Source organism: Leopardus geoffroyi, chromosome B3, assembly GCF_018350155.1.
Source record: "Leopardus geoffroyi isolate Oge1 chromosome B3, O.geoffroyi_Oge1_pat1.0, whole genome shotgun sequence".
Classification (NCBI taxonomy): domain Eukaryota; kingdom Metazoa; phylum Chordata; class Mammalia; order Carnivora; family Felidae; genus Leopardus; species Leopardus geoffroyi.
In genome coordinates, this window is record NC_059337.1 from 31,927,500 (window position 1) to 31,988,447 (window position 60,948).

General features: G+C 54.2%; 2 protein-coding genes and 1 long non-coding RNA gene across 6 annotated transcripts; 1 reads left to right on the plus strand and 2 right to left on the minus strand.

The window, feature by feature from the left end:
* Nucleotides 1-4,862: 4,862 nt before the first annotated feature.
* LOC123582724 lies at nt 4,863-6,074 on the minus strand. Its single transcript, XR_006704527.1, has 2 exons — nt 5,944-6,074; nt 4,863-5,049 (listed from the first exon to the last, which is right to left on the minus strand). It is a non-coding gene; the product is annotated as an uncharacterized LOC123582724 (long non-coding RNA).
* Nucleotides 6,075-6,190: 116 nt separating this feature from the next.
* Nucleotides 6,191-34,450, plus strand: LOC123582721 (cholesterol side-chain cleavage enzyme, mitochondrial). Of its 3 annotated transcripts, XM_045449101.1 has the most exons (11): nt 6,191-6,302; nt 11,691-11,788; nt 11,924-12,475; nt 24,621-24,776; nt 27,217-27,416; nt 28,269-28,472; nt 29,132-29,289; nt 32,202-32,368; nt 32,858-32,936; nt 33,447-33,644; nt 34,094-34,450. In XM_045449101.1, exons 4-11 carry the CDS (start codon nt 24,637-24,639, stop codon nt 34,223-34,225), a joined length of 1,278 nt encoding a protein of 425 aa, XP_045305057.1. In that variant the 5' UTR covers nt 6,191-6,302; nt 11,691-11,788; nt 11,924-12,475; nt 24,621-24,636; the 3' UTR covers nt 34,226-34,450. The 3 variants fall into 3 exon arrangements, with proteins under 3 accessions (XP_045305057.1, XP_045305056.1, XP_045305058.1); XM_045449100.1 differs by lacking the exons at nt 6,191-6,302; nt 11,691-11,788; nt 11,924-12,475 and adding an exon at nt 20,715-21,010; XM_045449102.1 differs by lacking the exons at nt 6,191-6,302; nt 11,691-11,788; nt 11,924-12,475 and adding an exon at nt 21,057-21,494.
* Nucleotides 34,451-35,974: 1,524 nt separating this feature from the next.
* On the minus strand, nt 35,975-56,169 carry CCDC33 (coiled-coil domain containing 33). Of its 2 annotated transcripts, XM_045449108.1 has the most exons (10): nt 56,001-56,169; nt 40,564-40,729; nt 40,217-40,305; nt 39,919-40,050; nt 39,733-39,823; nt 38,614-38,780; nt 38,154-38,255; nt 37,497-37,583; nt 36,811-37,141; nt 36,081-36,183 (listed from the first exon to the last, which is right to left on the minus strand). In XM_045449108.1, the coding sequence occupies exons 1-9, from the start codon at nt 56,064-56,066 to the stop codon at nt 36,938-36,940; spliced, it is 1,104 nt and encodes a 367-aa protein (XP_045305064.1). In that variant the 5' UTR covers nt 56,067-56,169; the 3' UTR covers nt 36,081-36,183; nt 36,811-36,937. The 2 variants fall into 2 exon arrangements, with proteins under 2 accessions (XP_045305065.1, XP_045305064.1); XM_045449109.1 differs by lacking the exon at nt 56,001-56,169 and having other exon boundaries at nt 35,975-36,183; nt 37,028-37,141; nt 40,564-40,996.
* Between the last annotated feature and the right edge of the window lie 4,779 nt (nt 56,170-60,948).

The window sequence follows — 60,948 nt, forward strand, 5'->3', positions numbered from 1 at the left end:
AATGTAGCACAGAGATGTTCAGTAGCTCGCTCATGACCTGGAGCCTCGCTATGAGCGGAGGAGCCAAGAATGGAACCCACTGAGCCTTGCACCCGATCTCCAGGCTCCGCTGCCTTGTGGAACTCAGTGGGGAGACCAGCTAGGGGTCTTGCGGTGTGCTAGGTGACAGAGGATGGTGGCCTGAGTGGGGCAGGACCAGGGTTCTTGAAGAGGGATGGAATTGGAATATACTTGGGAGGAGGAAGTGCTGGAGTTTGAGGCTTTGAAGCCCGGAGGTCAAGGGGACAGGGCAGAGGAAGCTCATGGGGTTGGGTTGGGCATGGGGTGGGGGTGGGCCAGGGGGCTGCTCAGGATGGCCGGGTTGTTGGAGGGGGTAGGAGGTGATGGTCAGGGGCTCAGGATGGGACCCCCTCGGGAGTTGTCAGCTGTGGGACTGGCCGTGGGCACCCAGGAGCACGTGTACAAGGGAAGCTCCAGGAAGCCACAAGTCAGGGTCCTCTCAGAAAGTGGTTTGGCTGAGGAGCCAGGCAAGGTCTGGGGGCCAGACACCTGCCTGGAAGAGAACCGAGGGGCAGCAGCAGCCGTTGGGACCCAGGGATGTAGGGAAGAGTAGCTCTAGGGGGCTGAGATGGGACCCCCTGGGTAGGCTTCTCTTTCTCATAAATGGAGCCCTCACGGAGAAGACAGACTTGGGGTCCTGGGTTCCCTGTCACAGGAGGCATGTGACGCAGGCTGAGGGCTGTTTCTGAGGGGGTTTTGCAGTAGGTGGTGACGGACATGAGACCAGAGAACCTGCATCTAGTCGGGCGGCCACTGCTTCCTAAATGTGAAACGGCCTCTCGCTGGCTCCGGCTCTGACTCGTGCTGCGGTCGGGTCCGTGCACCTGCCGTGTACATGGAGGCCTCCTGCGTTGCCAGAGAGAGCCTCTGTCCCTTCCTGGGTCTCAAGCCCCGCGTCTTGGGGGCTGCCTCCTTTCCTCCCATGCCCTTCCCCCCACGCCCCTTCCAGGGCAGACCTCTGAGCCAGTGTTTCCTGCATGGTCAGGCATGAAGGGAGCCATGGAGGGAGGTCTGGCAGCAGCTGCCGGCCCGCCTCCCCAATTCTGGATGGCCTGGGGCTGCAGCTGACAGGCTGGCCGTGGGAAGGGGGCTCCTGAGATGCTTCCTTAGACGTGTAATTGGGATTGCATGGCTTGGTAATTAGAAGGAGCACACTCTTCTGTAAATGACTGTAATTATTGCTGCTTTCTGCAGCCAAACCAGGAGTTTCGGGCATCACCTGGGGGAACTGGGGTGAAAGGCAGAGGGGAAGGGAGGGGATGGCTTGGGTGCACAGGGTCTGCTGTGGGCCAGACACCCCACACACACACACACACACACACACTGCCCAGGCCCCTCCACAGACCCCTGGGGGCTCTAGACAGCCAACAGGCCTGAAGGCCATCTGGTTCAAAGCCCCAGTCTGACAGAAGGGAGAAGCCTGGAGAAGGGAAGGGACTTGCCCCAAGTGACAGGGGTGCCAACAGCAGAACTGGCACAGGACCCCCCCACCCCCCGGTTTCTGGTCCATGCCAAGCACTCTCTCCTCTCCTAGTCTTTCCCTGGCACTCCCTTCAGCCTGGCACACTTCCCACCCCTCTCTGGGATCCTCTGAACTCTTCCCTCAGGTTTCTGTGTGGCACCACCTCCTCCAGGAAGGCTTCCTTGAACCTCTGCGTAGGGCCAGTGCCTCCTCAGGTTCTCCATGGCCCCACTGTGTCCCTTTGTCCCTCCCTGACAACCCCACACTGGGTGGGCCTGCCTTCCTTACTCAGCTAGTATGATCTCGGGGTCACGGACCACACTCGATTCCTAGTGGGGGACTGGAGCTGGCTGGCAGTGGCTTTTGAGAGCTGGTTAAATTTTTAGGAATTTTGTGAATGGGTTGTTAAGCTCGGCCATTGTTAATAATTACATTTTACAAACTTACAATTAAAACCAGTCTCTTCAAAAGGGAAATGCATGCTAAAAACTCACCACTTCCCAATTATCTTCCTGATATCTAAACTAAGGTTATTTAGGGGCACCCGGGTGACTCGTCGGTTAAGCGTCAGACTTTGGCTCAGGTCATGATCTCACAGTTCTTGTGGGTTCGAGCCCCGTGTCAGGCTCTGTGCTGACAGTTCGGAGCCTGGAGCCTGCTTCGGATTCTGCGTCTCCCTCTCTCTCTGCCCCTTCCCCACTCACACTCTGTCTCTCGCTCTCAAAAAATAAATAAAACATTAGAAAAAAAATTTTTTAACTAAGGTTATTTATGGCTATCGTGTCGAGTGTGGACACGCACGTTACAAAGGTGTGGACCAACTTGGCGTTCAGCGACATCACATTGGTGCCTTGATACCTGCCATGCTAGGAACGAGCAAATGCCACGTATCGGGGCCCTTCACCCCATCCCAGAGAGCTGGCTGTCAGACATTTCTCAGTGCACCGCTGAATTCACCTCTGACCTCCTGGCCCTTCCCGCAGTGCCGAGTGAGACGAGACAAGATGAGACAAAGAACGTACCCTTCGCCTTGGGAAGCAGGATTATAGGCTTCCAACATCTGCCGCCAAGTGCTGGCTCTAGCCCTTGCCCTGTTTTCTTCCTGGGGCTTTCACGGGGACACAGGTCAGGCTTATGGCTGGGGCCTGTATCTGCGGGTACTGGGGTGCAGGGGAGTCAGCTTTCCCAGGCCAGGACCGAGGGGCCCCAGAGAGGCGGTAGGTGTGGGCGGCCTTGGCAGGGTGCACAGAGAGCAGAGCCCAGAGGAGGTCCCGTTGCTTCCCCTCCCAAACGGTCCATGGCAGTGTGCCACCTTCTTGCACCCCTCCCAGCCTGGCTGCGGCAGAAGGGGAGGGCAGAAAGGCCATGTGGCTGGGTGGCTTCGGAGAGGGTGCCTGAAGTGCTGCCCTCCCTTAGGACTGTGGGTAAGAACTGGCCCTTTCGGGTTCTTTCTCTTTTCTTTTTTTTTTTTCTTTCTTTTTTTTTTTTTTTTTAGAGATACCGTGCATGTGCAAGGGGAGGGGAGGGGCAGAGAGAGAAGGGGAGAGAGAATCCCAAGCAGGCTGGGCTTTGTAGTGTCAGCACAGAGCCCCACACAGGGTTCAATCCCACGACCCTGGGATCATGACCTGAGCTGAAATCGAGTCAGATGCTCAACTGACTGAGCCACCCAGGTGATCCTGAGGGGGTGCCACTTTTAAGAAAGAACATGGGGGAGAAAAAAAAAGAACACGAGGGGCGCCTGGGTGGCTCAGTGGGTGGAATGGCTGACTCTTGGTTTTGCCTCAGGTCGTGATCCCAGGGTCGTGGGATCGAGCCCTGTGTGGGGCTCTGCCCTGGCAGTGTGGACTCTCTCTCTCTTTCTCTGCCCCTCTCCCACTCGCACGTGCGCGCTCTTTCTCTCTCTCTCAAAATAAATAAACGTTAAAAAAAAAAAAAAGCCCACCCTTTGGGCAGCAGACCCTTTAACATCCCAGAAAGTCAGGGATGAGGAAGAAGACAGGCGGAGCACTTTCTACCCATTGCCTCATCTAACAGTCCTGCTCTCCCCTCATCATACAGAAGGGGACACCCATGAACTTGCAGCTCACCTAGCCCAGGGGTTTCCTGCAGCTCTTCTACAATGTTTCCGAACCAGGGGCAATGTTGCCCCCCAGGGCACATTCGGCAACACCTGGAGACATGATTTTATTGTCACAACTGGGAGGGGGACGTTACTGGCATCTAGCGTGTAGAGGCCATGGATGTTATTATTAAACATCCTACAATGCCCAGCCCCCCCCCCCCCCCCCCCCAAAAAGGATGGTTCAGGCCAAAACATCAACAGTGTTGAGGCTGAGAAACCCGGATCTGGAAAGATGTACTCAGACACACCCGTGCAATGTCAGTCCCCAGTTAAGAACCCTGGTCTCCAACCTCTTAATTTGTAGAAGAGGAATGCACAGAGGGCAGAGTGGATACATGGCTGGTTCAAGGTCATCCAGCAAGAACCCCTTGCAGCCTGTGCAGTGAGCACAGCACCTGCACACAGCAGCAGCTCAGTAGGGAAGAAGGCCAGGAAAGGACTGGGTTCTGGCCTAAAACTCCTCAAGGTCTTCCTGGGCGGGACCCTCATCGTGTCTTCTTCATCCTTGTTGGACCCCAACCTTCCCACAGCCAGCACAGCCCCTGAGCAGCCCCTTCTTGACTGCAGTGAGGAGGCCTGAGCCAGGCTGGGGGTGGGCGGGGCTGCCAAAGGGACAAGGGAGGGGGTGGCTTGAAGCCAACTTCACACATCTAAGCCAGAGAGGCCACAGCGGTTGACAGGGTATGCCATGGCAGTGGGCACTGGAGGGCTGGGTCCAGTTTCAGGTGGTGATGGGGCGGATATAGCCACCTCCCCACGGCTATGTCCCCGGCAAGGCATGTGGGGTATCTGTGGCGGGAAGGTCAGATTTTCCGACCTTACTTGACAGATGACTCGAGGTCCTCGATTAGCTAAAAGCCCTTGTCTGGTGCCTGCTTCTGGAACTGGCCTTGGGGAGCCCACTGGAGTTATGTCTGCGGGGACCCCAGCTGCCTCCTCCATTCTCCATCCTGCCCACCATCGTCACAGGAAGCAGAATTGCACAGTGTGGGCACACAGGCTCTATAGCTTCACTTCAGGGTTCATATCTGGCATTTATTTACTGGCTGTGTGTCCGTAGGCAAGTTATTCAGCCTCTCTGTTTCCTCATCTGTAGAATGGGGCTAACACCATTGCACCCCCCCTCATTCATAGGGTTGGTGGAAGGATCGAATGAGGTAATTTCTTTATAAAGCCCTTAGGATGCCTTAGAGTAATCACTCAATAAACGTGAACTATTATTGGTATTGTTTTTATTAGGCTACTCGCGTCCTCTGGAGTGGCTGTGAACTAATCTAATCCATGGTTCTCTCTAGCATCTCCGTCTCTCTGCTGCCCTCTAGTGGACGCTGGCTGCACTGTCCTGAGGGGCGCTTGGTTGTGTCCACATAGGTAATTTCTTCCTTCAAATTTCAAAGGAAATCTGTCATTGAAGGAAACGTTATGATTGATTCTTGGATAGAGTCAAACAGCGAATTACTTCCCCTTCCTCCCAAGTAGAAGTCACTTGGGGTTGGTGTTCGCATGTTGGTTTGCTTGAAGCAGCACCCTGTTGTAGTGGAAAAACTACAAGGGGGGGGGGAAGGGATTTTGCTTTTTGACATTGACGTTAATTGATCATTTTTAGTTTTTGCAGGTGTGATTACCCTTAACCCCAACACATTTCTGCAAACTTCCTCATTCGACTGTTGAAGCCAAACGTGATCACCCACAACCCCAGCGTGAGGATAACTTGTTCATTTCCTCAGATTCTGTCTCTTCCTCTTCCTCCTACAGTTGGGTGTGGAAACTGGGGAGCAGCAGAGACCATGTCTGTTTTGCTCACCGCTCTATCCCTGGTGCCCATGACAGGGTCTGGCACATGGTCGATGTTCAGTTCCTGTCTGTGAAATGGGTAAGGCACTCAACCACGTGGCCTTGTTGCTCCCTGCCCCCCTTTCCTCCTATTGAAGGGGCCACCACACAAGGGTGGGGGGGGGATCTTCTGAGGCATTACTGGGGGAGGGGAGGCCCTGTGCTGAGCGCTGATGGAATCTGGGAAGAGACTTATTTAAACGGAAAGATGAAAGTAAAGGGAGGGTTTGGCTGTTGGTGAGAGGAGGCGAGTGGGTTGGAGAAGGTCTGGACACCGACCTGGTTTGGCTGGTGGGAGGTTAGACCACGGGGAGGGGCAGCAAGAGTTCTGGACTCAGGCTGTCCCGGAGGCCCCCCAATAGGGGGAGTCTGAGATATGGAGCTGACAAGGCTACCCGAGGGAGCCTGGAACTTGGTCTCCCGCGGCACACCTGTGCCTGGGGACAACATGGCCAATGCTTACCCCGGATGCCGGATCAGCTCTGCAGCTCGCGTCCTGGCCTAAAAAAGGAACGCGCAACACCTGCGCCAGGTCTGTTGCCCTTCCCCACGCAGTCTTTATCCAGGTTTTTGTCTCTCAGCTCCGCCCTGGCCCCGCCCCTCACCCCCAGCCAATCGGAGAGCCCCAGCAACCCCCACGTCCAATGCGGAGCCTCTCGGCCCAAGCCCCGCCCCGCCTCCACCTGCAGCCGCGGCAGTGGACACTTTGCGATGCTGGGTCACCTGTGCTTGTTCGCGGAATCCTGGGCCTCTCCTCCGCTCTTGTGGGTGCTGGAAGGGATGGCGACCTGGGTGCCTGACGCGGAGCCAAGCGTGTACCCGGTCAGTGCCCGCTCTCGGGATCGCCCTATCTGGGGGCGGCACCTTCTTCACGTGCGCCCTCCTCCCTGTCCGCTCTGGGACTATTTAGCCTTTACTGCTGAGGCAGACTTTGTAGCCCCAATAAGTCCACCCTGAGCTGGGGCTGGCTGTCCCGTCCCCTCGCTGGCCCCGCTGTAGGGTCCAGACTTAGCCCCTTTCTCTCGGTCCTCTGCCTCCCGAGCCCATCATCGTCTTAAACCCAGGCAGCTTGGGTGTCCCAGCCCAGCCATGGGCTTTGGCTCCACCTAGTGGCATAAAGTGTAACTTCAGAGGCACTGACAGGCTGGGGCGAAGGTGGCGGCGCTGGTATGCAGGGGATACCTGGACACGGCCCGGTGACAGCGGAGTGAGCCCAAAGTGGCCTTTCTCTGCCTCAGCCCATCCCCTCCCTCCGCTCCGAGGGGAGGCCGGGGTGCTGCGGGAGGCTCTTGCCAAGCACAGATGCCCCTTCAGTCCCCTCTGCCCCCAGAAGGCTTTGGTGACCTAACAAGCAAGGACTCTCAGAGGAATTGGTGCCCCTGCCCCCCATCTCTGGCCTGGCCCTGACACCTGGCTGCTGCTGCTGCTGTCCCAGGGCTCCCACAATCCTAAGAGATCCTGCTTCCGTTCCCCTGAGTACTGGCACTCAAACCAGCCCTCTTTCCACTTTTCTCCCTGCCTTCATGCCGGCTTCTTCTCAGCCATTTGCTCTCTGCCCTATCTCATCACCCTCTGTCTGTGCCACTGTGTCTACATTTCCCGCCCTCCTGGTGGTGCGCTGCCCTGGTGCCATGGAGAAGCTTCTCACAGCCCTCTGGCCCCTGCGTCCACCTGCCTCTGTAGTCCCCAAATACGTTTGCCTCCAGTACCCACCACCCTCAGGAGGGACGAAGTGCCTGTGCCACCCTCTGAGGCTGGCTTGTGTCAGCCTCTGTGCCCTCAGCAGCTCCAGCCGCTGGTGGCAGTAAAGAAGTCCTTTCTCACATGACAGGGCACGACGGGACATGACATTGCTTCCTGCCTTGCTCTTAACTGGTTCCGTTGTCTTCCCGATCTGGAGCTGGACCCTGCCTCCACAGTCCAGCCAAGGCGATGTTTGTCCTTAGGGTGTGTGTGTGTGTGTGTGTGTGCGCGCGCACGCGTGTGAAGGGTCGTATGCTTTGGGTGGAAGTTAGGGAAGACCCGCCGGCCCAGGTTACTTCAATGTTGCCCGTCAGAGGAACCCATGGTCCGAGCCTCCAAAGGGACCATTCGAATATTTGACAGGGCAAAAAAAAAAAAAAAAAAAAAAGATTGGCTCTAAAATAAGAATACTGCAAAATTGAAATCAATAAATTCTTAATCAAATGTCCAACTGTAACATTATATCAACCTCATTAATTGTTAAATTTAGTATGCATAAAATTTTTATTACATTTGAAGGAATGTGTGGGCTGGGTTTTACGAGAATTCCCAATTGTAATTTAAATCAGTTACTCCTAGCCAAACGGTTTCAAGAGCAAAATTATAAATATCCTTTCAAAAATATTACAGCAGGTTTTTAATGTTTTAATATGTTTGCACTGATATAGGGCAAAGCTGTCAGAAACAGAAATGCCAGGGCTTGCAGAGGTCCGACAAACAGCTTTTTGTCTTAGGGTGAAGCAGGAGGCAGGCGTCAGTGAGGATGAGGGGGTGGGGGTGGTGATGGGGCACAGGAAAGTCTCAGGGGACAGGATGGGGACAGTGATGGTGACAGGGGGAGGGAGGTGTAATGTCTTCTTTTACTTCCTTTGTTTTTTTTTTTTCTTTTTTAAAAAAATTTTTTTTTTCAACGTTTATTTATTTTTGGGACAGAGAGAGAGACAGAGCATGAACGGGGGAGGGGCAGAGAGAGAGGGAGACACAGAATAGGAAACAGGCTCCAGGCTCTGAGCCATCAGCCCAGAGCCCGACGCGGGGCTCGAACTCACGGACCGCGAGATCGTGACCTGGCTGAAGTCGGACGCTTAACCGACTGCGCCACCCAGGCGCCCCTTACTTCCTTTGTTTTTAAATTTTATTTTTTTTTTATTTATTTATTTTTTTTTTTTCAACGTTTATTTATTTTTGGGACAGAGAGAGACAGAACATGAACGGGGGAGGGGCAGAGAGAGAGGGAGACACAGAATCGGAAACAGGCTCCAGGCTCTGAGCCATCAGCCCAGAGCCCGACGCGGGGCTCGAACTCACGGACCGCGAGATCGTGACCTGGCTGAAGTCGGACGCCCAACCGACTGCGCCACCCAGGCGCCCCTTAAATTTTATTTTTTATGTCTTCTTTTACTCCTTCAGGAAGTGTTACTCAACCCCTTAAGTTGGGGTACAGGGGCTCCTCTGGACTTGTGGGGTCATGGAGTCTTATAGGAGCAGGGGCAGGAAAGGGCCACACTGTCGCTGAGTGAAGATTAGGGTTCAGGCTTGAGCTCACCCACGGGGAGCCCATGTGCCCAGTCCTCAGCCCAAGAGGAATAAGTTCTTCTAGGAGGGTTGTGATGAGAGGCATCTGGGGCCAGCCCTCAGAGGTGCCTTTTGCAGGGACCCCCAAACTGGGAACACTCCTTTGCTAAGGGCTCTGGGCCCTTGGCTTCCGGGTCCTGTCTTCCTCCCGCCCCCACCCTACTTTATTGCCACCTCAAAAGTTCTGTCAAGTCAGTCCCATATTTTCCTTCATTTCATTCTCTCTGGTTAGAAGGACTAGCCCAGGATCCACCAAAAGTTCCCCAAGTGGGATCCCCTTTCCTTCAGGGCACAAACACTCAGTCTTTATAAACCCTGGTTATGTGATGGCCAGCCTGGGTGGGGAGGACAGATGTTGTCATTTCTTCCTGGGAAGATCTCATGACCCACAAATGGCCACATGACCCCTCCCAAGGCCAAAAAAAAAAAAAGGGGGGGGGGGTGGGGAGAAGAAAGAACAGTGAACAGCAAAAGGAATTTAGTGTTAACAATAATAAAGTTTTGAGTTGCATTTTGCTACTTAAAATTAGATATGTCACAACCTTGTGGCCTGTCACTGGGTTGGTTTCTCTCTAAACTGTCTGGGTCCTGCCTACTCTCCACCCCAGGTCCTTTGTTGGAGTGTGGGTCCTGGGTCGAGAAGAAACTCCCTCCCTCTGAGAAGGGAATGGGGAGGGTGTGGCTTGACCTCGGGGTGGCCTGATGCAGCCTGGAGCTGTGCATGAGTAAAGAAACAAGGAAAGAAGCATAGTGTTCATGTATGGTGTTTATATCCTAACTGAAGCCACAAGACAGTGGGAGGGGGGTATTAAATTCAGTGACGTTAGCTTGGCTACTCCGAGAACCTACACGGCTTCTGAATGTGCTCTTCCAACACCTAGAAAAAAGCAGAAGTGAATAGGCCATAAAAGCCCAGGAAGAGGCCCACGAGGTGGACCTGCTTCTGAATGTTTCATTATTTTAATCCTTGCAACAATCCCCAAAAGCAGATATGATTCCCCATTCTAAAGATAAGAAAGTTAAGGCTCAAGTAGCTTGCTCAAGGCCGCACTTGGATTGGAACCCACATTCATCTGGCTCCAAAGCCTTTGCCCGTTTCACGACGTACACGTGTATTACTGGGGCGTCTGGGTGGCTCAGTTGGTTCAGTATCCAACTCTTGATTTAGCCTGTGGCCAGGATGCATGAAAGGAGAGGGGAGAGACAGGAAGAGAGTTACAGAGAGAGTGTATGAGCCCTGGAGTACTATTGGATCACCAGCTTTTTACCTTGACTTTTCAAATTTATGTCAATGAATTTTTATTTATTTATGTATTTATTTATTTTTGTTGAAGCCCGTTTGAGCTGGATTTTTGCCACTTGCTACTGCAAGAATTCTAGCTAATACTATTCTACAATTAAATGTGGTACGAACACGGAGCTCTTCCCTGCTGGAAAGGGAAAGGTGACTGGGGTATTCACAGTCCTTGATGGCGAGTGACAGAAAGCCAGCTGGAGTTAGATGATGCAGACTGGGGGTTTACCAGAAGGCCAGAGGAGTAGCTGGGCCTCTAGGGCCCTGGGAACAGGAGCCAAGTCCCGGCTGTGACTAGTGTTCTCTGTGGTGCTATTCTCTGAGTTGCTGTGGCTCTGGCTTCGTCCTGCCTGTTGGCTTTTTCCCCTCTGGGTGGACAGAACATGGCCTTCTATCTCAGCATTTGGCCACTATCGAAAGACTGATGCTGTTTCCTCACTTGAGCTTAGAATGTTCATGAATGGCCCGGTCTGGGTCAACTGATACTCAAGGAGAACTGTCATCTGTGACCAGAGGGGAGGGTTACTTGGGACTCACCTCTGTTTTGAGGGTCTTTTCCAGAGGAGAGGGGCTTCTCATGAGACGGGGAGCCCCCTTACAAAGTGTCTTCCACAGCAGTGCAAGTACTGGTCAGCTAGTCTGTCTCAGACACCGTGCTGGGGACCATCTGGGGTTCCAGGAGCATTCTTGCTCCCTGCAGATTTTGCAGGGATTGAACGATAGACCCAGATGTCAGACAGGGTCAGGTTCTTGGCTTCACTCTTGGAAAAAGTGGATAGAAGGACCAGGCTCCCTTCCCGTGCTTTCCTGACTTGGCCTAACTTACTGTCACCAAGACTGCTAGCTGGCCATGTTGTCACCAAAGGGAAAACTGCATTTCCCAGCCTCCCCGTAGCTAGGTGCACTCGTGCGGTCAGGTGCAGCCAATGAGATGTACTTGGACCTGTGTGGTACCTCGAGGCTCCCTTTCTGTGGGAGAGAATAAGCTCCTATCTTGGGTAAGCCTGTATTTTGGATTTGCTGCTTATCCATCTGAATCTGATCCCAGTCAATGTAATCACCATCTTGGTCACAGACAACATTCTAGATGGATCTAAATGTGTACTAGCTCCACTCTGAGGACTACAGGGAGGCTACGGAATGCGGGAAGCAGGAGGGGGAGGAGGGGATGTGGGCTTTGTAAGCCCCGGCCAGCCCTCCCGAGAGAGCCAGGAAGGATTCCGGCTCCCGCTCACTGGTCCAACCTCACCCATCAGAGAAGTTGGGGGTGAGGTGGGTGCTGATTTTTCCACGAGCAGATGAGGGGCCTGAGCATTTGCCAAGGGCCCCAGAGCTGGTAGGGGGTAGATATGAAACTTGACCACATATTTGGCAGACTCTTAAAATTGTTGACGCTTTTCCCGCTACTCGTGGGTGTTTGTCTGAGTCGGAGGTCGAAGGCGTAGGGAGGCATGTCCAGAGCGACCTGGTGTAGTGCGGAGGGTGTGAGGCCCATGCAAACCTGAATGCACGAACCTGTCTCATTTCTGGGGCCCGATTAGTGGGTCTTCCGGGCTTTGGTTTGAGCTCAAAAATCTGACATTTAAGCATTCTCATAGGGAAGCAAAATGAGAAAATGCCGTCTGTGTGACTGTCCCAGAGATTCTCCTGAACCGAGTCTCCTCATCAGACTCCTCCTGGGCTAGTTGTCACTTAGGTAAGAGCCCGCCAGCCCCTCTGCTCAGGGCAGCCTCATGAGTGGGTGGGCAATATCCTGGGTCCCTTCTAGGCCGTGGGCGTGCTTGCCCTTGTGGACCCTATGACTCTGTACTGTCTTCTCCGTTTCTACAAGGCCATCAGGAGCTATTCGATTCCAAACAGCAGAAACCCCAACTCAAACCGGCTGAAAGTATAAGAGGACTCATCAGCTTACGTCCTGGAAAGTCTCAAAGTAGGCCTGGTTTCTCGACACCTTTCTATGAAACCCCCTGTTGTAATTCCAGGATGGTTGCCAAACATCTCCGGGGCTGCAGGCTTCCTCCGTGCAGATTAAAATATGCCCACGAGTGCCCTGACACTTCCTTTAAAAGATGGAGCCAAGTTCCCTTCTCCTTGAGTGCTCTTCCAACACCTAGAAAAAAGCAGAAGTGAGTAGGCCCTAAAAGCCCAGGAAGAGGACCACGAGGTGGACAACGGAGGCCTCTGACCAACAGCCAGGGAGAACCTCGCCCCCGGCCAGTGGCCACTGAAAGGTCTTGAAGCAGGGCCACTTTAATCCAATGAGCTTGGCAGTTGGTCCTCAGCCCCGGCCGGACCTCAGGTGACAGCAGCCCCTCGTGAGAGACCCTGAGCTGCAGCCACCCAGCAGAAGCTACTCCTGGATCCCCGGCCCATGGAAACTGAGGTAACAAACATTTGTTGTTTTAAGCCACAGTTTTGGAACAATTGGTTAAGCAGCAATAGACAACATATTCAGCTTGTCCAGGGAAGACGATGTGGTTCTAGAAGTTTGTTCAGGAAAGAGAAGAAGCTTCTGTCTCAGAAACCTCCAGCAAAACCTTCCTCCTAGAGGAATGTGGGGGCCACTCAAAGTACTTGGCTCTAAGTCAGGAATTAGTGAATTTTACCTTGGTTCTGCAATTCTGTGAAGGAAAACAAGTTGATTGCTTTTCTTTTCTGTTCTTTTTTTTTTTTTTTTTTTTTTTTTGTGGAAGCTCATTGCCCCAGTGCTGCCTGTGAGACATGACCTTCCCCGACTGATGTCATTCCAGGCTCAAGGTCATCAGTGAGGCAAAACAGCTCCCTCTAAACTCTCTTTATCAGAAAGTTCATGCCTGGATGGGGCAGTGGTCCCTCCTCCTGGGAGAGCAGTAACCACTCTTGATAAGTGCAAATATATATGTATATACACACGTGTGTGTGTGTGTGTGTGTAGATATATGTATTTTATTTATTTATTTATTTATTTATTTATTTATTTATTTATTTTGCTAAAAAACTACTGCTCTAAGTTTTTTTTTTTTTTTTAATGTTTTTATTTATTTTTGAGACAGAGACAGAGCGTGAGCAGGGGAGGGGCAGAGAGAGAGGGAGACACAGAATCTGAAGCAGGCTCCAGGCTCTGAGCTGTCAGCACAGAGCCCAACACGGGGCTCGAACTCACAAACCAAACCATGAGGTCATGACCTGAGTGGAAGTTGGATGCCCAGTCGACTGAGCCACCCAGGCGCCCCTACTGCTCTAAGTTTGTTGAAAATGGTCCAACACTATGTGAATCCTGGGTTAAGTGACTGTATAGGGACAACATTCACTGTCATGGGTGATCTATGGGCTGCCAAACGTAACAGAAGGGGTCAGGAGGACACAACAGTTTGCGTGTGTGTGGTAACAGCTTTATTGAGATATAATTCACATACCACACAATTCATCCACTTAAAAGGCACAACCCAGCATTTTTTAGTATATTTGCAGAGTTATACAACAACCACCATAATCAATTCTAGAACATTTTCATGTTCATCACCCCAAAAAGAAACTTCATACCTTGTAGATATCATCCCCTCTACTTTCTGTCTCTTGTTGGTGTGTTTTAAATATATCTTTTGTTTGCCAGCAGATAAGATTCTGAAAAAAATGGAGAGAAGTTATATTGTCCAATGTAAAATATAAGATATAGTGTAGATTGTTGTCATGAAATGTTCTCCATGGCATGTGTGTGCTTTCTGACGTATACATTTTTATCCAATGGGCTGTAGTTTTGTTGAAAGTCTATTATGATTGATCTTTGTCATCTGGGAAGGTGTTGGGTGCAGGGAGGGGATATGTGGGGGGTGCTGGCCTTGGCTGGGATGGACCTTGTGGTGTGGTATAGTGGTAGGGGTTGTCAAGGCAGTCCAGAGAGCTTGTGTGGGGACAGGGAGAAGTTGACATTCCGGGTTGGGTGGTGACCTGATTTGCCAAGATCTTGGAGTGAGTCCAGAGTGGCCTGACCACAGACCTCACTCAAGAGACCCAGGGCTCCTTCTGAGTCAGCCATGTTGAATCTTGGCTCCAGATCAGGGCCAGCTGAGGAGGAATGACGAGGATTGGGGTTCAAGGTGAAATTCTTTTGTTTTGAGTTTCTTCAAGGCCTAGTGCATGAAGGCCTTCTCAAACCTCCTCTTCCTCTCCGGACTTCCCATCTGTCATCAGCCAGGTGCCTACTCTGTGAAAGTCTGCAGTGATCGCTGAGTTAGCCTCACACAGGCTGGGGGTAGGAACCAGCCATGCCTCTCCAAATGGCCACTCTTGATTTGGGTCCCTGTAGCTCTTTGCGGTTGGGTGGGTGGGCTCAAGGCCTGGCTTCAGGCCTGCCTCTGTTTCTGCTTTGTTCTAGTGACTCAGGGCAGGTCTCTGCCCCTCTCTGGATCTCGTTATTCTTCTCTCTATAAGGGGAGACCAAAGAAATGATACCTAAGGGCCTTTCTCACAGGTCTCAGCCTGTGAGACCTAGTTCAGTTTAGGGGCACTGGTCACTGGTCTACAGTCACAGAGTGACACAGAGTCACAGAGTGTTTATCATTTGCCTTCATTTGGTTCCCTTAGGCCTTCTCAGCAGCATGGCAATGGGACTGAGAGTCCAGGTCTGGGAGAAGGACCCCCTGGGATTTTTTTTAAAGTAGGCTCCACACCCAATGTGGGGCTTGAACTCACAACCTTGAGGTCACGGAGCCAAGGGACCAGTCTCCCCAAGGGAGTCCCTCCCCAAGGACTGAGCTCCCCAAGGGACCATCTGGGTTTTGATCTCAGCTGTGCCTCTGGTTAGTGTTGTAACTTCAGGCAGATACCCATCCTGTCTATGCCTTGGTTTCCTCATCTCTAACACAGGGAAACTATTAGGACCTACCTCGTGGTGAGATGACGAGTAAGTGGAATAATGCACGTAAGGTACTCTGCACATAGGAAATGTCCAGTATGTTCTAGGACACGCACGTGGAAAGTTACGGGGCTTGCCCAGGGGTAGAAATGGAAAACCAGGATCTTCTCAATGTTCCCAAATCCAGATGCTTGTGAGGCAGGGGGCCTGGGAGCACACCTCTCTACTTCTGTTGGGCACTGGTCTCATTTGTTTCCCCTTGGCAGGGTGTTGACAGGGGCTGTGGGAGATTCTGGAGCCGTGGGCCAGGGTACTGGGATGCGAGGGATGTGGGTGGCCTGGGGAGTGAGCTGTAGGTAGTTGGACAAGGCCATGTCCTGCTCACGGGGGGCCAAGTTCTTCACTCTTATAGGGGTGCAGTGTGGTGAGACACGGTGCCTAGGGTGTCACTTTCCTTCTCACAACTGTTTCTCCCCACCGTCGTCCCGAGCCCTGCTTATCATTGCCAGGCATAGTGTGACCCAGAAAGAACTTTCTATGGAGCCCATTTCCCTCCTGTCCCCACTGGCCTTGCCCCACTCCCTCAGTCCCCTCCACCCAGGCTCTGGGCCTGCTCCCCACTCTCCTGGCCCTACCTCCTACCTGGGCTCTCTTCCCTCTGCTGCTTGCCACCTGAGCAGGTTCCCCTTATTTGGCCCAGGCACCCTGAGGTCAGCTGAGGAGGGTGCTGCCCCATCCAGCCCCTGTCCAGGCGCCCTTCCCCCATGGACGCGCTCCTCCAGGGGGAGGTCCACGCCCAGGAGTCATGGAGCGCAAGGCCTGTGGGCAGGGTTCTGAAGACAGTGTCCCCCGACTTCCAGTTGGACCCTATCGGGGGTCCAATTCATTGGACAGAGGTGGACCCTCAGAGATGCATCCGTGTCTCAGGGTAGCCAGTCGGTAAGAGGTGGTGCCCTAATCCGGGCCGGTTTCATTCCGAGCTGCGATCTAACTCCCTCTGTTCCATGCTTCATTTGTTCTCTAGAATGATCCTTTGATGGCTGCCTTGGAGAGTGCACGACGGACAAGAGGCCCAGCAGGCTGTGGATGGTGCCCTCAGCTGGCCTCAGTAAGGCAGTTCGGGGTACAGGACACAGACGGCACAAAAACCGACAGGAATGAGAAGTGCCAGCTCTGGCTGAGCCTATCCGCTTTCCCCTGGAGATGTGGCCCTCTCCTGCCTCTTGCCAGCCTTCTGTACATGCTCCTTCTTTGTCCTCTTCCTGGGGTTTTTATCTTCTCCCACTCCCACCCTTGGGGGCCCCTGAACTTCATCCTTCTCCTCGGAGGCTGGAAGCCTCCCTGCGGCCTCGATTTCGTGCTGCTCCCCTGGACTGTACCCTCCGTGAAGACAGCGCCCGTGTGTCCCTCCCCTCTGTGTCATCACCTAGCCCAGTGCCTGGAATAGAGGAGTGGAGCGCTACAGGTGTGGGAACAAATCAATACACCTGTCCCCACTACGGTCTGGTCCCACCCGACCACCCAAGTTGACCTCGAACCTTAGAGTTTTGAACTTAAAAGAGTAAGGCACAGATAAGCCCGATCACAGCGTGTGATGTGGCTTTTCTAAGAGATAGTTCAGGAGCATTGAAAAGTACATGGAAAGTACGAATGCCAGTTTTGGTGCAAATGCAGTAGGACACGAAACTGTGCAAACCCGATGACCATAGTTATGTGCACAGACCCCCCTGAAGGGCTTCTGGGTCAGTGTGGTGAGGTTTGCTCTCTGGAGACATCAGCCATGGCGAGGCACGTGAGACGTTCCATACCGAAAACGTGGAAGATTGTTCCTCAGGGCAAATGACCAGCCTAAGTGAAGAGTCATGTAGCCGCTGACTTTGGAGATCTGTCAGAGTCCTCCCTGATGACCCTGCCACAGCGGGACAAGTGCCACTAACGTGCTCCAAACTCGCCAGCCTTCTGGGTTCTGCAGGACTTCTAGCAGACTGCCCCAAATTGGTAGGCATTTCAGGAAACTTCTAACATGAAAGACAGGGTCCAAAACAAACAGAAAAAGGAACCCAGAGGAAACAGGGACAATACAGAGAGCAAAAGAAAACAAAAACACCCAAGCAAACAAAAACCCCAAACAACTAAACAACAACTGTATGATTAATATCTTTAGAGAGTTTTGAGGAGCTGTTATGTCCATATCGTGTCCATAATCCAGTGGAGGGGTTGGAAGTGAGAGCAGGGAATCTCTCATTAGGTGGGATGAGAAGACATGGAAGAGAAAAGAAAGAATCAGCAGCAGGTAAATCCAGGAAGTTCGTATATGATGAACGGGAGTTCCAGAAATAGAGAAGAGAGGAAATGGAGGGGGAAATTCTGAAATAAACCGTACAAGAACGTGTCCAGAAATTTGAGGACGTGAGTCTCCAGATTAGGAGGGCTTACCAAGTACCCAGCCCGGACCCGATGAGTTTGACTGTGTTGAGAAGAGAGTTCCATTCCCCTCTGGGAAATGGCATCAAGAGTTGCGAGGGCCGGAGCAGAGGACTGCTATTTTCCCCTATGAGCTTTGTAGTAACATGATGGTCAGTTGCAGATGTTAGCCTAGTGAGGCTGCCGTCCTCAGTTATTCAAGCACGAATGTAGGTGCTGCTGTGAAGGCAGTTTGTAGATGTGATTCAAATCCATAATCGGTTGACTTTAAGTAAAGAAGATCACCCTAGACAATCTGGGTGGCCCTGGTTCAACCAGTTGAAGGGCCTTAAGAGCAGAGCTGAGATGCCCCTGAAGGGGAAGAAATTCCACCCGTGGGCTGGTGCAGAGTCCCACCTGCGCTTCTAACGGCGCCACCTGTGGATTTCAGACTTGCCCAGCCAGCCCCACATTGCATAAGCCAATCCCTTACGCGCCTCCTACTAGTTCTGATTCTCTGGTTGAACGTGTGACAGACTTTTAGCAATATCATTGTATATTATTGTATATTATTGTGTCATTCAGAGTTCCTAGTTATCAAGAACAGAATTCACTCCAGCTAATATTTCCTAGGGGAGAGTTTATCAAGAGATACTACGTAGTTCACAGACTCTCGGGGAGGGTGGAGAATCGGGTGTCAGGAACGTCACCCAAATCCCATCCCAGAGCTGCCTCGGTGGCCACCCCCTGACCCGCACGGGTCTCCCGAGCTGCAGCTGGCCCTGGCTGTGGGTCTCTGCCATCACATGTGCCATAGCGGGTTTCACGTGGCGCTCCCCTCTTTGTGTCACTACCTGCTCAACCAAAATTTCATGAGGGGACGCCTGACTGGGGAGCCCTAGCTATCTGCCTGCATCCCAGGCAGGGTTCCCTGCATTCCAGGGACGCTGGAAAAGTGAGTTTCCGGTTTCTGCCTTGCGTGTGGAGTCCTTAGTTGGAGAATCTCCAAAAAAAAAAAAAAAAAAAACCCAATCTGTGAGCATTTGTGCCTGGGCAGCCCCACCCTGGATACCCAGCAGGTTTTGATAAAAGCCAGGACCACATTCAGCAGCCCCGACTACAGTGAGAGTCTGCTGACTGCCACCAGAGCCAGCTGGACAGATGGTCGGGTGTGGCGATGCTGTCACCACTGCTGGGACCCGCTGAGGGAACTGCGGCCTCTTCCCTGCCAGGTGGCAGTGCCCCGCACAGTTTCTGGGGGCCCAGGCTTCCAGTACTCCTCCCCATTCTCGGTGTGGGGTCAGGGTGGCCCATGCTGTGCCCCAGTGGCTACGCGCTGTCCCTTGACCCAGGGATTTCCTTCTCCCTCCACCTTAGGAGCAGGGAGCAGCACCTAGCTTGAGTCAGGTTTAACTCCTACTTAGAGAGGCTGTGTCCTCTTTGTAAAGGCCTGTTGTTTTTTATAGGAAAAAGAATCTGTTAGAAAAAGACGACTTTTTTTTTTCCTTTACATTTTTATCACGGTAACTTATATTCCCTAAACGCAAATATCACAAATTCATGGCTCAGGTGAATTTTCACACGTGTGAACACCCAGATCAGGACAGAGAACATTTCTAGCACCCCAGAAGGTTCTCTCATGCCTTCTCCCAGGCGTTACCCCACAAGAGAACCACTTCTAACACCACACATTCATTTAGCCGATTCTTGCACTTGACTCGAGTGGAGTCCAACAGCATGGACTCTTCTGTGTGCGGCTTTTTTCACTCAACATTAAAGACTCAGGAGATTTTAATTTTTCTTGTTTGTCCTTTTCCTCCGTGTTCTACAAGGAACAAACACAACTGTAATTTAGTTTATTTTTTTATTTTAGAAAAATTTTTAAATGTTTTCATTTATTTTTGAGAGAGAGAGAGAGCGCGTGAGAGACAGAGACAAAGCACAAGTGGGGGAGGGGCAGAGACAGGGAGACAGAATCAGAAGCAGGCTCCAGGCCCTGAGCTGTCAGCACAGAGCCTGACTCAGGCCTTGAACTCGTGAATTGTGAGATCATGACCTGTACCAAAGTTGGATGCTTAACTGACTGAGCCACCCAGGCGCCCCTAGTTTATTTATTTAAAAAAAAAATTCTTTTTTAATATATGTATTTATTTATTTTTATTTATTTATTAAAAAAAATTTTTTTTTTTCAACGTTTATTTATATTTGGGACAGAGAGAGGCAGAGCATGAACGGGGGAGGGGCAGAGAGAGAGGGAGACACAGAATCGGAAACAGGCTCCAGGCTCTGAGCCATCAGGCCAGAGCCTGACGCGGGGCTCGAACTCACGGACCACGAGATCGTGACCTGGCTGAAGTCGGACGCTTAACCGACTGCGCCACCCAGGCGCCCCTATATGTATTTATTTTTGAAAGAGAGACAGAGTGTGAGCAGGGGAGGAGCAGAGAGAGAGGGAGACACAGAATCCAAAGCAGGCTCCAGGCTCTGAACTGTCAGCACAGAGCCTGACGCTGGGCTTGAACTCACGATCTGTGAGATCATGACCTGAGCCGAAGTCGGATGCTCAAACAACTGAGCCCCTGGGAGCCCCGCTCCTAGTTTATTTTTTATAGATAGTATCTTTAAAAATAAATGATAAGTCCTGGGGCCCCTGGGTGGCTCAGTTGGTTGAGCGACCCACTCTTGATTTCAGCTCAGGTCATGATCTCACGGTTCGTGGGTTCGAGGCCCGCTCTGTGCTGACAACGCAGAGCCTGCTTGGGTTCTCTCTCCCTCTCTCTCTGCCCCTCCCCTGGTTACGCTCTCTCTCTCCCCCAAATAAATAAACATTAAAAAACATTAAAAAAATAACGATAACAACACCTGCCATTTTCAGAAAATATGGATTTTTTTTTCCAAGCAGAAAATGTAGAATTTTAAAAATCAGGGAACTATACAAAAAGCAGTTTATAATTACCTTTCTCTCTCTCTCTCTCTCTCAATCAGCAATGGGGCCGCAACTAAGATGCAGGCTGGCCCAAAGCTGCAGGGTGGCTCTGACCTCCTCCTCCTGGGCCCCAGGTTGTCCGTGTATGCTGAGGGATGTCTGCCAGCGGCTGGGTCCCTACAGCAGGGCTCAGCCGGAGGCCCCAACACCCCAGCAGAGAAAGGCACAAACCTGTACCATTTCAGGGATCTGCTGGAGCTGTAGTGAGGACAGAGGCAGAGGGGTCTTCCTGTGCTTCGGGAAGCCTTTCTGGCTGCAGAAATCCCAGACTGAGTCTCCGCACCCCAAGTCTGGGAGGGGCTGTGTGTGGGCTGGAGCCAACAGGCCAAGGAGGGAGGCTGACCGCTTTGTCAGCTCGTTTAGCCTTGACTTGCTGCTTATAAGCTGGGCCTCAGGGGCCCAGGGCCAGAGTCACCCTGGGACAGCATGCTGGCCAAGGGGTTCCCTCTTCGCTCAGTCCTGGTCAAAGGCTGCCAGCCCCTCCTGACCACCGCACGGGAGGGTCCAGGGCATCCCAGGGGGCCCACTGGGGAGGGGGCTGGGATCTCCACTCAGATTCCCCGCCCCTTCAGCGAGATCCCCTCCCCGGGAAACAACGGCTGGCTAAACTTGTACAATTTCTTGAGGGAGATGGGCTCACAGAAAATCCACTATCACCAACTCCAGAACTTCCAGAAGTATGGCCCCATTTACAGGTAAGCCTGGCAGATTGTGGGGCTCATGGGATAGGGTAGAGGGCTGCCCATCCTAGATATAACAGGACTCCATTAGGAAAAACTGTTCAAGAGAGAGGTCTCAAACATAAAGCCATTAACATGAACTTAAAGTCAAGAAATTTAGGATGATAAATGCTTATAGGCTCAAAAAAACAGCCAGCAACTCAAGGTTCTGTGAAACAGGAAATACCAGTCATCGCACTGCTGGTTTAGGCCGGGGGTCCCCTTCCCCAAAAGTCCTGCCCTCCATTCCAGGCTCTGGTCTACTTCTGACTTGTTTGTTCCTTGCCTGGGGCTGGTAGCTGGAGAAGGGAGAAGGCTTCCCAGACAATGGGTTCAGTTCCCAGCCCTGAGGCCTCAGGTCCTACGCGCTTTGAAATTGATTGGGGGAGGTGATCAGGGCCTAAGCCCTGTTAACTGCCTCCCTGCCTCCACCGCCGCCATCCTTAAGACAGCTTGGAAGGTAAGTTTGTCATCCCACTGTGGGAGGAAACTGAAGCTGGAGAGGTAAGGATTCTTGCCCTGGTCTCCTGCTGGGGTGCCGGCCTCACCCCTCAGCCCTGCGTGGCTCTGGAGCAGCTGATTTTGTCCCTTCCCCTCGGCTGGGCCACAGCTCCTCTTCCCCAGGCATCTGCCTTGATTTCTGCCTCAAGGAAGGGGCCTTTGGTCTTTTAGCCTCTGAATGTGCTTCCCCCCTCCCCCCCCACTTCCCCTATTCCGAGGGACGGGGTCTGCGGGCTGCCCTTGGTGGGAGGCCTCACTTGTTCTGATTTAGCTATGCACCTTCCCGGCACACCTGGGCTCTGTTCTGAGCAGATACTTAAGAGACTGGAGGTGGTGGAGGTGCGGGTTGGGGGCAAGGAGGGGACCCAGGGAGGGACGGTGCATTTTCCTTTAAGTGAAAGGGTCAGGATGGGGAAAGGGCATTGATAGGATATGTTGGCTGTCTTGAAGGGGGGGTCGGGACGGGAGGGCAGGCAGGGCAGGCGTGTTTGTGGAGGGGTGCGGCTGCTCATTGGTCAGGGTTCCTTCCTCCTCCTCTCCCGTCAGGGTTCCTGCCTCCTTCTCTCCCAGAGCTGGTTGGAAGCAGGGAGTCCCATCCAGCCACCACCCCCCCCCCCGCCCCCCCACGCATTGCCCAGCACAGAGAAGATGGATCCTCCCTTCCTGCTCCCTTCGCTCCTCCTCCTTCCCTGCTTCTTCTCCCTCGGGTAGGAACCTAGGAACTCGTATTTTATCAAGCCCCTTCTGTTTGCTGAGTCACTATCATCTGAGTCTCTCGACGCATCCTTGTATTTGATGTTACTATTCACATTTTACAGATGGAGAAACTGAGCCAGGAAGGAGAAGGTCATTCCTGCGTCTTGCCAAGGTCACACAGCTTGTCAGGGCAAAGCCAGGGCTATCTTTGGAACCCCAATTGTCTGACTTCTAGTTCAGTGTCACTGTTATGTTCTAACTTATGGCCCAGAAATGATACATTTGTGAATAAATGAGAATAAACAATTCAGAAAATATAGACAAGCACAATGGAAAATTGCAATCAGACACAATCTCAATTTTGATAATATGTATATTTTTTATTAGAGAGAGTGCACGATGTAGGGGGAGAGAGGCAGAGAGAGAAGAGAGAATCTCAAGCAGGCTCTGCATTCAGAGATCCCAAAGATGCAGGGCTCGATCCCACGACTCGGATCATGACCCAAGTGGAAGTCAAGAGTCGGACGCTCAACCTACTGAGCCACCCAGGCGCCTCTCAATTTTGATAATATTTATGTAACATTAAGAATGTGAATATATTATGTATGCTGTTTGTTGGGGTCCCACAACGACATATGGAGGACTTCTTTCCTCTTTTCTCTCTTTAATATAATTTTAAAAGGCAGCACGGTAGTCCGTAGTGTGGATAAGCCTTATGATGGTAGCCAGTTCTTTAAAGTGGACATCCAGCCCTCTGGGGTTTTTTGCTATTAGACACGAGGCTTATCCATCAGGCATCATTGTCACGCTTCAGATCACTGCCTCGGGCTAGATTCCCAGAGTTGGAATTGATAACAATGGCAGTTCAAGGATTTTGCTGAGCTGGGTGGGGGGATGGGGCTAGTGGTGTGAGGTCGCTTGGTAGCTGGAAAAACACGGAGGGGATTTTCTGGGAGGCCACAGACAAAGCCCTAGGGGACCTGGGAAGGTAGGCTGGGGTGCAATGGGTCAGTGGTTAATGAGGGACCGCTCCCTCTCCCCTCTTCCTCTTTCTTCCCCTCCTCCCCCCTCCCCCCCCCCATCTCTTTGAGGAAGGGGGAGGGGAGAGAACTTGGCTTGGACCTGTGTGTTTTTATATGTTGTCTTATAGGGTATCTTGAATTAAGATTCTTAGGCAAAAGGCAGATGCAAGTAAGAAGTGGATTTTTCTGCTGTTTCCCCACAGTTGTGGTTTATGTTTTTCAATTTTTTACTTAAATGTTAGTTCGCACGCAGTGCAATATTGGTTTCAGGAGCAGACTTGAGGGGTTCATCACGTACATAGAACACCCAGTGCTCATCCCAAGTGCCCCCCTTAATGCCCATCACCCATCTAGCCCGTGCCCCTCCCCCCATCAACCCTCAGTTTGTTCTCTATCTTTAAGAGTCTTGTGGTGGTGTTTTATTTATTTTTTTTTTCAATTTTTTTTTAACGTTTATTTATTTTTGAGACAGAGAGAGACAGAGCATGAACGGGGGAGGGTCAGAGAGAGAGGGAGACACAGAATCTGAAACAGGCTCCAGGCTCTGAGCGGTCAGCACAGAGCCCGACGTGGGGCTCGAACTCACGGACCGCGAGATCATGACCTGAGCCGAAGTCGGCCGCTTAACCGACTGAGCCACCCAGGCGCCCCTGTGGTGGTGTTTTAATAGAGTCTGTAAAGTGCTTTGTGACAGGTATCTATGCCCGAGGCCTGATATTTTACCAGGGTTTTGTTTGAATAGAGACAAAGTGCTTTGTTGGAGTCTGAGGAGAGGCAGGGTGGCTACTCCCAGAATTGCAATCCTAGAGCCTAGAAGGGACTGGCTGGCCAGGCCTATGGACTACCTAGAAAGCTCCACCGAGTCCCTCCAGTGGTGACAGGACCACGCTGTTTCTGAGCTCTGCGGTGGGTGCGAGGCGGGGAGGGTGCTGAGGCTTTGGACGCCCAGGAAGAAGGGCGTGGGAGCGAGGACCTGATGGTCCACGGTAGACCCTGGGTGGGGGGCAGGCTCGTCCTGGGGCCAGGCAGCAGCTATTGTGATGGCAAGAGGAACATAAAGCTGTCACTTATCCAATGCCTGACTGGAGTCACTTCCATAGACTGTATCATCTTGTCCGTCAGCAACCCTGTGAGACAGGTACTGTATCTCCATTTTATAAAGAAGGAAATGGACTCAGAAGGGGTGAGCGCCTTGCCTTGGGTCACACAGCAAGGAGTGCTGTGGGATCGGGGTCCACTCCCAGGACTGTTTGCTCTGCAGTCTTGGCCACGAGGCGGTTATATGTGAGCTGGGCCCCGTCCTGATTGCCCCGAGTCTGCATGGCTCTCCGGGAGCCCACCCTAGCTTGTCTCCTCTGTTCCCCCAGGGAGAAGCTGGGCAGCATGGATTCGGTTTATATCCTCGACCCTGAAGATGTGGCCCTTCTCTTTAAGTTCGAGGGTCCCACTCCAGAACGATTTGCCATCCCACCGTGGGTGGCCTATCACCAGCATTGCCAGAGACCCCTCGGCGTCCTGTTGAAGTGAGTCCTGGGCCATCTCCGGGGAGCTGGTGGGAGATAATGGGCAGCTGTGGCATGGGGCCTCTGGGCAAATCCCTGGCATCTTCCTGTCACCATAAAGCCGCTGATGGTGAACTGCTCTGCCAGCCTTCAGGGAAGTGCTCAGGCTGAAGATTGTAATGAGTAAATAAAGATCTAGAACAGTTCTCATTTATTGGTTCACGCTTTAAGACCCATCTTTTTGAGCACCTGCTGTGTGCCAGGCTCTGGGGTACAGTGACAAGGAGGGCAGGGCCCCGCCACTGTGAGTCTAAAGGGGCAGTGAGAATCGCGGACAAGTCGGTGTATGTAAGTGTAACGGACACAGTTGTCCACCAAATCGCTCATCAAACGTTGACATGTGACCATGTCAAGTGTTGCTGAGGATACAGAGAGATGAGAGTTCTCGTGGCTTGCTCGTGGGAGTGAAAGCTGGTGCCGCCACTTTGGAAAACGGTTGGGCATCGCCTCCTGTGGCTGAGTGTTCACAAACCTACAAGACAGCAGGTCTGCGCTCAGGGATAGACGCCAAAGCACGGGTCCCCAGGGGACGTGAGCTAGAGTGGTTGAGCAGGGCTGTTCATAAGGCCTGGAAACCACCTAAATGCCCGACAGGAGCGAGAATGAGTGAGTGGTGGCACACGCCAGTCAAAGTGAATGGACTCAGTGACCCGCAACCATCCAGATGATACTTAGAAGTGTAAAACTGAGGGAAAAAAGCAAGTCATGACAGTTCTTTAAAAAAGTTAAAAACAGGGGCACTCGGGTGGCTTAGTCGGTTAAGCACCGACTTCGGCTCAGGTCAAGATCTCGCGGTCCCTGAGTTCGAGCCCCACCTCGGACTCTGTGCTGACAGCTCAGAGCCTGGAGCCTGTTTCAGATGCTGTGTCTCCCTCTCTCTCTGCCCCTCCCCAGCTTGTACTCTGTCTGCCTCTCTCTCTCTTAAAAATAAATATTAAAAAATTTTTTTAAAAAGCTGAAAACAAGTACACATTTATTACTATTATTATTAACATTTATTTATTTTTGAGAGACAAAGACAGAGTGTGAGCAGGGGAGGGGCAGAGAAAGGGAGACACAGAATCTGAAGCAGGCTCCAGGCTCTGAGCTGTCAGCACAGAGTCCGACGTGGGGCTCGAACCCATGAACTGTGAGATCGTGACCTGAGCTGAAGTCCAATGCTCCACTGACTGAGCCACCCAGGCACCGCCCCTTTTTTAAATTTCTTTTTTTATTTTTTAATTTACATCCAAGTTAGTTAGCGTATAGTGCAATAATGGTTTCAGGAGTCGATTCCAGTGATTCATCCCTTATGTGTGACACCCAGTGCTCATCCCAGCAAGTGTCTTCCGTAATGCCCCTTGCCCATTTTAGCCCATCCCCCTCCCCCCAACCCCTTAGCAACCCTTAGTTTGTTCTCTATATTTAAGAGCCTCTTATGTTTTGTCTCCCTCCTTGTTTTTATATTATTTTTGCTTCCCTTCCCTTATGTTCATCTATTTTGTACATTAGATTCCTCATAGGAGTGAGGTCATATGATATCTGTCTTTTCTCTGACTAATTTCGCTTAGCCTAATACCTGCTAGTTCCATCCACATAGTTGCAAATGGCAAGATTTCATTCTTTTTGATTGCTGAGTAATATTCCATTGTAAATATATACCACATCTTTATCCATTCATCAGGTATACATTTTTAGAATAATTATAGATCAAACTATATACAAAAACAAGCAGAGGAGTCAGGGTGGTCCCCTTGGCCAGGGAGGCAGGAAGTGGGAGGACCAGGTCGGCCTATGTAAGTTACTGTCAAGTTCCTAGTTTTCGTGTTGCCTGGTGAGTTTGTAATAATATCCTTATAAACAAGTGAAGCCCTCAAACTACGAAGAGGGCTTTGTGTGGATCTCTTTCCAAGTATGGGCCGTAAGCTGAGGTCTATCATTAACCCAATTCAGGGCACCTGAGATCCCCCACCAACGGCGCTGGTGGGAGATATCGGGGGTGCAGAGGAGGAGAGATTGGCCAGTTGTATCTGTGCAGGGGCCAGAAAAGGTGAAGTCGAGGGGCACTTGAATGGCAGGAGGTGAGCATCAGCCAAGAGGAAGGGCGTGTGTGCCTTTGAGGCAAACACTAGAGGATTTGAAAGTTACTTCGAGGTTCTAAGAATAGGAGTTCTTGGCCACAGCAGCAGCGGGGTAGAGGCGGTGGGGGGAGGTCGGGGTTTTGTTCTCCCCCATCCTCTTTCTTCCTGCCTCCATGCCAGGCAGAAGCTGGGAGATGGGAGGCCCAGAGTGATGGGGGTGGAAGTGAGTGCCGGGCTCTGAGCTGTGGCTCAGCCTCCTGGGAAAGTCGAGTCAGCCCCCTCTGTGTCTGCCAGGCCTGGGGTTTGTGACCATCAGGGCCTGAGGGCCTGTGTTTTCTCAGGAAGTCAGGAGCTTGGAAGAAAGACCGACTGGCCCTGAACCACGAGGTGATGTCTCCAGAGGCCATAAAGAACTTCATTCCCCTGCTGGACCCAGTGTCTCAGGACTTTGTGAAAGTCCTGCACAGGCGCATCAAGCTGCAGGGCTCCGGAAAGTTCTCAGGGGACATCAGTGACGACCTGTTTCGCTTTGCCTTTGAGTGTAAGGAGACTGTTTCTGCCTGGCAGTGGTCCTGTGGGTGGGAGAACCCAGCCTCCTACCTTGAGACCCAGCACAGATCCTGAAGAAGCATTGGGATTGGCTTCTGGGATGAACTGCTGGACTCATCCTCTACCTCTCTCTCTCCTGGGACACTGACCTTCGAGTCTGGGAGGGGAAGGGACAGTTGGGTGGTTAATCTAAATGGGGTAGTTGAGGATATGTAGGAGTTTTATAGATGGGGTAAGGAGTCAGGCAGTATGGGAAGAGGGAATGGTGCGTGCAAAGGCCTGTGGCTTGATGGTGATCATGTGATCTCTGCAGGAGATTCGGGGTGTCCAGAGTTTGGTATAAAGTCAACATTCAAATTCCTGACCAAGTAGGCAGGAAACACTTGGGGCGGTTGGGAGTTTTTAGGTCCAGCCAGAGTAGGTCTTGGATGGCCAATCCACTTTGCCATATGACCTGTTTCAGGAGATAGCCAATTTGGTCACTTCCAGATGAGAAATTGATCTCCCTTTCCAGGAGGAAAGCCCACAGGCTGCTTGGGGTGCTGTTGGAGGGTGGGAGGCGCAGTTTCAGCCCCGCCTGGGCACTTTCCCTGCTGGAGACTGCTTCCTGCCACCCTTTGCAGGGTCTTCTCCTCGCCCCTCTGAAGGACCCGAGTGGCTCCCAGAGGGTGGCTTTCCCTCAGTCCTGCCATTTCCACTGTTTGGGACTCAGGCCTCAGTTTCTTTACTGAAGGAGCCTGAGGTTGGGTGCAGGAGATCCTCTGGGTTGGCGGGGGTGGGGTTCCTGGGGGCTGACGCCCTCAGATGGCCAGGTTGAAAGGGGCTTTTCTGCCTCCCCCTGCAGCCATCACCAGCGTCATGTTCGGGGAGCGCCTGGGGATGCTGGAGGAGGTGGTGGACCCTGACACCCAGCAGTTCATCAACGCTGTCTACCAGATGTTCCACACCAGTGTCCCCATGCTCAACATCCCCCCAGACCTGTTCCGTCTATTCAAGACCAAGATCTGGAGGGACCATGTGGCTGCGTGGGATGTGATTTTCAATAAAGGTGAAGGCTGGTTAGCCACGTCTGGGGGCCAGGAGTACCCTGTCTACCCCAGAGGGTGGGAAACCCAGGCCTGGGATGGGGGAGGGGGGAGAGAGGTAAGAAATCTCTGCTCTCTGGTGGGCAGGGAGAGGAGGCAGGAAGGCCCCGGAACTCCTGTCCATGGTGGCCTAAAGGCTGGCTGTTGGAGATGGTTAGAAAGAGGATCAAAGACATTCATCATATTCTTCCCAAGAGCCCAGGATCTCCCGAGGGTTAAGGACTGGTGCTCCAGACACAGCTGTGCTTGGTGACAGATTAGGACTTTGGTGAGCGAGATTGGTAAGGTAGGGTGGAGAAGGCAGATGGGGGTGTGGTGTTGACCTCAGACCTAGAACCATATCCCAGCTCTGCCCCCCCACCCCCGACACTCTCGTGACCTTGGGCAAGCCACTCCCCTTTAGGGCTTCTGTTTCCTAATCTGTAAAATGGGGATGATCTCACCTCCCCCCCTGGAGCAGTGGTCAAGAATTAAATGGATATGAAGGGCTTAGCAGAGAGTGTGTGCTCAGTAAAGTGGCAGCCGAGCAAGCTGGGCTCTTGAACCCGCAGGCCCTTGGTGCCTGCCCTCCCCTGCCCTCCCACCTGCAGAGAGCTCACTCTTCCTTTCTCCTCCTGCACAGCGGAGGCATACACCCAGAGCTTCTACTGGGACCTGAGGCACAAGAGAGATTTCAGCAATTACCCCTGCATCCTCCAACGCCTCCTAAGAAGTCACAAGCTGCTCTTTGAGGATATCAAGGCCAACGTAACAGAGTTGTTGGCAGGGGGTGTGGACACGGTAAGGTGGCCGAAAGCACATCCTGTCCCTTCCTGTGCCCCGTGTCCCTAACCCACCAGTCCACCTCGTTGCCTGAAACCCTACCCATGTGGGGTGGGCCTCCCTTTCTCCGGTTGCATTTCTTAAATCCTAATCCTCTAGGATGAGGAAGGGCCAGGTCACATGGTCACCCATGGTGCATAACTTGAGGCTGATCTGCCAGGTTTTCTTGGCCTGTGAGAACGGAGCACCCAGGCATAGGTGGCGGGCCCAGGTGGCGCCTGGAGCCCTTGAGGGAGGGAGGGGTGCTCCAATCAAAGGTGGAGGACACAGCTTGCTCGATTCAGGAAGGCAGGCAGGACCGCAGAAGATCTGGGAGCCAGTAGAACATCCTCCCCCTTCCAGACGTCAGTCCCCCATGGTGCCCCCCTGTGTCTGGAGGCATGCTGTGTGGTCTCTCCCTCAGGCCCTCTCCACAGGTGGTTCAATACCCCAGAAACTTCTTGACTGTCAACATGTCTCTGGCCTGTGTGCGGTCCCTTTTACCACTATCTTGAACCTTCCCAGGCCGCTGTGATAGTGAGGGTTCATTATTTAGTGTTTATGGAGTGTTAGTTGTGATTCAGGCATCGAGACTATAAAGATGAATGCTATAGACCCCAAATGTCCCAAAGGGCCCGGGAAGGAAGGGCATATCAGCGTGCCGGGGCTGTTAGAACAAAGTACCACAGACCGGGTGGCTTAAAACACAGAAATTTATCTTCTCACAGTTGGAGCTAGAAGTCCAAGAGCCAGGTGCCTGGGTTGGTTTCTTCTGCGGCCTCTACTTGGCCTGTAGATAGCTGTCCTCTCCCTGTGTCTTCACAGGGTCTGTGCACGCATGCGCACGTGTATCTGTGTCCTAACCTCTTCTTAGAAGCACAGCAGTCCTGTTAGATTAGGCCCCACCCACGTGGCCTCATTTCACCCTAATTCGCTCTTGAAAGGCCCCACGGCCCTCAGTGTCCCACGTGAGGTACTGGGGGGTCAGGACTTCAGCCCGTGAACTTGGCGGGGACGCGGGGCAGCCCACGACGAGAGGCTGCATGGGCGCCGATGACCACCACGCCGTGTTGTAGGGTCGGCCGACCAGGCATGTGCCGAGTACTGACGGTGCCCAGAGGAGGGAGAGGAAACGGTGGCCTTGTAGGACAGGGACAGCGCCCCATAGAGGAGCCGACATTCAGCTTGTGTCTTGAAGGCTGCTGCTGGGAGGAGGGAGAAGCAGAAATTTCAGGACTAGGGAGACACGTGCCAAAGCCCTCGGGTTAGTAACTTTCTTTCCTGGTATCGGATTTCTGTTGGGCTCTAACAGCGGATTGTTGGTCTCTGGGACAGGATGCAGCCGAGCCTTTGAGCATGTTTTAAACCTAGTTCATTGTCAGTTATGTAGAAGACAAAACCGCTCACCTATTCTTGGGTAACATTTTTTAAGCCTGTCCTAGGGGCGCCTGGGTGGCGCAGTCGGTTGAGCGTCCCACTTCAGCTCAGGTCATGATCTCACAGTGAGTTCGAGCCCCACGTCGGACTCCGTGCTGGCAGCTCAGAGCCCGGAGCCTGCTTCGGATTCCGTCTCCCCCTCTCTCTGCCCCTCTCCTCCCCAGCTCATGCTCTGTCTCTTTCTCTCTCTCAAAAATAAAATAAGTATTAAAAGAAAATTAAAAATTAAGCCTGTCCTAGATGGCAGACAGGGTCCTAAGCTTTTCACATGTATTAACTCATTTAGTATTCACAAACAACACTATGAGGTATGTTACTGTTATCCCTCTGTTTTAGATGAGGAAACTGGCGCACAGAGAGGTTAAGTAACTTGCTCAAGGTCACACAGTTGGTAACTTAGTTGACTATCGTATTCAATATCTCCCAAGTACCTAGTTTGTGTCAGGCCTTGGAGGTGATAAGACCATTACACACATTTGATCTGAGCCTTAAAGGAGTACATATTTGCCTCTTAGGTTTGGCGGGGGGCGGTGGGGGTGGGGCGGTAATTCTAGAATGAGCAAACAGCATGAGGAAGATTTCTGGGCTTCGGGAGCTGTGTGTAGCTAGAACATTAGGGGGCAGGGGGCCTGGGAGCGGTAGGCAAGTGCTGGGGGGAGCCTCACGGGTCAGGCAAAAGCTTCTGGGGCCAGGTAAGGATTTGGAGCTGGGAAGTGGCCTCATGACATTTTTTCCGGAGTGCTCCTGCTGGGAGGAACGAGGAGACCAAAATATGACCCTTGGTCAGATAGCAGCATGTCCTGGCCCCAGGAGGGAGGGCTGCTTCAGCCTGGGGTCCCCCCCGTGAAGAATCTTGGACTGTGGGGCTTGACGAGTGTCACTCACGCTTCAGTGAAGGGCTAGTGGTCACTGCCTCGGGCTAATACTGAGATGGGCTGGTCCATCCCAGAATAGACCGCATTGCTCATTGCAACACGGATGGAAAACGGGTCTGGTGGCTCTGGTTTCAGTATCTTTGGGCCTCACTTTCTTTTCTGTTCCCACAGACAAGGGCTAATGTTTGGGGAAGGTCTAACGGGAGAGGGGTGGGATGGCAGTCATTGGGGAGTACAGCCCTTACAGTAGTAGGATTTGGCTTCCAAAGGCCTCTGGAGTCCTCTGGAAGAAGGCACCAGCTGTATGGGTGACTCTGCTGGCTGGGGAAACAGGTGGGCGCTGGTGACATCGGGGACGAGGGCAGGGACAAATGCTGCCCCAAATATTCCTGCCTGGGGGGTGAGGCAGGCTCTTTGGACGTTTGCCTGTCAAACTGTGTTTTGCTTTCGTGGACGGTGGCCTCTGGATGCAGGGATGAGAGTGGGCAAAGATCCTTGGAAGTGAGAATTTAGCATGGGTTTAGATGCCTCAGGAGTGACGGGTCCTCCTTGTCTTCCACACCGCACACTCCCTGCCAGACGTCCATGACACTGCAGTGGCACTTGTACGAGATGGCACGCAGCCTGAAGGTGCAGGAGATGCTGCGGGAGGAGGTCCGGGCTGCCCGGCGCCAGGCCCAGGGAGACATCAGCATGATGTTGCAGCAGGTCCCGCTCCTCAAAGCCAGCATCAAGGAGACACTGAGGCAAGCCCAACCCTCCCAGGCCCACCCACCTCATCCCCCACATCCCTGGGCAGGGCCGAAGGGAAGGCGTTGGTAGGAAGTGAGAAGTCCGGGGAGACAGCTGGGAATGGCGAGGGAGGAGAGAAGAGTACGTCCCCGTCCCCAGATCCCCCCGGGGCACTGGGGCTGAGATGCCTTGCTGGGTGCACAGGCTGTGTCCAGGCCTCAGGGCATCGGCTTCCTTTTCTGTTGTTTTAAAGTTTATTTATTTATTTTGAGAGAGAGAGAGAGAGAGAGAGAGAATGAGCACAAACAGGGGAGGGGCAGAGAGCAAGAGGGAGATCCCAAGCAGGCTCCGCGCTGACAGCTGACAGCATGGAGCCCGACATGGGGTTCGAAGTCATGAACCGTGAGATTGTGACCTGAGCCGAAATCAAGAGTTGGACGCTTAACTGACTGAGCCACCCGGGTGCCCTGGGGCATCAGCTTCTGAATGCCTTCCTCCGGCAGACTCCACCCCATCTCCGTGACCCTGCAGAGATACCTTGAAAATGACTTGGTTCTTCGAAATTACATGATTCCTGCCAAGGTGGGTGCAGCAGGGGGGGCTGCCGGCTCTGCCAGTCAGACAGAGGAGGCTGGGGACAGACTGCAGTTGCACACAGATGGATGGCGACGAGGGTTTCTGTCCCCTCTTTCTTCCTGGAGCTGGCTGGTGCAGCAGTCCAAGTAGGAATGAAGGGCAGGAGTACTGGGCATAGGGGGTGATGGTCCCTGGAATGTTGCTGGAGCCCAGGGTTAAGAGGGAGGCCCCACTGGGTCTTGGGAGCCCTCTGGGGTTGAGGAAAGGGCTGGACAATCCCTTGAGCCATCCCTGGCCTTGAGTCTTCAGTCCTGCCCATCTGATGGGTGAGGCTCAGGGAGGGGTGGGAACTTTTTCAACGTCACATGGTGGGCGGGGTGTCACATGGTGGGCGGGGTCCCGTGCTGGAACACTGGGCAGCCTGGCTGGGGAGCAGGGGGGGGTGGGGAAGCTGAGTTAATGCTCCCGGCTGGGAGTAGATGAAGCCTCTCAGGCCTCTGCCCACCTTGTCCCCAGACATTGGTGCAGGTGTCCACCTATGCCTTGGGCCAAGACCCCACCTTCTTCCTCAATCCGGGCAAGTTTGACCCAACCCGATGGCTGAGTAAAGACAAGGAACTCCTCCACTTCCGGAACCTGGGCTTTGGCTGGGGTGTGCGGCAGTGTGTGGGCCGGCGGATCGCTGAGCTTGAGATGACCCTCTTCCTCATCCATGTGAGTCCGGCCGGGGGCACCTGGCCACCCTGGGCTGGCCATGGCCCTAATGAAGGCAGTGACCCTCCTACTCTCATCTCTGCCCGGAGTCCAGGGAGTACAGGGCTGGGGACATCTGTCTCCCATTATTTGCCTTCCTCCTCCCTGACAGTTTCGGGCTAATCTTCTTATGGCCCATCGGTGTTCCCTGGCCATCTGTTCCCCCACCCCAAGCGGGATGGGACGGGTACGGGGGTGGGGGGGACAAGGTTTCGTTGAAGCTATAAGGCTGATCGAGGGGACGAGGCACTAGTCATGCATTTTCAGGCACTGTGCAGGGCCAAACAGGAGCTGGTGGTGAGTTCCTCCAGTCACTCACGACAGGTGACACCTACAGGTGAATGAGCCTGGCCCCGGGGGAGACAGCCCCTCCCCACCTCTCCCCTAAGCCCACCACCCCTCTTTCTCAGATTCTGGAGAACTTCAGAGTTGAAATGCAACATCTCAGTGATGTGGGCACCACATTCAACCTCATCCTGATGCCCGACAAGCCCATCCTCCTCACCTTCAGGCCCTACAGCCAGGACCCACCCCAGGTGTGATCAGAGAGGGTGGACGATGCCTCTCCCAACTCTCAGGCCAGCAGGGGTGCTGGAGGAAGGTCGGGGTGGGGCCCATGGCGGTTCTGCTCTTCAGTTCTCAGCCCCCCTCCCCTGCTCCTTTTGGGCCAGCTCTGGGAGGAGAAAGTTGGCCAGGGCACCCCTCTTTCACGCCACCTCTTCCCCTTCTTTTCCTGACCCATGAAGGCAATAAATGGCCGAACCGTGTGAAGTGTTCTCATTTCCATCCGACCCCCGAGTGATCTATCGCTCCTGTGACGATGCTCCCCGACCTGGGTCAGCAACGGGATCTGGGCACGAATGGGGCACTCAGGGCAGCTGCACTTGAAGCCAATTCTATTGGGACCCACCTGCTCAGGAGCCAGTAGGATTAACCCCCTTGCTGCCTGGGGCTGGGGGCAAGGCAGAGCAGGTGACGGGCTATCGCCACTGTGCGGGGAGCTCCTGGAGCAGCGGGCAGAGGGACAAAGGACCCGGCTTCTGTTGAGGGAACAGGGTGGTCTGAGAACAGACTTCCGGGCAGGCCCACCTATCAGGAATGAGGTTCCTGTAGACCTCTGACTGGCTGAACTCAGGGTGGGAGTTCCCTATGGGGTCATGAGGACTTCCTGCCAAGGTCAGCTAGAGTTCTGGGGCATGTCCGGGGCTGAAGCCTGAGTGAGGGTCTGGTGTGAGGTGGCCAATCTAGGGAATAAGAAGCCAGTATGTTTGCTTTACCCCACCCGGTCTTTCTCTGGGCAGTAGGCAGGAAGACTGTGGCTGGGCCTTTGGTGCATTATTTGGACTGCCTGACACTGGTCCCAGTTTTGGCCCCCTTACCCTCTCTGAGTTCTATAACTCCTGACCAGGTGCCTGGTCCCTCCTGGCCCTCTGCTAGCCAAGTCTAAGTTCTGCAGGCAGACAGGGGAGCTAGTCCCGCCCAGGACAGCGGCCCTGCTGCCCTGGTCTCTTCTAGCATCTGCAGGTTCTGAGTCCACTTTTGGAGCCTTTCTACTTTTCCCTACCATAGAATCATCTTTCTTGTTGGCTTTCTCTCTCTTTCTTGCTTCCTTTCACTTCTCTGGGCCCCAGTTGTCTTTGACTCAGAAACGGTAGGGCTGGAAAGGGCGCTACCATCAAAGAAGTCAAGCTCTGCATGGGACAGATGGGGAAATGGAAGCCCAGAGAGGTTGCTTGAGTCACTCAAGGTCGCACAGCGTGTTTATAACTAGAATCCGGGCCTTCCGACTCTCAGCAGAGGGTTCCTTCCCCTAGCCTCATCTGCTTTCCTGTCCCTGGCTATATATGGACACAACATTGCCCACTCAGCCTGGCCCTGGTTAATGGACTATTTCACACTAACATGTAACTGATTGCCACAGTCAGGCTTTAAGTCTTTCCCTTCCCAAGAAACTGATCAATCGAACTTGAAAGAAGGGATTTCAGATGTGAGATGTTTAGGGGCAAGTGGAAACTCCCAGCCTCCCTCACATCTTCCAACAGAGCTGGCCTCAGGTGGCCTCATTTCTTCTGGAGTTCTGGAAGGGGCTTGTCTCCCTGGCTCCTGCTTTGGAAGGCCTCTTCTCCCCCACCCTCCTGGGTCCACTATGGCCTTTGGCTCTCCCAAAATGGTAGCTTCTGGGACAGGCAGGAGGCTATAAGGCTGCAGCAGAGGGACCGGGCCCAGAGTGGGGTCTGGAAGGAGGAAGCTGGGCCCCCTAGGCTGCCCCACCCCAGAAAAGAGACGAATGCTCACGGACTTACAGCATTTAATGGAGTCATTTGGGGAGTGGAATGAGACTCCCTAGCACACAGAGAGGGAGGCCTGCTCCGGCACTCAGGTCTGCTAAGACTCAGGTCTTCTGGGAGTTCGAAGGCTTGTTGAGCTTGGTCTCTGAGCTGGGCGCCAAGGGGTCCAGCTTTGAGGGTCGCCTGCTGTCCTTGGAGAGGGCCGAGTAGTGCTGTGGTGTGCAGAGCAAAGTGAGGTGAGCACGCCCCTGCCGCTGGGGGCGGGGGATGACCCATTAAAGTGCATCTTGGCAAGCCATGCCTCAGAGGATCCAAAACCTAGTGCGCCACGACTTCGCAAAGGTTCCCACAGCTGTTTAACCACAGCAAGTCAAACCCGATTTCTCCAAGAGCCCCCAGGTCTCAGCAGGTGACTTTGCCAAGGTAGCCCTGTGTTCTCTGTCAGTGTCCCGCCCCCACGCCCCAACCTCCCATCCTCTTCCTGCCTTTCCGGGAGCCTGGAGATGTGCAGAACACTGATGGCTCAAGGGCAGGAGCCTTCAGGGGTGTTGCTCTGGGGGACCTGGGAGCCTGGGGCTGAGCTTGAAGGGCAGTTGTGAACAGGCCCATGTGCGCTCAGGACGCCGCCAGTGTTTCTCTCTGGCAACGTTGCTCCCCTCCCTGGCAGGGATGCGGCACTGCAGTTGCCCGAGAAAGTGAGCTCCTGGGAGGACCTCAGGTGCTAAGGGGCTGGGTGGGGGCCGCAGCTACTCTGCCCATGCTAAAGGACAGCCAGTGCCAGAGCAGTCCAGAAACGCCTGGACAACCCCCACGCACGGCCATCACCCCTTGATTCTCACCACCACCCGTGGGGCATCTCAGCGATGCCTTAGGCAGGTGGGACATCGAGACCAGGTGAGGGCTTCTGGTGGTAACAGCAGAAACTGAGACTTCCAGTGGGTGGCTGGTCCCCCTGCGTAGTTCTTCTCAAGGCCGGGTGACTCGGGATTGGGGCGGGGAGTGGCTGCCAGCCCCACTGCCTGATCCCCAAGGAGCTTGTCCAGAGGGCTCACTCACAGGCAGGTCAGTGATGATGGAGTTCGAGGGTGGCCCCAAGCCGTACTCTTGCTCCTGCAGCCTTGTGGCCAAGTCCTGCTTCTCTCGTCCCCAGCGTCGAGCCGAGTCCTCTAACTGTGGACACGGAGAGGGACAGATGGGGAACTGCTGGGCAGCAGGGCCCATCCCTGCGATCCAGGACATCCAGAGCCTGAGCCTCCTCTCCGGGCAGTGAGCAAAACCCTGGGCAATGTGGACCTGCTACCTTCCAGAAACAGCAGGCGTGGCAGGGTGGCGGGGGAGGGGTCTAAGACACAGAAGGACCTTCCCTGAGTTCCAACCACATACTGAGCCCTGACCCTCAGTCCACACTGATCCTTGACTCTGGTCATAGACTGAGCCACAACCTTGGTCACTCTTTGACCCTGACCCTGGTCATAGGCTGAGAGGTGAACCCGCCCAGCCTGACTGATGCCTGCACCTCACCCACCTGGCTTTCCAGGGATAGGATCCGGCTCTGAGCTCGTTCCAGCTTGGCCAGAAGGTTGAACTTGTCTGAAGTATTGCCAAGGAGATCCTGTGGGCAAAGCAGAAACGCACACATGGCTCCAGCTGGGGATGGCGGCCGTGTGGGCTCAGGAGGCCATGAGATACTGAGGGAGAAACCAGCCAGGTCTGAGTTCCAGACTCAACTGCCTGATTCAGAGCCTGAGACCCAGGGCCAAACCCTCGTCTCAAAGTTGACCTGATACCGTGTGGGCTTTTTTTCACAGCTGTTCTCCCCAAAGATTTTGGTTACATGGAGTTTCCGGACATCCATCTCTAAACGTTAAATGCACTAGGTGGCGCCTGTCGGTGCCCAGAAAGGAATCTCGAACGGGGAATCTTGTAAAGTGAAGCATCTGTGAAGCAAGGGTTCCCTTATCCCCCCGCACTTCACCTGGATGTCCGTGCATCGGGTGCGCTTTCAAACAGAACTCACCTCCCGCAAGTCCTGGGATGAAGAGAAAAACTCTCCTGTGTCCCCTGGCCACCCCTTGCTGGAGTTCCAAATGTGTCGTCTTGGGGTTTGCATGAGGCAGGGGCACCTGCAGCAGCCTTGGAGACGGAATGGGGCTGGGGCATTTCTGGGGCCGGGGGCACCCACCTGTACGGGCAGGGTCTCTGTGCCCTTGGAGTGGCCTGGGCCATCTGTCTCCTGCAGTCTCTCTGCCAGGTCTCCTCCTGCTCCCAACTCCCCGGGGTCCACCTGGGATGGGGGAAAAGGGCTCTCCAAGGCTGTACCAATCCCAGGAAATGCTCCGGGACGGAGCTCAGAGAGGCTTGTGTGGAGTCCGAGGGCAGGCCAGCAAAAGGGGTCAGGAATCAAAGGTCAAGGGCCATTTGGGGCTGCTAAATGAGGGCAAAAGTGGCACCTTCAGACCCATGTGTGTCCCCGGGAGCAAAGGGGCAGGCCTGAGAGCTGGCGCTCCAGGAGACGCCAGGAACGTTGGAGACCCTGGGAAGCCCAGTTCCTGGTCTCGGTCTTCAACTTGGATTGTGCTGTGAGTGATCGCCGAGCACCTGTTGGGGCAGGCCCAGGCCAAGCCTGTGCCGGCAGCTCTTACCGGCAGGGCCTGCTGCTGCAGGATGATGGGGGCCGACTGGTGGCGGTTCTTATCCAGCTCTGCCCGCAGCCTGGAGTTTTCTGCCAGCAGCGCGGAGTACAGGTCGACGGGCAGGTTCTCTCTTGCGGGCCCCGGGGGAAGGCCAGAGGCTGAGAGCACAGGGAAGGCTGCAGACGTGGCCACAGATGTTCGTGAGCTGGGCTCTCCTGCCCTCGTGTCCCCTGCCTGATCCGCCCCGGCATTTTGCTCCACTCTGTCCTTCCCCTGTTCCCAAGCGCTCACCGGCTCCCTGCCCGGTAGAATCAGATCCACACGCCTCAGGCCCTCCTTGTGGGCTCTTTATAACCTGACCACAGTGTTCTCCATAACCACTCCCCCGCCATTTGTCCTGGGTCTATTTTAGCTTTTCACCTCTCTCTTTCCTCCCTTCTCTGCTCTTGGCATTGTCACTCCCTGGTCCTCCGCCCTCCCTGGGTTGCCTTCCCTCTTCTCCCACTCTGGGATGACCTCCGGGTTCCTGAAAGGCAGTCTCATCTTTCATTCTTTTCCAAAGGCCTTCTGGAATGCACCGCCCGACATCCCCATGCAGTGAAGGCTGAGCACAGGGCTGGGCACGCAGGGGTCCCCAGTGAGGCTGTACAGATGGCTCAGGGAACTCCTCTGCCTGGGCCGGGCTGATATGGGGTGAGCTGGCTGTCCCCTGCCCGCCAGAGCCCTGTCAGATTGGCAGTCCTGGGTGGCTTTGGTTAACATCAATGGAGAGAACAAACAAGTATTGTTTGTTTTGTAGGAGCAGACTCTTTGAAGACATGGGGAGAGGAGGAAGTAATCTGGAGGGTTCTGGAAGCCCCTCTTCTTGGGCAGCCCCTGTCTGCTCACCCCAGTCTGCAGTGCCTCCCCTCTGGGGTCCGAGCACGTCCGTCTCTAACCTGGCTCACACACTGCCCTGATGTGTCCTGAGGGGCTCCCTGGCAGGAGAAGGGAGCCCAGTGGACCTTTGGGAGCCCTCCTCTCACTGCCTGCGTCAGTAGGGAGGTAGCATCCTTTGTCCCAGTTCTGCTCCGGAAGCGGATGCTCCAGGAAGGCAGGGCCTCCGGGGGGACGGGACAAAAGACTCACCCACGCTGGGCTTTCCCTGCAGCCTGGTGAGCAGGGGCTCCTTCCTGTCCCGTAGCTTGTCCTCCAGCACCCGCTCCATCTTCTCGATCACCTGGAGGGCAGGGCACAAAGGCTGGGCTGGCCTGGGGGCTCTGCACCTTCTGGTCTGTGGCTGGCGCCCGATGGGCCGGCCCCTCTGACACCTGCCTTCTCCTGGTGCCGCACAGTCTCCTCCAGCAGTTTCGTCTTCCGCAGCTTGTCCTGGTACCGCTTCAGCAGCGCGGCCTGTGGCTGCTGAGCCCGGTGCAGGAGGAGTAGCTCCTTCTCTCGATCATTCTTCTGGTGGTGGGGGAGGGCAGGGAGTGCCTGGGGTTACTGCTGGCCCCTCTGCTGAGTCTCCAACTGCACCACCCCCTTCCTTCCACACCCCTCTCCCTTCTGCTCGCGGGTACTTCTCTGGACACCCCCCAGCTCCCTTCCCCTCTGTCCCCCAGCCTCAGCTCACTCGAATCAGCTCATTCTGCAAATGCTGCACTTTGTCCCACAGCTTCTTCATGTCCAGCTCACTCAGCAGCAGTTTCTGCTTCATGGACACTGTGTGGGGGTGTTGGGGGGAGCTGGCTCAGGGAGGGCGCATCTCCTGGCTCAGCACAGCTGGGGATGGGGCGGGGGGGGGGGTCCCTCAGTCCTGGGGCTCGAGACAGGGCTGGAGTCTCCCATCCCGGAGAGAGGACCCGGCCACTGTCCAGGAGCAGGTGCACCTGGGAAAGGCTCCCCGCCACCCAGACCCACAATTTAGAGCCTGGGCTCAGGCGGGCAGCTGGATGCTCTCGGTGGCCCGGACACCCTCACCCAGATTCTGGCTCTTGTTGGTGTCGTTCTGCTCCTCTTCCACCTCCCCCTGGGTTAGCTGGCTCCTCAGCGTGTGGTTCTCTGCCTCCAGGATGCTGATCTGCTTCCGCAGCGACAGGATGTCCTCTGCCATCTTTTGCATGGCCCGCCGGTAGTTGTTCACCTCCTGTGGATTCCAGGGCTCAGAACTGGGTCCCAGCTCACACGTGCGCCCACACTTGGAAGTCAGCCGGTCCCCGTCAAGGCCAACAAACAGAGTGAACCCCAAGTGGTGCCCCTGAGCCTGAGCAACTCCTTCTAGGGGTGGTTATGATTTGGTCTCCACCCTTCCTGGTCATGGGAGAGCAGTCACGCCAACCGTCTCTCCCAGTGACGCCACCGAGGAGGGACCCGGGGCTCGCACACCAGGTGAGGAAGCCCAGTGAGGCAGAGACTCGAAAGCACCCGGGGCTGGGTTTCTAGGGCCTGGCTAAATCCAAGCCACTTCTCTGCCTTCTCCCTTCCCCTTTTCCCCTTTTCTAACCCCTGTCCTTACTCATGTCACTGAGGAAGGACCCAGGGAAGAACCTTCAGAAATCCCGTTGAATGCTACTTGGCAGCTGAGCCCAGGCCCCGGCACGCCCACCAGCCCGGGGGCGGGGGCAGGAAGAGACCTACGGTAGGCCCAGGAGACCCGGATAAAGACTCAGGGTCAGGGTTGGGATCCAGCTACAAAGTCTTAGGTAATGAGGTGGGGCCAGGATGCTGGGCTCCGTTTTTAGGTGAGGAGTAATGATAATCCTAATATCAGGTGCTCGCCGGGAATCGACAGTGTTCCAGATTAGGCCCCCTCCCCCCCATTTAGTTCTCACACGGAGCCTCACGTCGAGCCTGTTAGCATCCTCATTTTACTGACGAGGAGACCAAGGCCCAGAGAGGTGCAGAACTCGCTCTGTCACAAAAGTAATGAGTGGCAGAGAAAGGCCCTGAAACCCAGGCCAGCTGGCACTTGAGTCCGTGTTCCCAAGAGCTGTTGCAATCCTGCCAGATGCCCCGAGGCATGGACACTACACAGGACATTGAGAAGCAATCAAACCATCTTCTTAATAAGGATGATGAGTATGATCTCAATTTGGGAAAAGAATTAATGTCTGCCCTTATGTATGCATAGGAGGTTAATGGGCTTTATTCATGGTGTTTGTTTTATACTAAAAAATTCCCTCTTATTGTTTACAAAAAGTTTGTAAAAGGGGATTTCTTAAATATAAATATAAAAGGGGGACCCGAAAGGTGAGGCCAGGAAAGTGCATTGAGGGGGAGGAGGTGGGCGGAGGGAGGTAAGGCCGGTGGGGGTTTCTAAGCCCTGGTGGCCTGTGACCTTCCCGAGGCTGTGGAGGCCTCGATGCGAGAGTTGGGTCTCCTAGGCCCATCCAGGCTCCCAAGTTTCCAGGAAGCAGAGCCCTGCCCTGAACTCGCACCTGGGCCCCGTGCCGACGGGGGATGTGGCCTCGCTCCAAGCCGCTGCCTCCAACCTGCTGCATGTGGGCCACTGGCTCCTTGGAGAAGGGTTCCCAGACAGCAGGGACTCACCAGACACCATTTGTCACCTGCCACCGTCCAGCCTTCTGGCCGGGCTCCCTCTGACTGGTGCCAGCCCTGAGTCCGTCCCCCCAGCACCCGTCCCAGTTGAGTTCCAGGCCTTGGCTTCTCTAGGTCTGCCCATCTGGTGTCCTTGGGCAGCGTTGTGAACTAAGAGACTCAGCCTGGAGACCGCACACACGCAGGGCTTTGTGGCCAGGCCTCGGTCAGAAGCGCAGTGTGGCCCCTGACTCACTAGGCGAGCCCAGACAGACCCCTGCACCTCTCTCAGCCGCAGATTCCTCGCACGGTCTAAGCACGGGGTTGCTGCAAAGCTCAGGGCAGCGTGTGCAGCAGGCAGCATATGGCCCTGCCCAGGACAGGTGTCTCTTCTCACCCCATTTCTGTTCAGTGGTTGCTTTGATGGACAGGTCAGACCCCTTCCTCTAACTCTTTGCTGCTCTCCCCCTGGGCTCCCTTGCCCGCCCTTCTGCTGTGCCCTACATCTTCCATTTATGGCAGACCCATGACTGACAGCGGTTTGGGAGGCCCAGGAGACTCTCAAGAGGAAGCACATGTTATTTTAGAAAAGGAAATTCGTCTCTCTTCTCCTTCCCTGCCTGGTTCAGGCTCTCGTTACGTCTGCTGTGAATAATTACAGCAGTATCCAAATGGGTGTCTTTGCTTATCGGGTTAAATCTCCTAGAGGAACACACACACATCCAAGAAAACACGTTCTAGGATGCTCACTGAGTTCAGTCTGTAGTCTTGTACTAGGACATAGTCTCTGGCTACAGGCGGTACTTATAAAGAATGACCTAGGTTCAATTGTTTTGACACAGAGAGATGTCTACATAATATTAAGTTAAAAAAGCATGTGGCAAATTAATACGATCCCATCCAAAATTTGTACGTGTGCGCGCGTGCATAGAGGTACAGAAGCACAGTGCTTATATAAGAAACTGCTGCGTTTGGGAAAGGAAAGAAATACTTGTTTCATCTCTAATTTTATATTTCTTTTTCTGTTTCATTTGAGAGAGAGCGTGTGTGAGTGGAGGAGAGGGGCAGAGGGAGAGAGAGAGAGAAAGAGAAAGAGAGAGAGAGAGAGAGAGAGAGAGAGAGAGAGAATCTTAAGCAGGCTCCACCCTCAGTGCAGAGCCAGATGCAGGGCTCTGTCTCATGACCCTGGAATCATGACCTGAGCTGAAATCAAGAGTCGGACGTTAAACCAACTGAGCCACCCAGGCGCCCCTCTAATTTTGTTTCTTTTTAAAAAATGTTTGTTTAGTTTTGAGGGAGAAAGAGAGCACGGAAGAGGGGCACAGAGAGAGGGGAATAGAGTTTCTGAAGTGGGCTCTGTACCATCAGCAGAGAGTCCGATGTGGGGCTTGAACTCACGAACCGTGAGATCATGATCTGAGCTGAAGTTAGATGCTTAACCAGCTGAGCCCCCTAGGCGCCCTAATTTTATATTTCTAATAAAAATGTATCCATATATTATCCATCTAATTAAAAATAATTTAAACATAAACACATCGAGGGTTATACCATGTTCATGGATTGAAAGATGCAGTATTTAAAGAATTAGTTCTTCCCTAAATTGGTTTATAGATTCGGCGCACTCCCAATCAAAATCATAACTGTGTGTGTGTGTGTGTGTGTGTGTGTGTGTGCAGAAATAGACAAGCTGATTCTATAATGTGTGAGAAATAAAAAGGACAAGTATAGCTAAAATACCTTTAATATTTTTGAAGTGGAACAGTAAGGAAGATTTGCTTTATCAGCTATCAAGACTTATGATAAAGCTATAGTAATTAAGACAAGGTAACATTGGTGCAAAGATTGATAAGTAGGCCATAGAGGCAGAATAGAGAGCCCTGAAACAGAACCACATGTATATGAAGTCTTAATTCATACCTAAGATGGCATCAGAGGGCTGCAGGGAAAGGACTGTCATTGTAATAAATGGTCCTGGGTCAATCTGATATCTATACGGAAAAGTAGAAACCTGGCTTCCATCACAAATCATAATTAAAAATAAATTCCAGATAGGGGCATCTGGGTGCCTGGGTGGCTCAGTCGGCTGACCAACTTTGGCTCCGGTCATGATCTCACAGTTCGTGAGTTCGAGCCCCATATTGGGCTCACTGCTGTCAGCACACAGCCCACTTCAGATCCTCTGTCTTCATCTCTATCTGCCCCTCCCTCACTCATGCTCTCTCTCTCCCAAAAAATAAACATTAAAAAAATTCCAGATAGACTGAGATCTAAGTATAAAGATAAAACAGTAAGACTTCTAAGAGACAAAGCTAAGAATCTTTATGAACTTGAGGGAGGGTAAGGTTTTGAAAAACAGGACACAGGCACAAACCAGAACGGAAAGGATTGATAAAATTGGTACATTTAAATTAAGAGCGTCTATTCAAGAAAAGACATCACAAAGGGAGGGAGTGGGCAAGACAAGTAGAAGATATATACAACATGCACGACAGACGATGGGCTCATATTCAGATATAAAAATAACTCCTACAAATTAATAAGAGAAAAGACCACCCAAGAGAATGGACAAGAGATTTGAACTGGCACTTGAGAGGATAAGTCAATAAGCACGTGAATTGGTACCTACCCTCATTAGTCTTTAAAACCCCACAGCGAGGGCGCCTGGGTGGATCAGTCTTGAGCGTCCAACTCTTTTTTTTTTTTTCAATGTTTATTTATTTTTGGGACAGAGAGAGACAGAGCATGAACGGGGGAGGGGCAGAGAGAGAGGGAGACACAGAATCGGAAACAGGCTCCAGGCTCTGAGCCATCAGCCCAGAGCCTGACGCGGGGCTCGAACTCACGGACCGCAAGATCGTGACCTGGCTGAAGTCGGACGCTTAACCGACTGCGCCACCCAGGCGCCCCTTGAGCGTCCAACTCTTAATCTTGGCTCAAGTCATGATCTCATGGTTTGTGGGATCAAGCCCAGAGTCAGGCTCTGTGCTGACAGTGCGGACCCTGCTTAGGATTCTTTCTCTCTCTCTCTCTCTCTCTCTCTCTCTCTCTTTCAAAATAAATGGATGAACTTAAAAATTAAAAAAAAAAAAAAACCACGAGATATTACTATACACCCACTAGAATAACCAAAACCAAAACAAAACAATCCCGACTACATCAAACATCGATAAGGGTGTGGAAGAAGCGGAACGTTTATTCAGTGCTGGGGGGGACCTGAAGTGTCACCGTCACTTTGGAGAGCTGCGTGCACACTGGACACTATTCAGATTGAACGTAGGCATAGCCCATGCAGCTATCCTCCTGGGTACATACCCAACACAAACGCGTGTGTGGATGCATCAACCAGCGGTCGTGAGAACATTCGTAGCAGCATTATTTGTATGAACCCCGAATGGAAGTCGCACAAATGCCCATCACAGTAGAATGGGGACATAGTCATACAGTGGCATATAGACGACGATAAAAATCAGTGGGTGCCACTACATGAAGCCACAGGGAGGAATCTCTCACACATAATCTCGAGCAAAAGGAGCCGGACACAAAGTACCTACCCTGTGATTCCATAGAGATTTGGTTCAAAACCAGGCAAACTTAAGCCCTGGGATTAAAAGTCAGGGTCTGAGATCTGTACGGGGAGATGGGGGAGTATGGGGGAGTTTTTGGGGTGCTGGCAGTACTATACCTCTTGACCTGCGGGACACGTGGGGCTTACACACGCAAGTCCACTTTGTGACAAACCACTGCAGTCGAACATATTTCTGTCTTGTGCCTTTGTCTGAATGTGTGTGTCTCACACACAGAAGTTAAAAACATTTAATGAATTAAAAAGTAAATGAATCTCGGCTCAAGCTTAAGCACACAAAGCCTCCGCGTCACCGTTCTCCTCTGGGGACCCTCCCAGCCGTCAGGAGTAATAGGTTCTTCTGGGCCCCGAGTTTTGGATGCTCCCGGGGGGGCCCTGCGCCCAGGCCCGCATGGCGGCCTCTTCCTGCTGCGAGGCCCTCTCCAGCCCTACCCTGGAGGGCCGAGGGATTCTGCTCTGCCTCTGCAGGGCCCCCTGAGGACGGGCAGGCACAAGCACTGGTCCTCGCTGAGGGCTTACAGGATGCCGCGGAAGCTCCTGTGAGGCTCGGGTTGCTTCAGGGCCGTATCCAACATCATCCGGCTTGCGGATATGGATCTATAGCACTGGAACCCAGGCGTCACTCAAAGAACTGTGCTCTTTGCACCCCCTTGACTGAGGAAGGCTGGGAGCTTCACCCGGAGGGAAGAAGCAAGAAGAGTCCTGGCTTGATGCGGAGCTGAGTCTGTCTATAGAAACTGAGTGGCACTGGTGGGGGAGGAGCCAGTGTCCATATGATGTCCCAAGGCCCCATTCTGCCCTTTGTTCCTGAGGCTAAGGCTGCCTCGGGTGGCGGGGGGAAGAAGGGGTTCCCCCATCTGCTCCTCAGGGAGCCAGACACACGCTCAGGCCTCCCTGTGTCAGGAGAGGTGGGCTTGTGCCTCATGTCACAGTCCCCACCTACAGCTGGCCAGGTCTGTAAGAAAACAGCAGATTTGAATGAGCCTGCCTGATTCCATCGCTGGCTTCCCAGCTTCTCCTTCTGATGGGCCCTGCCCAAGGTAGGGGTTGGGGGACAGGGGCTCGGGGCAGGGAAGAGCTCTGCAGGATGCTGGGACCTTGGGCGGGCCAGTCTGTGTGTGTGTGGATGGAGGGCCGAGATCATCATGGCCGGTGGTGGTCCTAAGCTCCTGAGGTTTGGACCAGCTTCCTCCCAGCTCCGTGTCAACTCAGATGGCAAGTCTGAGGCCCTTTACAGGCGCGCTGAGCCACCCTTCCCTCCAGCACATGCTCTATGTCTCTCTCACACCTGCATTCATGCTGAACCTCCATTCCCACACTTGACCTTTTTACAGTCCACTGGGCGGTTTTGAATTGCATGCATGTGAGTGTGTGGGTGTGTCCATGTACGCACATGTGGTGGGAGGAGTCCCAGGGGGAGGGGGAGGGTCGCCCATGGGTACAGTCGCCCCTGTTCTCATTCAGGGCCTCACTCATTCTAAGACCCCACTGTTCTCCAATTCAACAGTCCTGGGGGTGAGCGAAGCTCTCTTTCTAACACTCCCTCCCCTTGACAGAGGAGGAAAGCTGAGGCTCAGAACAAGGGGAAAAGAGGCAGAGGGACAGCATGGCTCCTGATGAAAGGTGTCCTTGCCTCCGTCAGATGGCCCCTTCCAGAGGGAGGGCAACGAGTCCTCTGGGACTTGTTCCCTTGGAGAACAGTCCTATAGACCTTCCACAGGCCCCATGCCTTGCCTCCCAGCCTGGCTGCTCTCTGAGAACGAGGCCTCCCCAGGGGAATGGAGAGGAACCCTGGCTTACCCCCCTCAGCCTCTGCCCTGGCCAATGCCCTCCATCCATGGGACCCAGAGGGGTAGCTCCCTGGTAGCCTGCCCTCCCTCCTCAGCTTCAGCCACCTCCACAGCTGAGCAGTGACCTTGGGCAGTAAAGCTGGGCTGGGAAGCCGCAGCCTGCAGGCGGGCAGCTCTGACCTCTCCCCACAGCCTGGGCTAGACTGTCCGCTCAGGGTCATGCTCTGCGTCACAGCCCGGCCTTGAGAACACTTGGGACACCGTGCCCCAGATTCCTGTTGTGGTTCTGCCTCTCTGTCTGCTCCCTCCTTCCTCCCCAGTTCCCAGCCTGCTCTGGGGGTGGTGGACAGGATGCCAGCCTCTTCCCTGTCCCCTTTCTGGGCTAGCACATCTTCTGGGGACACTGAGCCTATCTGTGCCTGACCCTGAGTGCACCCTGTCCACCCGCTGGTCCCCCACAGGACCCTGGCTCTCAGAGTCTGTTGAGGTGCAAGGCATTAGGTAGCCCCAGATTCAAACAATCCCTCTGCTGCTCAGTAAGGAGGCCAGCCGTGCTCTGAGCCTCAGTGTCCTCATCTGTGGAATGGGAAAATAGTCTTAACTCAAGGGATGGCTGTGCGGTGAGTGGGTGTGAGGAGGGCCGGCTCGGACCCTGGCACACAGGATGATGCTAACTCCTGTCTCAGTAACACCTTCTAATTTTTTTAATGTTTATTTATTTTTGAGAGCAAGAGAGAGAGAGAGTGAGAGTGAGCAGGGAAGGGGCAGAGAGAGAGAGAGAGAGAGAGAGACAGAATCTGAAGCAGGCTCCAGGCTCTGAGCTGTCAGCACAGAGCCTGAACTGAGAGATCATGACCTGAGCCGCAGCCGGTGCTTAACCAACTGAGCCACCCAGGCGCCCCTCACCTTCCGGGTGCTCTTAAAAAACTATTCTTGGGCCACAAGAGTGGCTCAGTCGGTTAAGCGTCTGACTCTTGATTTCGGCTCAGGTCATGATCTCACGGTTTTGTGAGTTCGAGCCCATCAGGCTCTGTGCTGGTGGTGCAGAGCTGCCTTGGGATTCTCTCTCTCCCCTCTCCCTCTCTGCCCCTACCCTGCTTGCTCTCTCTCTCTCAAAATAAAGAAATTTAATTAAAAAAAATAAAAAATTATTCTCCTAATAGCCCTGGGTATCTGGCACGGAAGGTATGATTATTTGACTACTCCCATTTTATTTTATTTTATTTAAAAAAAATTTTTTTTTCAACGTTTATTTATTTTTGGGACAGAGAGAGACAGAGCATGAACGGGGGAGGGTCAGAGAGAGAGGGAGACACAGAATCGGAAACAGGCTCCAGGCTCCGAGCCATCAGCCCAGAGCCTGACGCGGGGCTCGAACTCACGGACCGCGAGATGGTGACCTGGCTGAAGTTGGACGCTTAACCGACTGCGCCACCCAGGTGCCCCAGACTACTCCCATTTTATAGAAACTGAGGCCCAGCCCCTTCTGCACGCTCCTTATTATTAATTAAAAAGAAAGGGTGGTGGTTATACCTCACAAAAGCCTGAAGAGGGCAATGTTTACCACTCAGCCTCCCTTAAGAAGTTCTTATGGTGGAATCTGAGGTATCTCATCCACGGGGGGGGGGGGGGGGGGGTGGGGGTGGGGGGGGTGGGGGGTGGGGGAGGGGGGGGTGTTCAAATATACCAACTATGTTGACCAGAATGCCCTTCGACCTTCACTGTACAGATGGGGAAATGCCCAAGGTCACAGAGTCTCAGTTATAAAGCCTAGGCTGGAAGCAGCTCAATAAACTAGCAGTCGGCCAACACTTGCTGAGCACCACTGTGTGCCGGGTCTGTCCCATGCTGGGGCCGGGGAGCACAGAGGACCCCCGAGTGTCCCTCCCTGCCTGCAGTGGTCTCCTGTCTACACAGAGAGGAGAGGGCAGGAAGTGCCTGTGACAGAGGGGAGCTCAGAGGAGGCTCTGAACCCTGGCTGGGGAGCTGGGAAGGCTTCCTGGAGGAGCTGATAATCTGAGTTGACTCTTGAGGATGAGGAGGTGTTACCTGGGGGTGGGGAGGGCTCTCTGGGCAGAGGAGACACTGTGGCAAAGGCAGGGAGGTGAGTGTGCGATGAGGAACAAAGCAGGGGAACTTCCAGAAGGAAGAGTGCAGGGAGGAGAGGGTAGGGGTATGGCTGGAGAGGCAGGGCAGACAGAAGAGGATCTTGAAGGATCGGCTCAGGGGCTTGGACTTGTCTTATAGGGCCACTGAAGGGCCTAAGCTGCAGGACAGGTGTGTGTGTGTGTGTGTGTGTGTGCGCGCGCATGTGCATGTATGTGTGTGAGACAAGACTTCTGGGGCTGCCCAGCCCAGAGGGAATGCAGGCCAGGTGCAGTGAGCCAGGCAACATGGGATGGGACCCATGTCAGTGGAGGCAGTAGGCGTGGATGAGGGCTGGAGCTGCAGGAGAGAGGAGGAGGAGGAAGAGAGGAAGGAGGAGGAGGAGGTGGAGTCTGGGGTCTTGGGGGACAGGGCAGAGGTATATGCACCCAGTGGGGAGAAGGAGGTGCTGGCCTGGAGAGGGGTGAGGCACGCTGGGTGTGAGGTGGTCGCAGGCAGTTGATGGTGGTCAAGCTCGGGGAGCATCTTGGCTGCAGACAGGGTGGGGAGGGCGGCCCACGGAGGTCTAAGTGAAGCCTTGGAAGGAAGGGGATTTTCCAGGAGTAAGGAAAGTATAGAATGAGGAGGGGGGCTCTGGGACAATTGCCTCTGGGAGGAGGCAGCGGCGAGTGCCAGGGCGAGTGCCAATTCAGGGCGAGTGCCAGAAAGGTGGGAGAAAAACTGGCCGAGCCAAAGCCACGGAGCTTCAGAAAAGTGGGTCTTCGTTGGGTAATGATGCACTGGGTAAGACAGACTCTCCCCCTGCCCCCCTGCAGAGAACCTAAACATCTGGATACTAAGAAAAAACTACCTTCTTCAAAGCATGAAAGGGTGGGCAAGACACTGAGGACTTATGGGACAGAGATAAGGGACCCAGGAAGACTGCACAGTGAAAAAGAGGAGCCATAGTGACAAGCAACCTCACTCATGAATCTTGCACACAAAGCTGGGCAAAAACCGGACAAAAACTGACGTGCACAGTGTGATGCCCTTTAGAGAAAGTTAAAAACATGGACTATTAGGACATAGGGACTGGGGAGGCACACTTGGGTGGTGACAGCAAAGCCAGACAGTAAGTTGGCACAGTGGTCATGTCTAGGGAAGGAGGGGCACCAGGGGCTTCTGGGCGCTGGCGGTGTTCTATTTCTTGACCGGGGTGGTGGTTTCAGGGGCATTTGCTTTAAAAGAATTTGGTTGTGTTTTCTTTTTATTAAAAAAATGCTTATTTATCTATCTTGGTCGGGGGGTGGGGGGAGAGGGGCAGAGAGGAGGGAGAGAGAGGATCCCAAGCAGGCTCTGCCACTGTCAGCACAAAGCTGGATGTGGGGCTCGAACCCACAAACTGTGAGATCATGACCTGAACCTAAATCAGATGCTCAACCGACTGAGCCACCCAGGCGCCCCTGGTTGTATTTTATTTTTATGTTCCATGCGACCCATGTGGGTTACATTTCATAATTTAAAAGGTTTTGGAAAAAAGCATGAGAAGGCCCAATAGTTTCCAAATCTGCAGAGGGAGCCCCTGGGTGTGTGGCCCCTGGTGACCTTGGCCAGTGCTCTGAATGCCAGAGTGCAGGGGGTGGGAGGAGGGGGATAGTGAAGTTGAGAAGGGAGGGGGGTGGGGGACACTGGGTGGAGGGGCACGGGGGTGGAGAGAGAGATGAGATAGGCAGGGAGGGGTGGATGGGGAGCAGGGGCTGGAGCAGGGGGTCGGAGCAGGGAGGGGCTTCACTCTCCAAGGGGAAGGAAGAAGCCTGAGGCCACCGCAGGCAGGTGTGGACAGATGTCTGGATCAGAGGCAGTGTGGGTGGGAGGGCTCTGCAGCGGGTGGTGTGGGTGCAGAGGGTGGGTGGTGAGCCTGAACCAGTGCGATGGGTTTGCTGGGCCCAGCACACACCCTTCCCTCCTTCGCTTTTCCCTGGGGGGCCATCTAACCTCTGGGTTGCCAGGCCCCGAGAACCCACCGCTGGCAGGCCCAGGCTACCTGCCATGTGGTTTGCCTTTATCGCCGGTAGAGGGCAGCCGCCTCCCACAGATGCTCCGCCTTCAGGCTGCGGCGGGAATGAGGCTGGCCTGAGCAGGCCCCACAGCTCATGGGGGAAGGAGGGAGATGCATACTGGGCTGTCTTGTCCAGCCCCACACATGTCCCTCCCCCAAGAGGTCCTGCCCAGGAACTTCCATCTCGGAAGTTCTGATGAATGTCCTCTGCCAAAAATCACCCATAGAGGCCAGAGAGGGGCAGTGACTTGCCCAAGGTAACACAGCAAATCCCAAACCTCACCTGGGGCCTCCGTCTTGAGCCAGCCCCCGGGCAAATAATGGAGCTAAGTGGGGAGTGGAGCAGCTTGGGACAAGAGCCACATCCAAGCAGAAGGGACCACATCGAAGTGACCCCATCTGAATAACCCCCATCCAAAGTAACACCTGCACCGTATTGGACACTTGAAGCTGAGCCTTGTGCAGAAGGAACAGTTGTGAGGGACCCGGATGCGGTTTAGAAAGTGTACCAAACACGCGCACACACGCACACACCAACTAAACCTTCACAGATGAGACAGGATTCTTCTCCCCACCTAGGAAGCCACACTATGGACACCAGGCCCGGACAGGACCTACAGGGGTCACGGGGCCCAATAACTGAAGTTCTCCCCTTGAATGCCTACCACTGGCCAGGCGTCTAATTTGAACAAGGAGCCTCCAGGGGAGGTATTGCATTCCCAGGTCCCTGAGGAGGAAGCTGGGGCCCAGGGTGGGGGGGTGGGAGGGCTGTGGGTCTTGTTCAAAGTTGCCCCACTGATAGGAGCAGAGCCGCAGTCGACCTGGGTCCCCTGCGCGTTGCTGAAGGACTGTTCCGCAGGCCCAGGGAGCCTGGGATGGCAAATCGGGGCTACGGTCTCCACTCTGCCCTTGACCTTCTCCCCTCCCCAGGGACTGGGGCTATTTGTCCTAGGCCAGGTGTCTGCTGGGGGAGGGGAGGTGTACACATCACCCAGGCCTGTCTGATTCCCTTCAAGCTTGTGAGGTGCTCTGAGGGCCCACCCGGGCTGCTTTTCTGAGTCAGATAGAAAGATTCCCACCCTCTCACCCCTGCCTCTTCGCCCCCCTCCTCCCTGCCCCAGGCCACCAGGCCTATTTCCTGCTGTCCCTGTACCCCCCTACACAAGGCTGAGGGGGGCCAGTTGTATTCACTCAGGACAGCCCTCTGCCAATAATGAAATCAGCCAATAATGTAGTGTTTCTATCCCCCAACCCTGGGATTTCCTCTGCTCAGAGGGGCATCTCCTGGTGGCACCCCCCTCCTACTGTCCTGGCACACTGGTCTGATCTCCGTAGCCTCCTCCTACAGGCAGGCCTCCTATTTCTCTGCTTCTTTGGTCCTCAAAATGCAACCTTCCTCTCTGGTAGATGAAAGACGGCTGAACTACTGCTCTCGGTGAGAGGTGGCGGCTAACCACCCTCCCCTGGAAACTGGACCGTCTTAGAGAATTGCAGAGGCACACCGTGTGCTTCTGGAACTTCCTCGCAGCTGCTGCCTCCCTCCTGGAACGTTTGCTGTGCCTGAGAAGCCCTGTCATCCTGAGACTGCCATGCTGTGAGGAAGCTCCAGATAATGGTGTGGGAGGGACCGTGTCCATCCACCCCCTGAAGCTCCAGTCCCCTGCCCTAGAGGCCACCGCAGCTGAGGACCCACACGCCAGGGAATGGAGACCAGCCCTCTATGCTATGCCTTGGCCTAGCTCCTGATGCCAAGAACAGAGATAGAAAAGTATGAGAAAAGTGATCACTTCAAGTCACAATATTTGGGGGTGGTTCGTTATGCAGCAGTAGATAAATGGAACATCCTCCCTGGCCTCTGGAACCCTTCAATGACTCCCACATGCCCTCATGATAAACTTCCAGCTTTGAATTTCAAGGCCATCTGAACCAGCAAAGCTAGACTCCCTTCAGAAATTGGTCACTGTCACTCTGGTCATGGGCCAGCCTTCCTGGGCCCCTCTCTATCTCTGATGCCTTGTTGCCTCCGTCAAGAAGCCATCCTGATCCCCTACCCTCCAGACTGGCACTCCCCACCGGGGACCACCTATACACTCTCCCTCTAGCTCCTGGGACACCCTGGCAGCATAGAAGGGTCTTCTCTCCATAGACTCTGGGGGCCATTCTGAGATGGGGAAGGAGGGCCAGGCAGTTCCTCCAGGACTGGTGGCCAGGGACACTGCTTCTGCCAGATTTGCCATCATGCGATGGAGCTCCTGCAGGTCCCCTCAGGATGTCTGACAGGCCACCCTTGGCCACTCTAAATCATCCAATACCTTTAATGGGAATTAGCCTCATTTCTTTAAAAATCAAATGGATACATTCAGCCTGTGCAAATCGGTGCCAGCCTCCCCTAGTTCCAAGATCAGAGCTCTGAGCAAGGGCCCAGTTCTAGGGGGCTGTCTCAAGGAAGCAGGAGTGAGGTGGGGGTGGGGGGCAGATTAAGGTTGGAACTCCAGGGCTCATGCTGGCCAAGTAGCCCCTCACTCACAGGTACCCCCAGGGTCATGCCTCTAAATCCATGACCCCTCTGCCCTTGGCCATTGCCCAGCCAGGGAAGCTCCCTTCTGTCCCCTTTCCCTCATTCTCTCTTGAACCTCTTCACCACCAGAGGGAGGGCCAGGGAGGCCTGAGAGTCCCACTGGCTGGAGAGGACAGGAGGCCTGGGAAGACCCACCAGACGCCAGGCAGCAAGGGTGTGGCCAAGTGGGAGGGGCTGCTCTTGGCGAGGGGGTGGTATCGCAGGGTGCCCTGGAGGGGGTGTGACTCTGGAGGATCACTTCACCGGCCACCATTCTTGAGGCAGCCCGGGGCTCTGCTTCTGAATTGGGCACAGTCAAGAGCTATAGAAGGTCCTGGAGCCAGGGCCCTGCTCACACACCAGATCCCTGCTCCCGTTACCCCTTGAATGTCAGCTGAGCTACAAGGAAATCTGTGCAAATTGCTGTTTTAAGACAGGTTCCCCGAGGGGGAGGCAGTTGCTTCTTTGTTCAGCCCAAGGTTACAGCAAAGAAACAAAAGGAGTGAATTTTCCCTTCCTTCTGTTCTTTATTTTCCTTTCTGCTGCATCGGAGATGGCGCCTTTTGTGCTTAGCACAGTGAAGCTCAGAGGGGTGGTGAGGCCTTGGCCAGTGCTGACCTGAGCCCCAGCCTAACTGGCCCTGAAGGATCCAGGGGGCTAACTGGGCTGGGTAGAGACAAAGGGGCTGGGGGTGGGGCTGGCTTGGGGGAGGGGCTTCCTGGAGGACGCTCTTTCTTTTCATTCCCCTTTCCCCTCCCAGGCCTCCCAGAATCCTGCCCCACCTTCAAGGCGGTATCCTGGGCCTTTACCTCTTCTCCTCCAGGAATACCCACTGGACCATCCCAAGCCCAGCCATCAGCCACTCCTCCTCAGGTCTGTGGCTCAGAGTCCTTCCTCTCTGGACTCTGATTGGGGCTGGCCCTTGCCCACAGCCCATGGAAGTACAGGGCCAGGCACTCAGGGGGCTGGTGAAGGGAGAGACCCCAGCTCTGGCCTCCCAGGCCCTGCTTATTCTTCCATAAAGAACCCCTACTCCGCTGGTCGCCTCCCGTCACAATCCTGTCTGGTCAGAGCTTTGCTGCCTCTGAATGCCCCGTGTGGGGTGCGGGGAGAGCCCTGGCTGGAGTCTAGAACCCTGGGTTCTAATCCAGCCTCTGCTCACATCTGTTGTGCATCCTTAAGCAAGGTCCTTGCCCACTCTGTGCCTCATCATCTGCAAGCTGGGGCGATGATCCCGGCTGGGGATATGCTACACGGTTCTTGCCCCAGTAGAAGAGGAAATGCTTTCGTAACTGGGGTCCGAATGAGGTGTTGTGACTAACCCAGGCAGCTCAGAGCCCCTAGCCAGGGGCTGACCACTTCCTCTGAAATGCCCCCAATCTGTGTCACCCCCTTCCTCTCACAGCCCTTGTGAGCTGTGCCCTACCTGCAAGCCTTCTCTGCCTACCTGCCCCAGGCTAGCCCAGGCCCAGCCACTTTCTAGGATGTAGGGCTGGCCCTCCAAGAGTCCAGAACCAGGGCCTGGATTAGCAGGAGACAACGGTCACTTTAAGGCATTTTCCCAGAAGCCCTTCTCTCTTCTCTTTCTGGGTTCCTGTGTGTGGGCTCCAGATGGGGACCCTGCAGAAGGTTCCTGTGAACACAGGCCTATGGGGGCCAATGCCTGCAGGCCTGATCTTCCAGTCCTCCCTGCACCTTGCTCTGGGAACACTGCTACTCGTTGCCAGGCAACACACCCCAACACACCTGCCTGCTGGTTGAACCAACCCCTCCTCCCAGAAGCAGTGGGTATGGAGGTAGACTTACACGGCTATCCGGGAGGCCTGGGGCAGCTTTGGGGGCTGGAGCGGATGGGGACTCTGGCTCCCCCATCTTTCTGGCTGGCCGTCTTGTTCCCCAGGATGGGTCCCCAGGGACCGTTGCTACAACAAGTGCCTGCCTGGTGACTGAGCCCAGCCCTGAACTGGAGCAGGCAGACTCGAGGGGCCGCTTCCCCTTTGTTCCAGGGTGGGGAGCATCTGGGTGGGGAGCCTTCGTCAAGCTAGGCTCATTCCTTGGCGAGGGAACAGCAAGGAGGTGGCAGGGCCTGGGAGGGCTGTGGGGCCAGGAGCCCAGGAAAGGGCAAGGGCCCAAGGGCTCTGGCTTCTTCCTCCCCCAGCAACCCTCTGCCCCTGCCTGCCCTCTAGCTATACCTCAGTCTCCTTCTTTTTCTCCCCCCTCAGTCTCCCCTCTCTCTCTCCTCTACCCCCATGCCCCAGCCCCACCCTCCCAGCAATCTCCCCACCGCAGCTGGGTGGGCTGGGCTCTTCATGCAGCTGGACGGCATGGCTTAGGGCCCCACGCCTGCCCCCCGGGCCTTCCCATCTCTGCTTTCCTGATGGTCTGGACAAATTCCTTTCCCTTTAGTTCAGTGGAGACATGGGTGGATGTTTTTAAAAGGAACTCACTGGGAAGCAAAGGGAAAACAAACCCAAACAAAGCAGCCCGCCATCTAGAAACGGCCTTGGTCACTAAGGCAGCCATCTGTTTTAACCACCCTTGGCCTGGGCTGTAGAGACCCCCTCCCAGGGCATGGAGGGGTCTGTCTGTCTTTTTCCCAACTGTGTTGGGTCCAGACTGTCTGTCTCAGGCCAGCTTGGCCTCAAAGCCTCTCCTGATAGGCACCCCCTCTACACCCAGCTAAGTGCCTGCACAGAGCTGGGACTCCATAAATACTTGCTCAGCTATTTAATGAACAGATGAGTGAATGTCAGAGGTCTCTGGGGCCTCAATGGTGGCACAATAATAATATCTGACCGGACGGTCTAAGACAGACAACCCACCTGTCTCAAAGTCTCCCCTCTGTCTAAGGAGGCCCCTACCCCTGGCTGCTGGGTGCTGGCCCAGGATTCTGCATGCGTGGGGGCCTCTGGCCTCAGTTAGTGTTGCAGGCGGGCCCTTACTCTGCTCGTGTGCAAGCCTCATTTTTCACTTAATTCACTCTGAGATCCTGGAGAGATCCTTTTCCTAACTGGGGTTTTTTCCTCTATACGCGAGGGACAGGGCAGGAGAGCTGGACAGGACAACCCCCCAAGCTGCTTTGTGGCTCAGATCTGAGCTGGCCCAGAGCAGTAGAGAGACAGGGGGCTGCAAGTTTGCTCAGTGCTGGGTTCCAGTGCCCGTTCTGCTTCTAATTATCTGTGTGATGTTGTTCAGCGCGGTCCTGAACCTCTGTGAGCCAGTTTCCTCCTCTGTAAGATGGAGAGCATGACCTCCCCCATCTCCTTGAGCTGTGGGAGATTTAATGAGCTTGTGGGTGTAAAGCCCAGAGCAGGGGACCTGGCAAATGGACGGCTCTGGGAATGTTACTCGCACCTCTGTGTGACTCATGGGGGCTCCGGAGGGTCAAATACTCCTCCACAATGAAAAAATGAGGCTCCTGACGGAGATGGCCATCCTCTCTGGACAGCACCAGCCACCCAGATGGCATCCCAGATGTCGGCCTAGACCTTCCTGATCCCGCCCCCGGGGAAATGGGCTGCTGTATTCTGCTGTGTGCCCCTCCCATCCCATGACCTGGGGCCAGAAGCCTGGAATAAAGGCGAAGCCAGACTGGTGCCCACTCCCAGCCCAGCCTTCAGCCACCCCCTCACTGAGTGGGGCCCAGTGCTCCTGCACCCGCTGTGCTACCAATCGATTGAATCTGCTCCCATCCTCGGGCGTGCCATGAATTTTTCATCAAAGGTCTGTAGACTTTGGGAAACGCACAATTAGAAGCCCCATCAATAATGTACCACGTGGAGGCATCGGCCATGCTCAGCCAGACCCCAGACGTGGCTGTCTTCCAGCCCTGCTCTGGAGGGAGGCAGAGGGGCACCAAGACCCCTCAGGGGGTCAATCCCTGGACACAGAGCAAGTGTGGGATGCTGAGAGGGAGGGGAAGTCATTCCTGAAGAGTTGAGCCTGTCCCCTTGAAATCCCACCGGGACCTGCGTGATCTCAGACACTTCATCTATAAAATAGGTGCTAAGGAGCCCCCCACCCCCACCCCTGAAAGCATGGTGAGACACAGCAGACAGTTGCTATGTCAAGGTTAGGGTTCTTTGCGGGGAGGGGAACAATCTTCTGTGGGGTTCGGGAAGCAGGAAGGCATCAGGCTGGGTGGGGAGGAGGGAGAAGGGAGCACAGAGACGCTGGGTGGTACCGGGGGCACTTTATTCACCCGGCTTGGTGGTCAAGGTCCACCGTGATCCTGCCCCCTCTCCTCCAGCCTCACAGCTCACGGGAAGAGCGGGAAGAGCGGAGGGTCTGTTCTGCCCTCTCTGTGCCTTTGTAGTTCCTCTACCGACAGAACGGAGGCGCCTTCACCCTGTCTCTGCAGATCCATTCTTCAGAGTGGCCTCCAGACAAAAGCTTTCCTCATTCTCCTTGGCTAGAAGGATGGCAGCTTCCTTTTCTGACTTTCTAGAGCCTGAACCAGTCAGGTAATAACAAGGGCTCATCGTGGGCAGGTGCCGTTCTAAATACTTTATACAGCTCACTCTAATTATGCCTCCAATTAACCCAACAAGGCAGCTGCCGCTATACCCATTCTACAGAGGAGGGGAGTGAGGCAGGAAGGGGTCAGGGAAGTGGTCTCGGTGGGAGAGCTTTTCCTGAGTCCACACTCTTTTTTTTATTTAAAAAAAAAATTTTTTTAATGTTTATTTTTGAGAGAGAGAGAGAGAAACAGAGTGTGAGTGGGGGAGGGGCAGAGAGAGACAGAGAGTCACAGAATCCGAAGCAGGAAGCAGACTCTAGGCTCCGAGCTGTCAGCACAGAGCCAGACTCAGGGCTCGAACCCACAAACCGTGAGATCGTGACCTGAGCCAAAGTCAGATGCTTACTGACTGAGCCACCCAGGAGCCCCTTAAGTCCACACTCTTAGTCACCTGCTCAGACCCTGGGGCTGGCCCTCCTGTCCCCAACAGGCCTTCCAGTCTGTGAGGGCAGAGTTCATGCTCCCTGCTTCCTCACTGAGGCTGGACCTATAGCTCAGTAGAACTCAGGGCAGGGAGCATAGGCCATCAGTCTCCACTGGCTGCTGTGCTCCCCAACTCCACAGGTTCCAGGCCTGGCTCCTACATTTTGAGGCTCTCCTGACCACAGTTCCTTCCTTCAATAGAGCCACTGAATTGACACAGGGGAGGGGAGAAGAGACTAGAACTGAGATGGTGCACAGCGTGGCTTCCGGCATGCTGTCAGATTTCTCCGGGCCCTGCCTAGCCGTGGGCCTCCACTCTAGCCTGGGACGGGGCTTGTGGGCACCCAGGGTTCTGTGTCCCTGCATGCGAGCTGTGTGGGGCCTGAGACACCAGTACCTGCATGTGCCAAGCAAACACGAATCCCTATTCCTAAGACCCTCTCCTGGTAGGAATGCCATCAGTGGGCCCGAAACACTTTGGGAGGTCTGAACACCCCCCACCCCCAACCCCACCCCCTCCACCACCACTACCACCAACATCCAGCTAAATCCCAGACCCAGGTGCTTGGGCAGGATACGTAGAGCTGTCTGTGGCAGAGGACTCATGGGTTCCTGGGAGACAACTGGGGGTCGGGGGGTGGGCAGGGAGCGGGGTAAAGCCCTCTCTCTTTGTGTGCCTCCCCAGTAGTGTGCTGCATTTGGCCCTAATGAGTCTACTGCCCACCTGAGACTTCCATGACTCTATTAGTGGGCAGTCAGAGCAAGAGGGATGTGTCACCTTCCATCTATGGGGGACCATAAGTACTGCCCCTCCCCCAACCCAGGCTAAGGAAGCTGGGGGTCCTCCGGTTCAACACACCCTCTCCAGTAGCCCCATTTGGCTTGGCCCTGTACCGGGCACCTAGTCTCCAGATGTGACCAAGGTTTGGGGCTTATATTGTCTTCGAGGAGCCTGTATGGAAGTGGATATGGCAGCAGGCACAGTGTGATGTGATACATCAGTATGGTAAGGACAGTATTTGGGGAGCCCCTCAACCAGGCCCCTTCTCACCCTGGGATGCAGGCAAAGGTATAAAGAAGGCCATCACACAATGAGTTTTGGAATGGGTTTTGAAGGATGAGTAGGAGTTTGCCAGGTGATAAAGGAGTGAGGAAGGGGTGCACTCCTGGCAAAGGGACCAGCAGGGACAAAGGTGTTTGTGGGGGAAGTATAGACAGATGGGACATATGGTGAGGAGGGCTGGTGAGAAAGGAGGCTGGTGTGGCTGCAGGGCCTAGTCACGGGGCATTGAATGCCAGGCCAAGGCCCAACTGTGGAGGCTGTTATAGTCAGGTGAGGTGGGCTGGGCTGGAGCTACATACTGAAGATGAATTTCCAAAGATAACTTCCAGGATAAGGCTTGGTTTCCTTGTTTGTTTTTTTTTTAAGTTTTTATTTATTTATTTTGAGAGACAGAGAGAGATCGAGTGGGAGAGGGTCAGAGAGAGGGACAGACAGAATCCTAAACAGGCTCTGTGCTGTCAGCACAGTGCCCGATGTGGGGCTCGAACTCACAAACTGTGAGATCATGACCTGAGTCAAAATCAAGAGTCGGACACTTAACTGACTGAGCAGCCCAGGCGCCCGGGCCTGGTTTCCTTGTAAACATGCCCAGCGTGCCTCACAGGTCACCACGGAGAGGGCAAGAGGATTCCCAGCACTGGCCTGGCAGGGTCAGCTCAGCACTGTAATCCCCCAGGGTCAGGAAAGCCGTCTCGAGATCTGTGCCGAGGGCTGGAAGCACAGTCTAGCAGAGCTGCTAGGGGCTGAGA

Coding starts and splice junctions, on each gene's coding strand:
- LOC123582721 (XM_045449100.1), top strand. CDS start 20,742: ATGCTGGCCAAGGGGTTCCCTCTTCGCTCAGTCCTGGTCAAAGGCTGC. Junction 24,777..27,216: donor CCCCTCGGCGTCCTGTTGAA/GTGAGTCCTGGG, acceptor GTGTTTTCTCAG/GAAGTCAGGAGCTTGGAAGA. Junction 32,369..32,857: donor AGCATCAAGGAGACACTGAG/GCAAGCCCAACC, acceptor TTCCTCCGGCAG/ACTCCACCCCATCTCCGTGA.
- CCDC33 (XM_045449108.1), bottom strand. CDS start 56,066: ATGGGGGAGCCAGAGTCCCCATCCGCTCCAGCCCCCAAAGCTGCCCCA. Junction 40,051..40,216: donor TGCAGAATGAGCTGATTCGA/GTGAGCTGAGGC, acceptor CCCCACCACCAG/AAGAATGATCGAGAGAAGGA. Junction 37,142..37,496: donor TCCTATCCCTGGAAAGCCAG/GTGGGTGAGGTG, acceptor CCGTGTCCACAG/TTAGAGGACTCGGCTCGACG.